We start from the raw sequence: 71,740 nt of genomic DNA on the forward strand, positions 1-71,740 counted from the left end.
ATTTTTAGTGTTATTAAAAATTAACGAACACCATAATTTGATTGTGTGTACTATTGACAAGCTCTCATTGAAATTTCGTGGTTCTATGTTGAACGGATCAGGAGTAAAAAAAATAAATAGTGGAGCCGCGCACGGATTTTCCATAAGCCGTAATGTATTTCATATGACTCCTAACGTCACGTGACTTTTTCGAGCGCTCCGGCCTGTAAGTATCGTAGGCCTCGATTAAACTCAATTCACACTTTACATTTGTTTCAAAGCTTTCCCCAAGGTGCTAAAAACAAAGGTTGATGTACCTCCAAATAAATCGTCAATAAAAAAAAAAAAAAAAAAAAAAAGCTTTCCTGATTCTGTACCTCCTCCCCTTGAACTTGTTAACGTCCTGGTCCCAGTTCAGGTGGTAGGTATTTTAGGAGGGCGGCCCCGCTTTCTGAGTGGCCATTGATTTTCCAAAGGTGTACTATTGCTTTCAGAGTTTGCGACTCGCACTAATTAGGGAGAAAAGACCCCAGAAAGCTCTAAAAGGCCCTAAAAGTTTTCTCACAGCACTGAAGCAGTGGCGGTTTTACATATAGGCACACTAGGCACGTGCCTAGGGGCGGCAGCTTTAGGGGGCGGCATTTTTTGCACTATATTTATTTTAGGTAACATTTTAAGTTTTAAAATAAGCTCTAAGCCGTTAGAATTATTGCTAACATTTCATTTAGAGATGATTGTCGGCAAGCTTTCATTGATCACCAAATATTAACGCTTCCATCTATTTTTATTTTTACTTGTCATTGTTTTGTTAAGCGCAATGGACATTATTTTGTTAAAAATTGCGATGTTCATAATTATGACACCCGCAACAAATTAAATGCATTTGTCCCTTTTTGCCGTTTAAGTAAGACGCAAAACAGTTTTGATCATATCAATATAAAAATGTATAATTATATTCCTCCCAATATTAAGGCTTTACCTTTTAATTTATTCAAATCAAGAACTAAAGCATTTCTTATTGATAAAGCGTTTTACTCGTATGAGGAATTTTTCAGTTCAGAGTTCTTTTTGTTATAATTTTGTTTGTTCTTACATTTGTAATATTTTTATTTTGCTTTTGTATTGACTTATGTATGTAGGCTGTTCTACAAAACATTAAATAAGCTTTATTATTTTTTTTTTTTTCCTTTATTTGGGATTATTATTATTAACAAATTACAAATGACAAAAATGTTTAATTGAAATTATTGGAATGGTAGATAGTTATTTAAAGATTATTTTGTGGCGCATATCTTTCGGTGTGCCTAGGGGCGTAAAAAATTTAAATCCGCCACTGCACTGAAGACCGTCCCCTAGAGCGTTTTTGATTACTTGTTACCCACCTTTGTGAGGCCCTTTCCATCTCCACACCCAGTCCAAGGTTCCTGGGCTCTATTTAGGCCCTCAAACAATAAGCTTAGAACGCTCTAGAGCTGTAGAAATGGGATGCCATGCCCCGGAAAATGTTTGATTATCTCGTAAAAGACATTGATGAGAACGACGGTGACTAGCGTCCACAGGATTTGAGAAACCTTTTAAGTGCGTTCGTACGCTCTTTATAGTCTTACGGTTTCGTTTCAGGACAGTTAGTCTTTTCTTAATGTTCTAGACCTTTTTTCCGAGCGTTCTAAGCAATTTCTGGCTAGGATCTCCTGACCTTGGAAAACACCTAGGCACATGCGAACGCATTAGGAAGCACTAATGGCATTTTTTAATTTGTTTAGAGGGTCTTCTCTGGCACTACCCTTCCAGAAAACGTCCAGAATAGGTTAAATGCTCTAGGAAATGAGAAGGATTTAACAAAAGAAGGTTACAAACATCTGGAATAAGATGCCAAAAATTGACCAATGGGGAATTCTTTCTATGCCCTAGGAAAGTTTCAGGACCTTCGTGAACCTTTAGTCTCCTTTGAAAGCAATAGTATTCTCAATAAAGGTTTGGAAATGTCGCAGCGATCTTGGGGAAGGGCATCGTTAAAAGAAATTAAAAAATAGACTAGGGCCAACGGCAGAACATTGAGGCGCTTAAATATTTATATAAAATGCAGATCTATACAGGTTATTAACAAGAATTAAAAAATAGATTTGGACCAAGTACAGATACTTGAATTAAACCGGTCGAAATTTCTAGGCTCATAATTATGTTTATAAAAGACAATAGCTTCATATATTTCTGAGTGCATTGGTGCCATCAAAAAAGACCATACACAAAAAATAAATGCAATGCCCCCATATATTATATTTCGGACCGTATACGAAATACCTCAACTCCAACTAGCTTTTTAATGAATTACTGTCAGTACACATCCGCACCCCGGCACAACATAAATAATATAATTCTGACTTTAAATTTCTGATTCCAAGCAAACGATGCAATTGTTAAGATCAAACTCCTTAAACTCCAAAAAGGAAACTTACCTAATTTTGAAAGCACTTAAATCAAACTTTGGGCTTTGGGATTCTCTCCGAATCGTTAAAGGGATCGAATGAACACACGACTTGCATGAATTTACATAAAGCGGAATGTCTCCAAAAAGGTAACTTACCTAATTTTGAAAGCACTTAAATCGAACTTTGAGCTTTGGGATTCTCTCCGAATCGTTAAAGGGAGCGAATGAACACACGACTTGCATGAATTTACATAAAGCGGAATGTCTCCAAAAAGGTAACTTACCTAATTTTGAAAGCACCTAAATCGAACGTTGGGCTTTGGGATTCTCTCCGAATCGTTAAAGGGATCGAATGAACACACGACTTGCATGAATTTACATAAAGCGGAATGTCTCCAAAAAGGTAACTTACCTAATTTTGAAAGCACCTAAATCGAACTTTGGGCTTTGGGATTCTCTCCAAATCGTTAAAGGGATCGAATGAACACACGACTTGCATGAATTTACATAAAGCGGAATGTCTCCAAAAAGGTAACTTACCTAATTTTGAAAGCACTTGAATCGAACTTTGGGCTTTGGGATTCTCTCCAAATCGTTAAAGGGATCGAATGAACACACGACTTGCATGAATTTACATAAAGCGGAATGTCTCCAAAAAGGTAACTTACCTAATTTTGAAAGCACTTAAATCGAACTTTGGGCTTTGGGATTCTCTCCGAATCGTTAAAGGGATCGAATGAACACACGACTTGCATGAATTTACATAAAGCGGAATGTCTCCAAAAAGGTAACTTACCTAATTTTGAAAGCACTTGAATCGAACTTTGGGCTTTGGGATTCTCTCCAAATCGTTAAAGGGATCGAATGAACACACGACTTGCATGAATTTACATAAAGCGGAATGTCTCCAAAAAGGTAACTTACCTAATTTTGAAAGCACCTAAATCGAACTTTGGGCTTTGGGATTCTCTCCGAATCGTTAAAGGGATCGAATGAACACACGACTTGCATGAATTTACATAAAGCGGAATGTCTCCAAAAAAGGTAACTTACCTAATTTTGAAAGCACTTAAATCGAACTTTGGGTTTTGGGATTCTCTCCAAATCGTTAAAGGGATCGAATGAACACACGACTTAGTATGTGCGGTGCTTTTTTGGTTCATTAGGACTAGCATTTTAGGTTTTAGCAATAACCACATGAAATGAAATCAGTGACACTGCTTGAGTAGCACTTTACTAGGAAACAAAGTTTACAGCTCAGATTTCCATGTAATAGTATGTTGGCCCTGAGGAGTACCTTTTCTTCATTGCGTCCATAACCTTAGCATCGACTTTGTTGCCTTCCAAGATCACACGAGACAGCGCGGGTAGATTTTCGAAAACGTCCGTGTCCAAATCACTTATTGCGTTAGACCCCAGGTCAAGTAAGTACATTTTTGTAAGTCCCTGGAACATGTCCCCGCTGACATGTCGTAAAGGGTTGTCAGTCAATCGCAATATTAAAACTGACCCAAAACCCTCGAAAGTACCCGGTTTGATATCGGCAATTCCGTTGCCGCCCAAGCTTAATTCTTCCAATCGAGGGACGACCGGTATCGAACCCCTCTGTAATGTCCCCAACTTGTTGTAACCCAAATTAAGCGACAAAAGTGACGTTAGCGGCTTGAAAATGTCGGAGGGCAGAGTTTCGATGCCGTTATTCGACAAGCTCAAGTCGGCCAAGTTGGGAGCGGTGGTAAATTCGTCCCCCCTCAACGGGTGAAGTTTATTTCCATCGAGGCTTAGGTGGCGCAAATTGGGAAGAAGCTCGAATCCGCGATGGTCGATTGAGGTGAGATTGTTGCTGTCCAATTCGACCATGTCGACCTCTTGAAGACCCATGAACATGTCACGTTTTATTTCCGACAGGCGATTTTCGCGCAAGATTAACGTCCGAACTTCGGCCAGTCCGTCAAAAGCGCCTTGGTCTACGTGCTCGATCAGGTTCTCTGACAGAGTGAGAGATATCAACCTGTCCAGTCCTGCAAAGAGTCCTTTAGTCAGCCGCTTCAGTTTGGATTTGCCCACTGTGAGAAACTCTAAGTTCCTCAAGCCCGAGAAGCAACCGGATTGGAGCTCTTCAACATTAATATTCTCCAATTTGAGCACAATTAGGGATGGTAAATCGTTGAAAGCCCCACAGTCCATCCGCCCAATGGAGTTTTTCGCGATGTAAAGGAATTTCAGCGAACTTAACCCCTCGAACATGCTTGCAGTTATGCTGCTCAGCTGACAGTCGGTAAGATGTAGGTGTTCAACTTTTCCCAAATTCTTCAGAACCCCAGGCTCCAAATTCCCAATCTTGTTGTAGTTCAAGTCTAAGCGTTTCAGATTGGACAAGTTGTCGAAGATCCCCTTTTCCAAACGGTCGATCTCATTCCTGCTCAGGGACAGCGATACCAGCTTCGCGTTTCCGTCGAAAGCTCCACGCGGAAGCGACTTAAGCCTATTATTCTCCAGGTTCAAACTGCCCAGTTCGCTTAGCCCATCGAATGAGTTCGGCTCGATTACGCTCACGTTATTGGCGTGAAAGGTGACCTTCTCCAACTTGCTTAGACCTGCGAGCATCCCCGATGTGATCTTCTCGAGTTCGTTCTCTGTAAAGTCGAGCTCGGTAATTTTGGAGCAGTTGGCGAAGGTGCCGTCGGAAATTGACGTGAGCTTGTTTTTCGTTAAGGTAACTCGGCTGAGCTTTGACAGTCCCTTGAATTGTCCGTCCAGATTTTTCAGCTGATTATCTGAGAGTTCGATGGTTTCTATTTCCGGACAGTTTCCGAATAGGTCGCCTGGGAGACTTTCAAGCTTATTCCTGGATAGGTAGAGATCTTGAAGGCCTTTTAGGTTACCAAACAGCCCATCGGGTATACTTTTCATACAGTTGTCCTCTAAGTGCAGCTCTGTTAAGGTGCCCTGGTCGTGGAACAGGTGCGAGGGTAACGTTTCCAAGCGGTTGCCCTGCAGACGAATTGTTTTGAGGTTAGTTAATCCTTCGAAGGTATCACTCTGTAACTCGACCAAAGCATTCTCGCTAAGATCAACTGTTTCCAACGACAGCAATTTTGCAAACAGCCCTTTAGGTAGTCTTTCAAGTTTGTTTTCTTGAAGACGCAACCGGATCATATTTGGGGAACTGTCAAAGGCGCGTTCTTCGATGTCCTCCAACCCGCCATTGTAGAGGCTAACTTCTGTTAAAGCACGCATGTCGGCCAGCAATTCTTTGTAAAGGCGCGACACTCTAGCGCCAGAAACTAAAAATGTGGATACGTTGAACATGCCTTCAAACGCCCTATCTTCGATATTGTCTACTGTACCTAATTCAATGAGGAGTGCCTCCAAGTTTTTTAAATTTTTAAAACTGCCCTCAGGTATATTCGCGATATCGCAAGAATTACACCTTATAACCTTCACATGCTCGTAGGGCTCAAATGGACCAAGAAATTCAATCTTACTCCTCTCCAACTCCAATCCAATGAAATCTTCAGGAGAAACCTTATCGCGCTCAATGCATTCGTGAATACCCTCCTTCATTTGGTCCAAGGAATTGATATCTTCACAGCGTACTGACTTCGAAGTGCGATAGTAATTGCAGTGCTTCGATTGCACATTAGCCAATCCAATTAGGAGCAACAGCTTCAGGAATGATGCCATGGTAAACTAATAAAATCTATTCAGATTAAAGGGGATGGTAATTGAACTTACAAAGTATGATCCGAGCACTAAGTGCACCAAGGGTATTGTCGGTAGGTTAAATAGGAGAAGGTTGTGGAGTTTGTTTATGGCTGATAACGCACTTATCTAGTATTATGATTTGCTTGTAACTCCGCTAATTAGAAGGCCACTTTTAGAAAATGTTGATTACATTCTTTATGTTGTAAATATAAACCTTACTTGCACACTTCAAACTGCAAAACTTGCAAACTATTCCCCACATTAACCGTGGTTTCCCCGGATGTAGATTTGGAGACGAGTAGATGACGAAAAATTCGCCGGAAGGAGACCTACGACTTTTAAGGGATTAAGTTTCTGATAAAACCCCTCGAAAACCCTATAGAAAACCTTTGATTATCTCTCCCCAAAATATCACCAGGCCCTTTAAAGACTTACTTACATTAAGGTTGTTTATGGGAGCCTTAAACCACCCAAACGCCTTTCTCTGTTACAGAAACTAACAGAACAAACAAATAAAAGAGGTAGTAAATCACGCTGCACTTAAAAAATTGCGAAATAGCAATGCTAACGTGTGACACGGAGGCAATCGGATACTAAAACTAATTAATACACAAATCAATATAATTCGAATGAATTTACACTGGTAAAAGTAAAATTGTGATCAACCACGGGTTATCCTTACAATCGTAAGGTGAGAAATCTTGTATCATAATGTGCGAGGAGGTGATTGAAGGACCTAACCTAATTAGCACTCAAACCTAACCTCACTCATAGTTTAACCCACCGCACATTATATTCTCCTGATACAAGATTTCCCACCTACGGTCATAATAAATTCGTATACTGGGGTGTCCATACCCCAGACCCCCCCGGTGACAAGTTTTACCTCAAAACGTTCAGTCCTAAGTACTCTCTTCAGTAGTCATGGTGTTAAGGATGAACAATACCGAATCGGGGGGTTCTGGAGGGTATTCCAATACCTTCCAGTGTACGAATGAATTATGACCGCTTTAGGGAAATGTGATCTCTTGTTCTTTGGAGCCGGGGGGTGGTCCGTAACCCCCAGACCCCTCGGTTTGGTATTGTTCATCCTTACCATTATAATTACTGGAAAGAGTACTTAGTGGCTGAAACTTGGGGGGGGGGTCTGGGGAATGGACACCCCAGTATACGAATGTATTATGATTTTAGGTGAAACATCTTGTATCGGGAGAATATAATGTACGAGGAGATTGAAGGTTAGGATGAAGTATTAGTGAGGTTAGGTTAGAGTGATAGTTAGGTTAGGTGCGATATTTTGTATCAGGAGAATATAATGTGCGAGGAGGTGATTGAAGGTTATTTTAAAATATGAGTGAGGTTAGGTTAAAGTGCTAGTTAGGTTAGGTGAGAAATCTTGTATCAGGAGAATATAATGTGCGAAGAGGTGCTTGAGGGACCTAACCTAACTACTACTCAAACCTAACCTCACACTTAAACCTAATCTCCTTGCACATTATATTCCCCTGATACAAGATTTCTCACCTAACCTAACTAGCAATCTAACCTAACCTCAGAAATTCTTTAACCTAGCCTTCAACTACCTCCTCGCACATTGTATTCTCCTGATACAAGATTTCTCACTAATGATCACAATAAATTCGTATACTGGGGGTCCATACCCCAGACTCCCCGGTGATAAGTTTTACCTCAAAACGTTCAGTCCTAAGTGTTCTCTCCAGTAGTCATGGTGTTAAAAGATGAACAATACCGAATCGGAGGGGGTCTGGAGGGTATGGAATACCCTCCAGTGTACGAATGAATTATGACAGCTTTAGGGTAATGTGATCTCTTGTTCTTTGGGGCCGGGGGGTAGATCATAACCCCCAGACCCCCCCGGTTTGGTATTGTTCATCCTTAACATCATAATTACTGGAAAGAGTACTTAGGATTGAGGCAGTAGAATTTATTACTGGGGAAAGGGGGGGGTGGTGGTCTGGGGAATGGATACCCCAGTATACGAATTTATTATGACTTTAGGTGAGATATCTTGTATCAGGAGAATATAATGTGCGAGGAGGTTGAAGGTTGCGATAAAGTGTTAGTGAGGTTAGGTTAGAGTGCTAGTTAACTTAGGTGAGAAATATTGTACCAGGAGAACATAATGTGCGAGGAGATTGAAGGTTAGGATAAAGTATTAGTGAGGTTACGTTAGAGTGCTACTTGGGTTAGGTGAAACACCTTGTATCAGGAAAATATAATGTGCGATTGAAGGTTATTTTAAATTATGAGTGAGGTTAGGTTAAAGTGCTAGTTAGGTTAGGTCAGAAATCTTGTATCAGGAGAATATATGTCCAAGGAGGTGTTTAAAGGTTATTTTAAATTATGAGTGAGGTTAGGTTATAGTGCTATAGCACTATAACCTAACTATAGTTAGTATCTAGTATCAGGAGAATATAATGTGCAAGGAGGTGATTGAAGGTTAGGTTAAAGTATTAATGATGTTAGGTTAAAGTGCTAGTTAGGTTAGATGAGAAATCTTGTTTCAGGAGAATATAATGTGCGAGTAGGTGATTGAAGGTTATTTTAAATTATGAGTGAGGTTAGGTTAAAGTGCTAGTTAGGTTAGGTGAGAAATCTTGTATCAGGAGAATATAATGTGCGAGGAGGCGATTGAAGGACCTAACCTAACTACTACTCTAACCTAACCTCATTAACACTTAAACCTACCCTTCAATCACTTGCTCGCACATCATATTCTCCTGATACAAAATTTCTCACCGAAGGTCATATCGTAATACATTCATATACTGGGGTGTCCAAACCCCTGACCGCCCCGGTGATAAGTTCTTCCTCAAAACGTTCAGTCCTAAGTGCTATTTCCGGTGTTAAGGATGAATCGGACCAAATCGGGGTGGTCTGGAGGATATGGAATACGGGTCCGTTAACTTGCCCCCCCCCCCCCACCACTGAGAGATTTCATAGTCGTATTATTTTGAAATGAATGCGCTCGTTATGCGCTCATATGCGCCACCGATAATAACTCTTGCGCCATTATCGTTTTTTAGAAATCCGAAAAAACATTTGGGGGGGGGGGGCCAAGTGAACGTAGCCCCCCCCCCCCAGTACGTATTTTGTCCCTTGTAACTAGGTCACCTGATACATTTGGTTATGCGCTCAATTGCGCCACTTGAATTAAAGCTAGCGCCATTACGGTTAAGCCGTGACAAATTTTCAAAAAGTGGGGGGGCCAACTTAACGTTTTTAAAAGTTACTTTTTTTTAACATCTTTTCATACGAAATTGTACTCTCAGGTATGCGCTGAAATGCGCCGTAAAAAGATATCTTTGCGCCATTATTGTTTTTTGGATATCCTTAAATATATTTGGGGGGGGGGCCAAGTGAACGGAATCCCCCATAACGCATTTTGCTACCGGTATTTGTGCCACTTGATACATCTGGTTATGAGCTCAATTGCGCCACTTGAATTAAAGCTAGCGCCATTACGGTTAAGCCATAAAAATTTTTTAAAAAGTGGAGGGTCTAACTTAGCGTTTTCAAAAGTTATTTCCGGAAGTGCGTCCATTTTGAAAATATTTTACATCGATTCGGCCTTCGGAGTAACTCCTAAATACAAATTTTTAAAAACACCCTGTATAGTGTTTCTGAAACACTATAATGGCGCCAAGATTTTTGTTTACGGCGCATTTTAGCGCATGATGAAAGGTACGATGTAGTAGAAAAAACATGTTAAAAAACGTAACTTTTGAAAACGTTAAGTTAGCCCCCCCCCACTTTTTAAAAATTTTGTATGGCTTAACCGTAATGGCGCTAGCTTTAATTCAAGTGGCGCAATTGAGCGCATAACCAAATGTATCAGGTGACCTAGTTACAAGCGACAAAATACGTACGGGGGGGGGCTACGTTCACTTGCCCCCCCCCAATGTTTTTTCGGATTTCTAAAAAACGATAATGACGCAAGAGTTATTATCGGTGGCGCATATGAGCGCATAACGAGCGCATTCATTTCAAAATAATACGACTATCAAATCTCTCGGTGGGGGGGCCAAGTTAACGGACCCATGGAATACCCTCCAGTGTACTAATGAATTATGACAGCTTTAGGGAAATGCGTTCTCTTGTTCTTGTGGGTCAGGTCACACTATTAAAGACCTTCTGAAAGGTCAGCTAAAGGTTCTCAAGGGAACTGAAACACATTTGATGACTGATACAGGTTTAAGAAACTTTCAGATATCTACAAAGGCCCTTCAAAAATACATATTGACTTTTAAAGCATCGTTAAGGGCTCGCTGAAACAAGGGCTCTTCGAGTTTAAAGAAGCCTTAAAGGCTCGACTCTTAAAGGTTTTCAAATTGGTTAAACGATTTTTGAAGTCTTCCAAAGGGCCTTAAAGGCTCAGTTCCCTAATGGAAGCCTTAACTGCTCTTGAACAAGCCTCTGCTGCTCAGCTGATTGACAATGTGCCCTAAAACCAAGTTCCAGTACTGAAAAAGGTACCAATGAAAGAGACTTTATTACAAGTAGAAATTACGCACTTAGTGAGCATTTAAAATAGTGAATTCGGGAGCGGGATACTTCTTTTTGATTTCCTCGAGAACGGAAGCAGCCAGCTTGTTACCTTCTAATGGAACCTGCTCCAGTTTAGGAAGATCCTTGAAGATGTTCAGATTGAAATCGGAAATTTCGTTGAACTGTAGATTGAGGGCGTACAAATTGGCAAGACCCTTGAAAGTGTCGGCTTCGATATGGCTCAAGGTGTTATTGGCCAGGTCCAGGCGCGAAAGCACCTTAAAATCATCGAAAGTACCAGGTTTGATGTCGCCAATATCGTTCCCAACCAAACTCAAGAATTCCAGCTGGGGTCCAACAGGTATGGATCCCTTTTCCAGCGTCTTCAGTTTGTTGAAATCGATATTGAGGGTGGTCAGTGACGTTAGCGATTTGAAAATGTCGGATGGGAGGCTCTTGATTGCGTTGCGCGACAAATCTAGTAGGGTCAAGTTTGGGGTCATGGCGAACTCGTCCCCTTTGAACTTGTGCAGTTGGTTCGCGTCCAAGTACAGGTATTGCAAGTTTGGGAAGTAGTCGAAGAGATCGCAGTCAATTGAGGAAATTTTGTTGTCGCTTAGGACCAGCATGTCGATCTTTTCCAGACCGGTAAACATCTCCTTCTTGATTTTGGATAGATGGTTTTCATTCAAGGAGAGCGTTTCCAGCTGTGCAAGTCCCTCAAAGGCGCCTACTTCTATGTGCTTGATGTGATTTTCCGTCAGGTAGAGACTCTTCAAGCTGTCCAAGCCGGTGAAGTCTCCTTTATTCAGTGTACTTAGCTTGGAGTTCCTAATCGTGAGACTGGTCAGGTTTTTCAAACCAGAGAAGCAGCTGGAGGGAAAGGCTTCAATGTGGAAATCTTCTATTGTAAAAGAGTTTAAAGATGATAACTCCTGGAAGGCTGAGCAATCTATGACTTTAATGGGATTCTTAGAAATGTAGAAGTAGGTCAACGAAGTGAGTCCTTCAAACATCTTGGGGGTGATACTGTGTAGCCAATTGTTACTAATATACAGAGACTCGATCTGGTTCAAGTTTTTGAAAGTGCCACCTTCGAAACTCTTAATCCGGTTACTATCCAGATCCAATCGCCTTAAATTGGACAAGTTGTCGAAGATCCCCTTTTCCAAAGTCACGATTTCGTTCTCGCTTAGATATAGTGACTCGAGCTCTGCGTTTTTATCAAAAATCCCCGAAGGAAGTGATTTGAGCTTATTCTTCTCAAGGCTCAAGGTCTTAAGCGATGTTAGGTCGTCAAAGGACGAAGGCTCAACGGCGCTCATGTTGTTGGAGTACAGTTCGAGCTCTTTCAGCCCGCTTAAACCTTTAAACGTCCCAGAGGTGATTTTTTCGATTTCGTTTCCTGAAAGGCGAACCTCTAAGAGCTTGGGGCATCCGGAAAACGCACCGTCGGGGATTGAGGCCAACTGATTTCTGCTCAACATAACCTTGGTGAGCTCAGGCAGTCCTTTGAACACGTCATCCAGTTGTCTAAGTTGATTATCCGAAAGTTCAATGGTCTCCACACTGGGAGTTTTTTTGAAAAGGTCCCCGGGGAGATTTTCAATTTTGTTCAGGGAAAGGTAGAGATCTTTCACATTTTTCAGGTTGGCGAATAGGTCCGCCGCTATCTCTTTCAAACCGATATTCTGCAAGTGCAGTTCTTTTAAGGATTCCTGGTCGTTGAAGAGTTTCAATGGAAGGGACTGCAGCTGATTGCTTTCTAAGTGGAGCGTCTTCAGGTTCGCCAACCCCTTGAACGTGTCTTCGTCTAACGTACCCAACAAATTATCATTGAGATAAAGGGTTTCAAGCGAAGTCAGTTTTCTGAGTAGGGTTTTTGGAAGACTCGTCAACTTATTGTCGTAAAGGTGCAGTTTGGCTAAATTGGGCGAGTTGTCAAACGCTCCTTCGTCTATTTCTTCCAACTCGTTGCCATTGAAGTTGACTTCTACTAAAGCGTGCATGTCGGTGAATGATCCCGTGGGAAAGTGGGGTACTTTGGTATTGTAGATTAGAAGATTTTTTACACCGAACATTTCCCCAAACGCCTTTTCTTCAATGTTGCCTATTGTACTAGATCCAATTTCCAATTCTTCTAAATTCTTCATATTTTTGAAGCTTCCATTGGGTATGTTTGTTATGTTGCTAGTACTGAATTTTAGAACTTTTAAATGCTCGTAACCTTCAAAAGTGTTGGGTTCAAGGAATCCAATCTCGCATTTCTCAAGTTCCAAACTGTCGAAGTCTTCCATTGCCACCTTGTCCTCTTCGATGCATTGCTGGATGCCAGTTTTCAATTGGCCCAAGGAGCTGATACCCTCACACGTCATACCCTTCCAATAGCGAAAGTTGCATACATTACATTGCACACCGGCCAATCCAATAAGGAGCAACAGCTTCACAAGTGATCCCATTGTAAACTATTTGCGTACCTTAGTTAGCTTAAAGAACCAATAGGAATGCTACTCACCCAACGTACACGATAACTCACCAGAACTGTGAGCACGGGAGAGCAGGGCCGCTTCTTAAAGTAAAAAAAAGGGTTGGGAAACTTGTTTGTTGACGATAACGCAAGTAGCGGATTTGTTCATATCAAAAAGTTGATAAATGTAATACTTTGATGTAATTATCGCATCACTTATTCGTGTATCTGGGCGGAATGGTGTTTTTACCGCAAATCCTTTGCTAATTTATTTTCAAATTTTTAAAAATTGAACTCGAATCTCGAAAACTTTTTTAGTTCCTATAAATTCACACAAGCACACTAGTCCCGATTGTTTTAAAGCAAAACAAATGCCATTAGAGGGACAAGACATTGATCGACAAGGGCGCTTGTTATAGGTGCTTGAAAACAGGACATCAGGCGAGTAAGTGTCACTTGCAATAAAACTCATCTTTCGGGTAATGTGTCCCGAAAAATCAAGGAACATTAATTGATACTTTGGTATATGCCAGGCGTAGCCGCCTCTCCCAGAATTTAGTCGACTGTCGCGGGGATGCGTCCCCGGTAGGAACTAACAGGGGTGCATCTCCACCACTTTTGTTGACATTACGCCGGGCCGTGACATATGCCAAACAATGTGGTAAATTTTGTATATACGGCCACATGTATAACTGCATTAGAGGAAACTCTGCTTCCTGTTGATAGTCTCTCCCCCTTCGTTCCATTAGTTCACGATGCTTTCATCCATTGATTTCACCTTCTTTCTTGTTTCTCCCTTCCTTATTGTTGTCATCTCCCAGCCTCCCTTTCTGAATCCTCCTCCTTCTCCTTTTCGCTGCTTGTACTGCCGGCTGATTCTTCTCCCACCTCTAGTGCTTTCTTTTTTCATTTTGTGCTTGTAACTGCTCCACTCTTCCAATCTCCCCAATTCTCCTGTAACCGTCCTTCCATTTTGGGATAGGATTCTACACTGTCTGCTGCCATTCCTTGGGTTCCTGGTCCATACCCCCTGAATTAATTCGTGTAGTTTCTTTATTAGTAATTCTGATGCGTATTGCAGCAATTCGGCATTTTCCCCTTTCTCAGTTTTCCTATTATCTCCATCACCTTTTCTATCGTGGGGTAGACGCCTCCATTATCTGAATCTGTGCGCCTTGTTTCTCTTTCTGGAGCTTCTCCCATTGGTGCATATTTTTTGGTTCGCCCTTGTTTCCTCGTACTGTTTTTTTATGTGCCTAAACATTTGCGCATTCCTCTCCATTGGGCTAAGCTAGGCGATGTTCTCGGCGAATTCCTTGAGTTCATGTTGTTGAACATTCTATAAGAAAATTTTTCTTCCGGGTCGATCTGAGACAATTTTTTCTTCGGGGCTCAAAAAAGGCAGTAACCTTCCTTTTTTATCAAAAATCGACTGCACCAACATTTCTCGGGAAAACACTTTTTCTTATTAATTTTGGTGCGTAGAATCCAAAACAATTCGTACTTTTTCGATCAGTCTTCTCAATAAAAAGTTATAGACTAGAAACCAATTTCGAAAGAAAATTCAAAGGGCTGTAACTTTTGAACTAGTAGCCCAATCTTAGAACTGTTTGAAATTATGGATTCTACAGGCCACATTCTATAAGAAAAATTTTTTTCCGGGTCGATCTGAGACAATTTTTTTTCGGGGCTCAAAAAAGGGCAGTGTATAACCTTCCTTTTTTACCAAAAATCGACTGCACCAAAATTTCTCGGGAAAACACTTTTTCTTATTAATTTTGGTGCGTAAAATCCAAAACAATTCGTACTTTTTCGATCAAACTTCTCAATCAAAGGTTATAGACTAGAAACCAATTTCGAAAGAAAATTCAAAGGGCTGTAACAATTAAACTAGTAGCCCAATCTTGGAACTGTTTGAAATTATGGATTCTACAGGCCACATTCTAAAAGGAAATTTTTTTTCCGGGTCGTTCTGAGGCAGTTTTTTAGGGCCTCAAAAAAAGGCAGTGTATAACCTTCCTTTTTTACCAAAAATCGACTGCACCAAAATTTCTCGGGAAAACACTTTTTCATATTAATTTTGGTGCGTAGAATCCAAAACAATTCGTACCTAGGGGGAAACAACTTGGAATTTTTGTGTACACCCCTTACAATTAATTTGAATTAACGTGAATTAGTTTGAATTAACGTGAATTAATTTGAATTAACGTGAATTAATTTGAATTAACGCGAATTAATTTGAATCGAAGCGAATTAATATGAACTAACGTGAATTAATTTGAATTAACGTGAATTAATTTGAATTAACGCGAATTAACATGAATTAATTTGAATTTTGAAGTGAATTAATTTGAACTAACGTGAATTAATTTGAATTAACCTGAATTAATTTGAATTAACGTGAATTATTATGAATTGACCCGAACTAATTTGAATTTGTTTGCATTTCTATATCACTTCCAAGAAACAACTTTCGTAATTATAAACCGTTTTTTGACCAAACTTTATAACTCTTAAATATCTCGTACAAATTTGTGAATTTACACCTTTTGAAACAAAATGGCGGCCACTTTTATATTAGCGTCGAGTTTTATACGAGACGATTATGTTTTCTTCCAATCGTCCGATCGCTCGATGGTTTCATATCCATCGATTTAAAAGAGAACAGGTGGACCAATATGATAAAATTTTACAGGTGCATTCCTTATCAAATTTGAAGATAGGAGTTCATAAACTGGCAAAGTAGGCCAAAAAATAAGGAAGGCCCTTTTGACATCTCCGTTATTTATCAACCGAATTACATGAAATTTTGTATGTAGGCTACACGAAGTTATTGTGCACACGAGACAGACAGCAATACAAAATTATGAACTATCTCGAGGATCGTTAATGCAGTCGATCTCTCAATGTAAAGAAATGTCCTCAATTGGTCCAAAGTTGCGACTCTATCGTAGTTCATGGGATCTCAATGTGCTTCCCTCTCAGAAATTGTAGAGATTAGTTTTAATTTACATGAACTATTTTGAATTAACGTGAATTAATTTGAATTAACGTATATTAATGTGAACTAATTTGAATTAACGTGAATTAACTTGAATTACTGTGTATTAATTTGAATTAACGTGAATTAATTTGAATTAACGTGAATTAATTTGAATTAACGTGAATTCATTTGAAATAACGTGAATTAATTTAAATTAACGTGAATTAGTTTGAATTAATTTAAATTTGAATTTTTGGTGTACACCAAAAATGATACTTGTTTCCCCCTAGATTCGTACTTTTTCGATCAGACTTCTCAATCAAAAGTTATAGACTAGAAACTAATTTCGAAAGAAAATTCAAAGGGCTGTAACTTTTGATCTAGTAGCCCAATCTTCAAACTGTTTGAAATTATGGATTCGACGGGACAAATTCTATAAGAAAATGTTTTTTCCCGGACGATCTCAGACAATTTTTTCCGGCCTCAAAAAAAGGTAGTACTTATTTTTTAAAGTATTTGAATACTTTTCAATGTATCTGTATCTAGTATTCGCTTGTGCTGGACGTAAAAGTATTTAGTATTCAAATACTTTTTGAAAGTATTCTGCTCAGCTCTGATCCAGTCTACCTGGTTAATTGTCCCTCGTGACCTGCGTACCTCTATTCTAGCTTTTCCTCTTTAGTTCAATTTAATTTTAGCTTGCACCTCGTTGTCCTGTTGATTTGATTGCTACATTTTCTTGACCTCTTCACAATTTAATTCAATTCTCGCGTGTCTTGATAAAGACAAATTTCGCTTGGGTTTGAATGTAAGTTTCAATTTAGCCTCGCATTTCAAAATTAACGAGGAGCTCGCTAAGCACATCTGTACTTTTTTCCGCTCCGAACTCGACACCCCTTCGAAAACTCAAGGGAATATTAATTGATTTTAATTCAGCAGAACAATGCTCTAATTGTTACGAATTGGTGCTGTGTAGCAACGACGATTTTTACGTCGTGGAACTGTTTTATTCCCTTTTGACTCCCCAGACCAGAACAAGGATCCTTTAGTCGGCCTTGTTTTGTTTCTCCCTTTTTTCCTTCTCTCGCGACATTTACCATTTTTCCCTTTTGTTATATTTTTACTGGTAGCTAAGAACCAATAATGAAAACAACGCTCTATAGAATTTAAATGCGCCGAACAAAAATTTGAGAGTTAATTTTAAAATGGAAACTGCAAAGCTAAAAACCTCAAGATGGAGGACTGTTTGTACGAGTAGAAACGTAAATGTATAACTACGTTGGTTTAATACTGACACATTTCACATAAAAAAACTCGCTTGTAACGCACATGTTCGCCAATAAAACTTTTCGTATTATCGGAAAGTTTTACTCACTTCCGCTACGTTAAATTTGATGCTGTCAGCAGCATGAGACGAATTTCTAGTTTACCTTTTATGACGGAGCTCTGGCGAAGTTTTGGCTTCTCCTACCTGAAACAAAGGAAAAAGCGGTGAGTTTTTTCACTATACCATTCAATTGACTTTATAGGCAGACACCTATGTTCAGTAGTATTTCATTCAGTGTTCAAGACACCCTTGTGATGACTGCATTAGCCAATAAAACCTTTAATTTCATAACGAGCAATATTATAGAAGCATAACGTCCCTCTGCGATATTCTGCGCCAAAAGTTGTATAACCCAAAAATGCCATCGGGTTTACCAAGGAAAAGTAAGCAACTTATTTGTAATCTTATTCATTTGGAAAGAGAAATAGATAATTATTGTGGTCCACTTTTACCAGTCACAGCAGTAAGAGAGGTGGGTGGTTACTTTAGTAATATAAGAATTCGTATATGTAACAAGTTTCATTTGACAGATTTGCGGATGCATTAAATATTAGTTAGCAAACAGTAACTTCTATTTCACAAATTTCTAAATCCTAGTTCCTGTATTTATCCGGGCTATGTCAGGGTTTTTGTACCGTACAAGGTTTCCCTGATATCACCTGGTTGTGTTCATAAGAAAGATTTCGAAGAAAAAAAGAGGTGAGCAAGGGGAGACGAAGATGGGGAAGTTATAAATGGTATGAAAGATAGTTAAGGCGAGGAAGGCTATAGAAAAAATGAAGACGATAAAGAGAACTAAGAGGATGAAATGGAAAAATGAAAAAAAGTGACAAAGGCGATGATGCAAGGTGAGGACCATGTCCACAATGAGAACGGTATCGGAAATGAAGACAATAAATAGTATAACTATAAAAACTAATGAATGTGCAAGATGTCGTTTATGGAGAAGGTGAAGATGAATGAAGAGTAATGAAAGTGATGCAAAAGATAATAATGGCAAGAGCTGACACATAGAAACATGAGGTTGATGGGAACAATGAAGGTTTAATGAGCACGATGATGAAAAGGGGGGGATTGGGAGAGAGGAGGCGGCAATCTTCATGATTGAGGAACGCTATAGGAAGATGGGGACGGTAATCAGGATAATGGGTATCATGAAGATGATGAGGATGATGGTGATTATCTAGATGACGTGGACGGTGCGGATGATCAGGATGATGGGGAGTTTCCAGAACTGGAAAGCAGGATGACTTGCAGAATGTAGAAAATTTGGAGCTTTCGCAGAAGGCGAAGAATATCAAAGAACGTAAAAATCTAGGAACTCCTTAGAGCGGTTAGTAGATATATAATGCGGATCCTGAACCCGTTCAAGGTTGCTCGTCCTCTTCTGGTCAAGGTCAAGGGGATCCTCAAGGAAATTTGCAGTTATGCTAAGTCAGTGACCCAATCCTTTTGTAAAATTTTTCGAGGTTACAAAAGGTCATGGTGTGCCAAATTTTACTCCCAAGGTCATTAAAGGGCAATGACTCCATTTCTGTAACGTCATGTTAAGGTCATCAAAGTAGAATGACCTTTTTGTCATATATTATTTCATTCTTAAGGTCAATGACCCCATTTTTCGTTGTGTCATATACTCATATGGCATTTTCAAGGTTATTAAAGCTCCATTTTTTGCGGTAGTTTATTTTGAAGGTCAACAAAGGTCAAACTTCAATTAACCCTGTTTCCAGAAGGACCATCAGCTTTTGGAATGTTGACTAATAATGAAGGAGAAGCATTTTAAAGACTCACAAGCATCGAAACCCCTTAAAGAGCTTTGGGGGTTTCGAGAACCCTTAGAGACTCTTAAGGTCTCATAAAAAAGTCATTTAATGGTTTATAAATTTGCAAGACAAGTGTTTCAAACCTTCATAAGGCGTGCTAAGGTTTTGCAAAACTTATTAATCCCTCTAGAAACTATCAATATCTTCCAAAGCCTCCCAATTTTTTGGACTTTAAGGTCCAAACATTTTAGCGAACATTGAAGAATGTTTAAGAAGCACTAAAATCTTTAAATACGTCACTCAACACTCTGAAGCCTTAAGGCATTTAACATTTTCATGGTTTCATCTGTAAGTAGAGTTTTAACGCTTTCAAGGCATTTTGGGCTTTCGAAACCTTGAAACATTGAGGATATTCAAGAGTTTTAAAATCCCGAATCAGGCCTGAAACTTCTAAGACCAAAAATTCACAACGTTCCAAGCCTCCATGATCTTTGACATTACGAAATTTGGCAATTCATTTTAAAGAAGCCGGGGGAAATTTTTGAAGGCTCCCAGGGCTCTGAACATCCTTAAGGTTTTAGTGAATCCTGGTATTTACAAAACTTTTTAACGGCACTGTCTCTCGAGGATTCTGAAACTGTTGCTCTCAAGACTGTTAAGACCATGCAATTTTGTACCAGTCAGTTTGTAAGAATGTGCGTGAGTGGGTCCTTGCGGTAAACGATCATGCTCACTTATTGGCGTGTTACGAGGTGGTGCACATTACGATTGTAATAGGTTTCCCACATTGACATTTCGAATAATAAATAACGGGCACGTTTTAGAAGCAACATCGAGTTCAGATTGCTTTAGACCACTTTAAAAATTGCTAGAATTTATTCCCCAGAAGGCACTTGAACCGCTTATTAGCCTTTCTCGTCAAGAAAAAGAAATGCCAAGCTAAAACAAACTTATGCTAACAATGCGGTCAGTTTCATGTGTAAATAGGAATGCTCTCCCCTGAGTCAACTTGTATTTGAATGAAGCCAGTTTGTGTTGCTTATACGAATGAATGGAGTGTCGTGAAAGGCACTGGCGCATTTACCGCGAAAAACTAAAAATTGGACGCGACCCCGCGGTCAATAGTTTGTGTAATGCTATATTAAAAGTAGGTTAAGTACACAAATGCTTTTATTCGAATTCTTTAAGTATTTTCTTTCTTGTAGATTATTAAAGTCTGACGATTTTTTTTCTCATATGCTTCTCATAAGTGTTCCACCCTGTACATTTTTTTTTGAATTCTACTGGCAATAGCGCTCATCGAAGTTTTATATCCAAGCCGTCAATTTTACGAAAGCTACAGGGGTCAGCCTACTTTGGTTACAGACTCTATACGTTGAATTCTATGGAGGTCTTCCGTTTCTTCTGATTCATGGGATTTCTTTGCTTCTCTAAAATGCTGAAGACATTCCCATGTACTCCTCACTCTCAATATCTCCATCCCGAACATTCCCCATCATTCATTATCTCTATCAGAATCACCACCCCCACATCCTCAAAACTTAGAAAGGAGAAAGTATGAAAAAAGCAACCAAGGAAGAATTGGAACAGCAGTGGAAGAAACTGTAAAATTTCGTGTGGGATATTAGATGTAGGGAGCTAACAGAGTGATTGCTAAAACATCTACAAGAAGGGCGAAATGATTATGAGAAGAAGAAAGCAAATGTATAGTATGTGACAATAAATTAAAAAGCATAGATCATATGAAAAAGCATTAGAAGCATTGAAAAAGAGAGAGAGACGAGAGATATAACAAAACAGAGGGAAACAGAAACAACAAAAGGAGGGTTTTATTAAATACAAGTACATTTTTTTAGTTTAGAATGGTGGGATCTGGTTCAGGATACCTTTTCCTTATGGCATCCATAACGTTGGCGCTGATCTTGTTGCCTTCCAGACGTACACGTGTCAGTTGGGGTAGATTGTCGAAGACTTCCGGATTAAAGTCACCTATTTCATTGTTCTGAAGGTCGAGGGCGTACATTTTTCTAAGCCCTTTAAACATTTCCCCGTTTACAACCTTTAAGGTGTTGTTGGGCAAGTCCAATTCCAGAAGCGACTCGAAGTCTTCGAACGTACCCGGTTTGATATCATCAATTTCGCTCATTTCCAAGTTCAAATATTCCAGATGGGGTATGGAGGGTATCGAACCCTTCTGTAACGTCCCCAGTTGGTTTAAGGCTAGATTTAACGTTGTAAGCGACGTTAATGGCTTGAAGATCTCAGTTGGCAAGCCTTTGAGGCCGCTCTCCGAAAGATGCAAGACTCTCAAGTTGGGGATGGTGGTGAATTCATCGCCCCTGAGTTGTTGCAGTCTGTTTCCTCCCAGGTACAAGTAGGCAATTTTGGGAAGCAGCTCGAACACGCTAGGGTCGATGGAGGTTATTTTGTTATTGCTCAAGACGAGCATGTCGAGCTTCGGCAGTCCGGTGAACATCTCCCTTTTAACTTTTGAGAGCTGATTTTGATGCAGGTTTAACGTTTCAACTTCGTCCAGTCCCTCAAACGCGCCCACGTCCACATGCTCGATGTGGTTCCCTGATAGGAACAGCGTCCTCAGCTTGTCCATCCCCAAAAACATCCCTTTATTCAAGCGCTTCAGTTTTGAGTTGGTAATTGAAAGAAACTCCACTTTCTTCAAACCCGAGTAACATGCCGAAGGAAACTCCTCAAGATTAAAATTTTCCATTTTAAGCGACTCCAAGGCTGTCAAATCCTTGAAAGCCTCGCAAGATACACTCTCAATGGGATTCTCGCTGATGTACAGGTATGTCAAAGAACTTAAACCTTCAAACATGTTGGCTGTTATGCTGTCCAGCTTATTCTTGCTGATGGACATGAACTGGACGTTCTTTAAACCTTTAAAAATACCGGATTCGAAATTCTGGATCTTGTTGTTGTCCAAATCTAAGTGTCTTAGTTCAGACAATTTTTCGAAAATTCCTTCTTCTAAGTGCTCGATCAGATTATCGCTAAGATAGAGTGACTCCAACTTGACATTCTTGTCAAACACCCCACTCGGAAGCGACTTGAGCCTATTTTTCTCAAGGTTCAAGTTGTCAAGCCTAGTTAGCCCATCGAATGAGCTGGGTTCGATTTCACTCACCTTGTTTATTCCGAATGTGATCCTCTTTATCTCACTTAGACCGGTGAAGATCCCAGGTGTAATCTTTTCGATTTCGTTTTCAGTGAAGTCCAGTTCAAACAACTTGGTACAGTCGGAGCAGGTGCCGTCAGGGATTGATGAGAGCTTGTTTTTGGTTAAGCTAACGTGGTTCAGCTTCGAAAGCCCCTTGAATACTCCGTTCAGGTGTCTTAGCTGATTATCTGAAAGATCAATGGTCTCTATCTCTGGGTTGCTTTGAAAAATGGCGCTTGGGAGACTTTCAAACTTGTTTCCGGAAAGGTAGATGTCTCTCAGATTTTGCAATTTTGCAAAGAGACCATCGGGGATCTCTTTCATGGCGTTATTCTCCAAATGCAGTTCAGTGAGGGAGCTTTGGTCGTTGAATACTTGCGGCGGTAACGTCACCAAGCGATTGCCCTCCAGATGGAGAGTTTGAAGCTTAGTCAACCCATTGAAGAGGCCACCATCTAGCTCGACCAACGCGTTCTCGCTAAGATAAACTGTCTCGAGCAGCAACAGCTTCGCAAACAAGTTCTTCGGAATTTTTTCCAGTTTGTTTTTATAAAGATACAGCTCGACCATGTTTGGGGAGTTGTCAAAGGCATCTTCTTCAATTTCCTCCAACTCGTTGTTGTGAAAATTGAGCTCGTCCAAAGCGTGCATATCGGCAAACGCACCCTTGGCAAAATGCGACACTTTGGTTCCATAAATTAGAAACCTTTTCACATTAAACATACCTTCGAACGCTTTATTTTCAATATTGTCTACTGTGCTAAAGCCAATTTGGAACGTTTCCAAATTTAAGTTTTTAAAACAGCCATCAGGTATATTTGAAACATTACTGAAAAGAAACTGAATAATCTTCACGTTTTCGTAACCTTTAAACGTGTCCGGATCAAGAAACCCAATCTTACTCTTCTCGATCTCCAATCCGAAGAAATCTTCAATTGGCACCTGATCGAGCTCAATACATTCCTGAATGCCTTTCTTCAATTGGTCCGCACAATGAATTTTCTCGCAGGATATTGCATTCCAAAAGCGATAGTTGCAGTCCTTTGACTGTACAGCGATTAAACCAATTAGGAGCAGTAGCTTCACGATGAAGAATACCATTGCAATCTAGGACAGCCTATGTAGCACAAATTTAGCCACTGAAGTCACTTACCAAGTTTGAATGAAGCTGATAGATACTGTGTAACAAACGAAAGGTCGGTCGTTTAAATAGAAAAGGTCAAAGAGGTTGTTTACCAACGTTATCTAATTACATGTGTAAAAATTACATTTTTTCAGAGAAGGTATTCACAACTTTGACCCCATTTCTTGTGCAATTGATCGACATGTTTATGTTATGCCCTAGTTGGCTTCTTGGTACAATTTAAAGCACTTATCTGCACCAACACTGATGGGACGTGATGGGAATGTCATGGTATTCGAGGCAATAGGAGCCACAAGACAATAGTGATTTCGCCCAGTTTATCCACTAATTGTTCTTTCATCATCTCGTAACCATAGTAATCATTTTCTCACATTTTGTCTTGAGCTGGGGGACCGCAACTCTAGGGTTCCAAAAATTCACACCTTCAGCCTATGAGACTATGAGCTTTAGACCGAGTTCCCTGAAGCTCTGTTGTTGTGATACCGTGCGCTGATCACATTGTTTTGACTTTTAGAACTCGTCGTTTCATAACTTCTGGATCCCTACAGGTTGGCACTGATCTTCTATCTGAAGCCCTAAGGCTTTGAAACGACGAGATTGTGAAACTTTGAGAGAGTACGACGTTTACGCTTCCGCTTTGGCACTTGGGTCACATCAATAGCTTTTCACAGACTTGAACACCGCTTGATTACTAACACCTATCGTTCTTTTAGACCCTTTAGGGTTCTCCACATGTCTGCTCTCCAATAGGTTTCGACTGGCCTTGAAACATTTTGATGACCATATTGGGTCTCTAACAGACCACTTGAGAATCGTTAAGATTCACTTTTGTTATATTTTAAAGCGATGGTTCTCGGAAGATTCAAAGACTCCACAGAAGTTCTGGTGACTTTCAGTCCCTAAAAGCCTTTAGAAATCATACGATTTTTTAGTGTCAAAGGTCGTGTTTTTAAAGGTCTGTAGAGCCATTAATAGCGGCAAAATAGTAGAGTCGCCAAAACAGTCTTTTGCAGTAGTCAAAATTCTTCAGTCACGAGCGTTTACGGGCTTTTAGGAATCTGTGACGTTTCCTTAATAGTCGTACACTCCTCCAAGAGCCCTATTTGTCTTAAAAGTTTTTTAAGTGCTTGGGATTGAAGAACCTTTAAGGTCTTTAAGAACAGTTTAGAAGATTTAAACGGCTTTAAAGTTTTTAGGGGCGTTAAGAGTTAGAAACCCGTTAAGATAATCTTTAATAACTTCAAAGGAATTAAAGATCATAAAGGCTTTTGTGTTTTTGTGACTTTCAGAATCTTTTAGTGTCTTTACTGAGCTTTTAAAAAATTATTAAGAGGTTCAGAAAGTGTCCTAATTTTACTAAGGCTTTAAAAGTCTTGATGAATCATTTTGGGAGTCATCCATACTATTAGTTTTTCAAGCGCTTTATGACTCCTTTACAAAATTTAGCAGACTTATTGAAACTCTACAGCCTATAACGGCACTTTAGAAGCCTTACATGCCTTTAAGAACACTAAAAGACACACTGATTGATATTTAAGGCTACTGTGTAGCTTGCATGAGCTACTAAGTGACCGCAAGAATTGTCAGTAATCCTCATAGATTTTTAGTGGCATAACATCCAAACCTTGATGAGCCTATAGAACAATTTGTGGAATATAAGTATATTTAAAGCCTTTAATAGCAGTTAATGGCCGCGAACAGTATCCAAGGACTTCAAAAGGCATCTGCAAGCCCAAAGGTTTTTAGGAGACCTTAACCATTTTTCATACTTTTTGGAGTATTTAAGAAACTTGTTTTCAAGAACTTGAATTGCTCATTAAAGCATTTTAATTAGTCTTAAGAGCCTTTATTAACCCTTAGGGACTTTCAAAGGTGTACATAGTTAAAACGCATTTAAAAGGCCTGTGAGAGGCGTCAAGCATGAGTGTTCCAACTCGCTCTTCTCCTCCTCTCATCCGGTATTTATCTCCTACTTTTCCCTATTCGTTCTACTTCTATACATTCTATTATCATGTGATTATCTATCTATGTCTTTCTCTCCGCGTAATATACATTTCCTTCCTTTCTCTTCTCCCCACTTCTCTCTTCCTCTCTCCTCGTTTTCACCTTATTATTTTAATGTGTTTCTTTCCCTCTGTTAAATACTTTGGCACCCTCTCGGTTATCAGCCCACTGTACCTGTCGTTTCCTCTCGGATATATATATATATATATATATATATATATATATAGCGTTAAATTAAATTAAATACACTAAAATCGGATCGCAACTGATGGAGTGGTAACAAATAAATCCGCAAAATATACTTCTCGATGATAAGGTTTATTAACTTTAAGATACCGAGAACAAAAGATACGACCGTTTCTCCACCTAGATACCCTAACCGCTATGTTGACCTATCCAGCTTCGATACGCATAAACGTTCGTGTAAACATCCGAATATCCGGAAGCGCACGTATACGGCCCCCACGAAACCACGCCGATTTGTTTACCACTAGCGTTGTCCACAAGTGGTCCTCCGGAGTCGCCTTTGCAGACACCTTCTCCTGCTTTGGTAAGTGTGCAGATTTGCTCGTCGCTGACAGCCACACCGACAGGTGCCAATCTTGCCTTGCATTCGTCGAGAGAAATGGTTTTTAGTTGTATGTATTGCAGTTCGTCGGGAGTGTTATACGACGGATACCCCACAAGGCCCCATCCCGTCACCGTGCAGTTGGTACCCGGTGGTGGATACACTTCGGCTAGCCCTACAGGTTGAATTCTTACACCATATGTGATAGCTTCGTTCAGTTTCAGTATGGCTATATCGTCATTCAACGCGAAGCGTTCAAAGTCTTCGTGGATGATAATCTCAGAAACGGCGTAGACAGCCTGCTGGACGTCGCTTAACTTGTGATTCCCGGCAACAATCCTGAAATTCGCGGCATCCTGTCCACTGGAAGCATATTTTAAAAAAAATGGCTGAAATGTCAGACCACTTACCCCGAAACACAATGGGCCGCTGTCAGCACATGTCGCTCGTTAATAATCGATCCTCCACAATGATATACCCATTTTAATGACCAATCACGTCGCCATATCGCTATATGATAAGGGTAAGCGTTGTCGGGCGCAGGGGAGCCCCCGATCACTCTACCATTTTCGAATGTGCCTTCGACCGAACTACCTAAAAAATAGGTACGTCGGATCGGATGTCAGATTCACTCTTAATAATAATAATAATAATAATAGAGATTTATTGTCTAACAGAACAGAATATTCTAATTACAGAGGACAATACATAATTAATAGGTAGATAACGCGCAATTATTTAGTGTAAAAGAAAAAAGAAAAAGAAAGACACAAGAAAAACTCAAAATCTTAACATACATAAACAACAACCAAATAATCAATTTTCTAAAAAAAAACAAAATTAAAATGTAGACAAAATGTAAAATTAAAAAGAGCCGGTGTAACGTGACATTTTCTTTGTGACATATTTCAGCTAAGGCTGCTAAGCTACCTATCATGGTGTAAAATTAAACTTACCCCAAAACCCCAAGACGAGAAGCCAAGCAGTGACTAGCGTCATATTCAAAGCTATGTAACTAAGTGAAGATAAAAAGAAAGCAAGAACTTTTTTTTATATTTTTATACCTTCATGAGTGAAGATAAGCGTAGATAACACTCAGGTTTGTAAGTAATCTCATATTACGCAATTATACAATGCTGTTTTCTAAAGTCTATATAAACTAGTTGAATGAAAAATATTACTCACTTTCTCCGTTATTATATTTTATGGGAATAAAGCCTGATCGTGGAGCATCAAATATGGGTCGATGACGGGCCTGGTTTCTTGATATTAAAACCGATGCCAAAATTCGCCTACGGGCAGCTCAATTCTATTGCAATTAGGAAGTTGGACCTTTTCTTCTGTTTACCTTTAAAGCTTTAAAGCTTTTCTTGTTCATGGTTCAACTATTTGATTTCTGATAACAAAGTTAATCTCGAGATCTCATATAATGACGTATATGGAAGAAAACAACAAACTCCGTTTACCTAAAATCGTTATGAAATTTATTTTTCATTTGCCTATTATATGCCATATGATCACTCATATGAGATATATAAAGCAGTCTATGACGCCCGCGGGCATAATGGATTGTCATTTCATTATGCCCTCAAACGACCTGCAAAACATAGATGGAGATATATTATGTAATAAAAAAAGATGCTACTTGATTCGTATGCAACACTTTAATGTTGGGCAAACAATAATCATTACATTTGTATATCGGAAATGCATTATTTGGAACAATGAAAAATAAAATTTTGTATGCACCTCAGGCATTATTCGATATTTAACCGCTCTATTTCTATTTCATGCCTACTTTATGTCATTTTTCATGATCCCAGACTACTTTACCGACCGCACCTGTCACATAGCTGAATGTCTCTAATGACATCTGTCACCACTGACATATTGACATATAATCAAATGATCTAGATTGGAATTTTCTATACGATTTCGGATCTCTCATAATTTAAATTGAAAAGTACTTCTGTAAGGGCTGGAGCTGCAACAGAAGTGGCACGCTAAAAAAACATAAAAAATATCAAGATCTAGAGAAAGAATATGTGTTTATGGGACTTGCTTTCGAGATATGGTGCAAGGAATCGCGAGATTTTCTCAATAGAATAGGCAGAAGTTTAATTGCAGAATCCAGCGACAAACGCGCTAAGCAATTTTTATTCCAAAGGATATCCTTGGCTATCCAACGTGGAAATAGGGTACGTATCCTGGGCACTCTCCCAGCGGAAAAACACTTGTCCGAAATTATAATACTCTGTTACACAATTTTAAATATTTCGTTTAGATTCAATTAAAAAAAAATTATACCGTACTAAAAATCTTACGTAATCTAAGTGGTCACTTTTTATACAGGGTGTTACATGACCGCATGTAAAATACTATTGGGTCTTTTTCCGAATAAACCGAGGGTCCAACGTGTTTCGTTTGGGAGTCACCTCCAAAGAAGTGGTGAAATTTGGATTTCTTCTTTACTTTTTTACTCAGCAACCATAAGAGTTACAGAGATGGGTAGCACGTCTTTGAATAGGTTTTCGGGTATGCCCAATCCCCCTATTTGGGGGTGCGAAAAAATTATGATTTCGACCAAATTTGTTATCTGGGGTTTTTTTTAACATGAAAATGACGAATCTGCAATTAGTTTTTAGAGATTCTAAAAAAAAGTTCCACTGCAAATCTTGGTCGGACAAAGAAATTGGAGAGAATTCCACAAAATTTGTTGTTAAAGTTAAATAACTTTTCAAACAAAAGCTATTTACTCATTTGAAGATTGGGCCTTCGGGATACAAAGTGTCCCCCACCTACTAGTGAGTGATCTAATTTCGCATGCGGTTAATTGAAAATGTCGCAAATAACAAAAACATAACGATTTAAGTCGATGGTTGCTGAGAAAAAAATTAAAGAAGAAATCCAAATTTCACCACTTCTTTGGGGGTGGCTCCCAAAAGAGACACGTTAGACCCTCGGCTTATTTAGAAAAAGTGCTTGTCTTGATTCCCTCTATCACCCAATTTTCTGTTAACATGCGGTCCTGTAACACCCTGTATATGAACGACGCTCACTTCATAAGCCGTGAAGTAGATACCTATCTCGTAAATACTTCTAAATCGTATTTTAGGATCAATTCGGTCTTATCCTACTTGAGATAGTGGCTATCATCTGCGATTATAAAAACGATAAAAATTTGATTATTGTAACTTGTTGCTTATAGTAACAATAAACGACTTTCACTACGCGTTTCCAATAACATTAATAATTTTGAGTTATGACATTATTCAATTATGGATTATTAAGGATCACTCTAAAATTATATATACGTTTAGAAAGTGCCTTTTGTTCACTCATTAGCTCGATTAACTCGGGCTTCACTCTTGTTGTACACGACGTTCTTCGCAAAGTCATCCTAAATAACCTTAGATCATATATAGATACATATAGTCTCTCATCTGGTTTCAATAAGGGGCATTTGTGCTAACATACCTAACACAAGCAGAGATATTGTTCGAATGGATTGTATTCAATTTAAATAAAATAATAAAATAAAATTGCTTTTCCAACATTTTCCAGATTTCAGTTGGCTGTCATAATTGTAACCACTCTAACATTTCAATCATCGCACGAGTGAACATGGGTAATACGTCCCAATTTCCATTTTAACAGCGCCAACACATTCCTCGAATAATCTTTGGGTTTGTCTTGAACCATTTCAATCTCTACTGCAGCGATGTCACATATTCTTGCGAGAATCTCTTGCATATCTGAACGATTCTTTTGCATCTGGACAATCGGTAGATTTTAATTTCGCTAAAATCGGGTTCAGGAAATGATGTCAATGATCTGCTAATCAAGAAACTTGAATTCGGGCTACAATTCTTGGTTAACTAATTAACGCCTACAAAATGGCTTCTTATTAATGAAAAACGGCCATATTTAATCGTTGATTGGAGAGTGACTCCGGAGAACAAGGGTGCTGGAGAATGCGAGGAAGCGAGAGAAGAGCAGACGTCCCTAACGAATATAGTGCTAGCATGGTATCCGGAAGGAGTGCCATGCCGAGGAGGAGCGGAAATAACCGCTACAGCACGAGGGTAGCTACGTAGAACGTACAAGGGACAAAGGACGAAAACAGGGAGTAGATGTAGCCAGCCTACAGGAGACCAAACTAACAAGTGGGATGGCCGCGGCATGGAACTACGACTGGTGGATAGGAGGAGGGAAGAAGGAGAGAACCAGCAGAGGCATAGGAATCGTAATCCGGAAACATCGAGGCATTGAGCGGCAGTGATCGAGTAATAAAGTCAAGGGGATGGAGTAGATGTAGACGAAGCGTAAGAGAAAAATTAAAGGGATATAAGGACATAATGGCGAAAAAGATGAAAATGAAACCCGAATTGAGGAAGGAGGGTGGAGCCGGTAAAACCCTTTAAAAGTCCTTTATGCGCTTACAGCGTGCATTTAAGGGACTGTAGACTTTAACATTTGGAAACATGCTCAAAAGGTCGCCAAAACAGTATTATGGAATCTTTTGCGGTGGTTGCAGCTTGTAAGCGCTTGGAATGGTCGTGGTACCTCAGTATATCCAAGAAGCTTTGGAATTCCTCCCTACTACGAGATTTTCGAATACCTTCAGTTTAGGAAGTTTTAAGGCTCTTTTCGAGCCTTTAAAACGTACCCCCATTTTTCACGATATTCCATCCATCCATGTTTAGCCAGAGAGAATACAAATAAGGGCAATTCCCGTAATAAATTGCTTGAAGTCTTTTCGTAAGCTCAGCCGCCCCGTAATTCTAATTGACTCCCGGGAAATCACCAAGTAGGTTTTAAATGGGTTAGAGAAGGTTTTATTAAACAGAAAAATTACACATTAGATTCTACTAAAAAAACGTGGGATTTATTTCAGGAAACCTCTTCTTCATGACCTCCATAACGTTGGCGCTGATCTTGTTGCCTTCTAGACGTACACGAGTCAATTGAGGTAGATTGTTGAAGACGTCCGGATTCAAGTCTTCTATTTCATTGTACTTAAGCTCGAGTTTGTCCAGTTTTGTAAGCCCTTTGAACATTTCCCCGTCGATATACTTTAAGGTGTTTTTGGACAAGTCCAAGATCAGAAGCGACTCGAAGTCCTCGAACGTACCCGGTTTGATATCATCAATTTCGTTCTTATCTAGCCTCAGATATTTCAGATGGGGTATGGAGGGTATCGAACCCTTCTGTAACGTCCCCAATTTGTTTGACACTAGAATTAACGCTGAAAGTGACGTTAGTGGTTTGAAGATGTCGGATGGCAAACTTGTGAGGTCGTTCCCGGAAAGGTGTAACATGCTCAGGTTCGGGGCGGTGGTGAATTCATCACCCCTCATTTGTTGAAGTTTATTTTCTTTCAAGTCCAGGTCGGCTAAGTTGGGAAGCAGTTCGAATGCACTAGGGTCGATTGACGTGATCTTGTTATTGCTCAAGGTAAGCGTGTCGAGCTTTAGCAATTCGGTGAACATCTCCCTTTTGATTTCTGAGAGCTGATTTTGATGAAGATCTAACGTTGCAAGTTCATGCAATCCTTCAAACACATCCCCCTTGAAATGCTCGATGTGGTTCTCCGATAGGACCAGCGCCCTCAACTTGTCCATCCCTAAGAACATCCCCTTATTCAACCGCTTTAACTTGGAGTTGCTAATCGTAAGAGACACCACGTTCTTCAAACCCGAAAAACATTTTGAAGGAAACTCCTCAACATTAAGATTTTCCATTCTCAGCGACTCCAAGGTTGCCAAATCATTGAAAGCGTCGCAAGATACGGTTTCAATGGGATTCTCCTTGATGTACAGGTCTGTCAAGGAACTTAAACATTCAAACATGTTCGCCGTTATGCTGTCCAGCTTATTCCTGCCGATGTACATGAATTCGACCTTTTTTAAATTTTTAAAAATACCGGAATCGAATTTCTGGATCTTGTTGTTGTCCAAATATAGTCGTTTTAGTTCGGATAATTTGTCGAAAATTCCTTCGTCCAACTGCTCGATCTCGTTGTCGCTCAGATACAGCCATTCCAACTTGACATTCTTGTCAAACACCCCACTCGGAAGTGACTTAAGCTTATTGTCCCTAAGGTTCAATTTGTAAAGCTCAGTTAGCCCATTGAATGAGCCGGGTTCGACTTCGCTCACCCTGTTTGTTCCGAAAATGATCTTCTTTAGACTTCTTAGACCGGTGAAAATTCCAGGTGTAATCTTCTCGATTTCGTTTTCAGTGAAGTCCATTTCAAACAACTTGGTACAGTCGGAGAAGGTGCCGTCAGGGATTGTTGAGAGCTTGTTTTTGGTTAAGCTAACGTGGTTCAGCTTCGAAAGTCTCTTGAATAATCCATTCAGGTGCCTTAGCTGGTTATCTGAAAGATCAATGGACTTTATCTGTGGGTTGCTTTGAAAAATGTCGCTTGGGAGACTTTCAAACTTGTTTCCGGAAAGGTAAATATCTCTCAGATTTTGTAATTTTGCAAAGAGCCCATCGGGGATCTTTTTCATGCCGTTGTTCTCCAAATGCAGTTCAGTAAGAGAACTTTGGTCGTTGAATATTTGCGGCGGTAACGTCACCAAACGGTTGCCCTCCAGATGAAGCGTTTGAAGCTTAGTCAACCCATTGAGGAGGCCACTGTCTAGCACGGTCAACGCGTTTTCGCTAAGATAAACTGTCTCCAGCAACAACAACTTCGCAAGCAAGTTCTTCGGAACTTTTTCCAGTTTGTTTCCATGAAGATGCAGCTCGACCATGTTTGGAGAATTGTCAAAGGCACCCTCTTCCAGCTCCTCTAACTCGATATTGAGCAATTTGAGCTCGACCAAAGCGTGCATATCGGCAAACGCACCCTTGGAAAAGCGCGACACTTTGGTTTCATAAATTACAAACCTTTTGACATTGAACATACCTTCGAACGCTTTATTTTCAATATTGTCTACTGTGCTAAAGCTAATTTGAAGCGTTTCTAGATTTAGGTTTTTAAAACAGCCATCGGGTATATTTGATACACTAGTGAGAAGAAACCGAATAATCTTCACGTGTTCGTAACCTTTAAACGTGTCGGGATCAAGGAACCCAATCGTACTCTTTTCCATCTCCAACCGGTAGAAACCTTTAATTGGCACCTGATCGTACTCAATACATTCCTGAATACCTTTCTTCAGTTGGTCCAAAGAATGAATTTTCTCGCAGGTTATTGCCTTCCAAAAGCGATAGTTGCAGTCCTTCGACTGTACAGCGACAAAGCCAATTAGGAGCAGTAGCTTCAAGATTAATGCCATTGCAATCTAAACGCAGCCTATTCAGTACAAATTTAGCCACTGAAGTCACTTACCAAGAAGTGTGAACGACGCCGATAGACACTGTGTAACAAACGAAAGGTCGGTCGTTTAAATAGGAAAGGTCAGAGAGGTTGTTATCTAATTGCAAGTGTAAAAATTGCACCTTGTTTGATAGAAGGCATTGAAACCTTTGGTCACAAGTTGTTATGCAATTGATTGACGTATGTATGTTATTATTATTATTATTGTACCGTACAAGGGGGTTTCGATAACAAAGAATTTGATTGTAAGTGGACTGTAATTATGAATTACTTCCAAGGCCTTGTTTATGCTGGGAGTGAAAGAATATAGACACATAAATAAACGTGTATTACTAGTCTGGGCCCTCCTAATATAAATAAGTATAGTTAGTATAGGTAATAAATAGCGGTTAAGAAACTAGAATGTAAGTAGTTAACAAAGGACCTATTCTCGTCTAGGCATTTTATATTTTTCGTCAAGGGTAATTTAATTAGAATACTGTAACGTGATTTATAAATTCGGGTTCGATTTATATCAATATTTATTAAACAAAACTAAAACACTATAAAAACCATACAATTTATATCGATTATTTATATCACACACACTTCGCAATTTATTTTTCCGCGCTCTAATGTTTCATACGTACTCGATCTCGTTCGATAGTAAAAACTCCCGCGATGTTCGGTCCGCAACCATTTATACACGCAAGCAATGTAAGTCCAGTACATTCTCGAATATTCCTACACAAAATCCCACTATCGCGCGCGTAGAAAATTCCAGAGCGCCAAAGGCGACGTCATGTCTGGAGCATTTCCGTTACACTGCCCCCTTCTTAATTCTGGACGTCTCGTTCAGAAACTGTGTTAGTATTACTTTTTAATGCCTCGTGTCGGAATCTGCAGTCTGAGCCTGCTCGACAAACACCTTTCTTGAAAAAGTAACAGTCCACAGTTTTGCGGAGGGTTGTCCCCTGTGGGTTGAAGCAGCATACTGTAATTCGAACGCTAGTGTTTCTAAAAATCACTTCGATCATGGTTCGCACTATTTTCCAGTCCAACCCATCTAAACCACATCCAATCTTCGGGATCGCCAAGCTATTTATGTCATAGTATGCCATGAGTTTCTTTAAGCTTTTTAAAGCAGACCAGAGGTTTTCATAGGTGGGTTTGCCTTCTGACGTTTTCTTTGAAACAAAGTAGAACAAAGAGCGTTGACTATCTTCCAAGCGCAGTACTTTACCCACTCGTGGTCTTTGCTTTAACAACTCGTCCATTCTTCCAAATCTTTTCCGGAATACGGAAGCTATACCTCTACCCATGCGAAGGTCTTCGGCGACACAATGGGCGATGGAAACGTTAACCGGAAGCTCAAAAATATTTTGACAAATTTCCTGAGTAACGCCAAATCGAGCTTTCTTCCGCTGGGCGTAATTTGACATAAAATCGTTAAAGTTTGGCTCGATCCCAAAGCTGCGTTCCTCTTCTCGAATACCTCTAACTTCTTCGTTGTTGTTGGATCCGGCATATCGTGCGAGTCGATTAATGTGGACAACTTTCGGTTTCCGGTGGTTCATTCTGATACGATATATCACGTCATTTATTTTCTTGATCACCTCATACGGACCTTCCCATTGTCTTTGTAGCTTGGGAGAAAGACCTCTTCGTCTCTGTGGATTGTGCAGCCATACCAGATCTCCAGCTTCAAAAGTTTCATTGGCCGAGCGGAGGTTGTATTGATTTTTCATGCGATCGCTGGCAATCTGAATATGACTTCTAGCCAAGTCGTGAATATCGTTCATCTTCGCCTTTAGTTGGTCAACATAATTTTCACCTGCGACATATTCTTCATGGGGTTTACGCTCAAACTCGAGATCACATGGAAGGCGTAGTTCACGACCCAACATAAGGCAGGCAGGAGTCTGACCCGTGGTCTCGTTGACGGCTGATCGATATGCCATAAGGAACAGGTGGAGGTACTGGTCCCAATTTTTCTGATGTTCTGCCACGACTTTTGAAAGATATTTACCCATCGTTCGATTCATTCTCTCAACCATTCCATCTGACTGAGGATGCAAAGGTGTTGTTCTGGTTTTATTGGCTCCTAACAATCGACAAACATCTTGGAACAAAGCCGATTCAAAGTTCCTTCCTTGGTCTGAATGGATTTCTATAGGAACACCAAAACGTGTAAAGAACTCCTTTACCAACACTTCTGCAACTGTTGCTGCCTCTTGGTTTGGAATGGCGTAAGCTTCAGTCCACTTTGTGAAATAATCCATAGCGACTAGGATATATTTATTTCCGCCATCTGTCTCGGGAAACGGTCCTGCGATATCGATAGCAACTCGTTCCATCGGACTACCAACGTTATACTGCCTCATGGGCATAACTCACATGTTTGACACCATCGCCGGACATCTTCTTTACGGTTGACCCAATAGAATCGCTCACGTACCCTTTGCAACGTTTTCGTAATACCAAAGTGTCCTCCGGAAGCGCCGTCATGCAATTTTCGCAATACTTCCGACACTTTGCTTCTAGGTACTACTAATTGCAGCGTCGATTCGGTGCCATCTTCACTTTCAAGGGTCCTATACAACAGGTTGTCTTTCAGAGTCAGGCTATTCCATTGGCCCCAATAACTCTTTACTTCAGGACTTGTGGCACTAATGTCTTGCCAGCCTGGTCTTTGTCCGTGGCGCATCCAATTCAGAACAGTTTTTATACTTGGGTCGTTTTCTTGGGCCGTTTTGATTTCGCTTGGCTTCCATTCCTCACTCTCTACAGTTGTTCGCCGCAGATGGCCAATCTTGTCTTCTATTTTAGAACAATGTGTGCAGTTGTCCTTGCACGGTCTTCTTGACAAAGCGTCTGCATTATTGTGAACTTTTCCAGCCCTGTGTTCAATATCGTAGTCATATTCCTGAAGACGTTCTAACCATCTTGCCACCTGTCCTTCTGGGTTTCGGAACTGCAAGAGCCACTTTAGCGCTGCATGATCTGTCCTCATCAGGAACTTGCGGCCGTAAAGGTACTTATGGAAATGTTCGCATGCCTTTACCACACCCAGGAGCTCTCGCCTAGTCACACAATAATTCCTCTCGGGTTTCGACAGTACTTTGCTGAAATAGGCAATGACTCTTTCCTGTCGGTCTTGCAATTGGGAGAGAACAGCTCCAATGGCGGTGTTACTGGCATCGGTATCTAGCACAAACTTTCCTTCATTTCTGGGGTAGCCAAGGATAGGTGCGATAGTAAGAGCTTGCCGGAGATGTTCGAAAGCTCTTTGACAGTCTTCACTCCATTCGTACTCATTGCCCTCTTCTGTCAACTTTAATGGTTTGGCAATGTTGGCAAATCCTTTCACGAATCGTCTATAATAGGTGCACAAACCGAGGAAACTTCGAATCTCGTGCTTGTTCTCAGGAATCGGCCGCTCTTGAATCGCTATAATCTTCCCTGGGTCAGCTGTAACACCATCACGAGATACGATGTGCCCCAAATATTTAACTTCTTTTTGGAACATAAAGCATTTCTTGGGACTTAGTTTTAAATTGGCCTCTCGGAATCGTCCAAACACCTCTCTCAGGTTCTTTAGGTGTTCTTCAAAAGTTTTTCATACGACAATTACATCATCCAAATATACCAGACATGTCTGCCACGTTAGTCCCCTTAGAACTGCTTCCATGAGTCTCTCAAACGTCGCGGGGGCATAACACAATCCGAAAGGCATTATTACTGTGAATTGCCAAAGTCCAGAGCCTATAGAAAACGCGGTCTTCTCTCGGTCTGTCGATTCCATCCCCACTTGCCAATAACCACTCTTTAGATCGAGTGTGGAAAACCATTGGGCTCCAGATAGAGTGTCCTGAATGTAAGGATCGTTCTTCGATCCTAAAAACATAGTCTTACCTCTCTTAGTTTTGGAATGACATCGTTGAGCTTTTTATCTGGCTCTCAGAGATTCAGATCTTGCAAATGTGAGGCTGTGAGCATAGAACTTTGAGGCCTTGAGAGTTTATGACACTATAGGTCTTCCAAACCGAGTGGTTCTGAAGGTTAACTCTAGACTTTACAGCCTTTTACTATCGTAAAAGCGTTTACTTGCCACAAAGTACCAAAGTGATCCACTTTGTAGATACTTGTTACTTAATAATTAAGCAGTAAGGATCTAACTGGAATTTTAAAATGGCAATAACGAATATGTGCGCACTTTGTAACTTTCGTAAACGTGTTAGACTCTCGTTATTACTAATATGCGTAACATACCAGTTGGCGGTTACACATAAACCATAATAATTTATAACGTGGGGCATAAGCAGAATTCGGTTATCGCCTGTAACTTTTGAACTAGTAGCCCAATCTTGGAACTGTTTGAAATTATGGATTCTACAGGCCTCATTCTATAAGAAAATTTTTTTTTCCGGGTCGATCTGAGACAATTTTTTTTTCGGGGCTCAAAAAATGTAGTGTATAACCTACCTTTTTTACCAAAAATCGACTACACCAAAATTTCTCGGGCAAACACTTATTCTTATTAATTTGGGTGCGTAGAATCCAAATCAATTCGTACGTTTTCGATCAGACTTCTTAATCAAAAGTTATAGACTAGAAACCAATTTCGAAAAAAAATTCAAAGGGCTGTAACTTTTGAACTAGTAGCCCAATCTTGGAACTGTTTGAAATTATGGATTCTACAGACCACATTCTATAAGAAATTTTTTTTTCGGGTCGATGTGAGACAATTTTTTTTTCGGGCTCAAAAAAAGGCAGTGTATAACCTTCCTTTTTTACCAAAAATCGACTGCACCAAAATTTCTCGGGAAAACACTTTTTTTTATTAATTTTGGTGCGTAGAATCCAAAACAATTCGTACTTTTTCGATCAGACTTCTCAATCAAAAGTTATAGACTAGAAACCAATTTCGAAAAAAATTCAAAAGGCTGTAACTTTTGAACTAGTAGCCCAATCTTGGAACTGTTTGAAATTATGGATTCTACAGGCCACATTCTATAAGAAAATTTTTTTCCGGGTCAATCTGAGACAATTTTTTCTTCGGGGCTCAAAAAAAAGCAGTGTATAACCTTCCTTTTTTACCAAAAATCGACTGCACCAAAATTTCTCGGGAAAACACTTTTTCTTATTAATTTTGGTGCGTAGAATCCAATACAATTCGTACTTTTTCGATCAGACTTCTCAATCAAAAGTTATAGAATAGAAACCAATTTCGAAAAAAAATTCAAAGGGCTGTAACTTTTGAACTAGTAGCCCAATCTTGGAACTGTTTGAAATTATGGATTCTACAGCCCACATTCTATAAGAAATTTTTTTTTCCAGGTCGATGTGAGACAATTTTTCTTGGGGGCTCAAAGAAAGGCAGTGTATAACCTTCCTTTTTTACCAAAAATCGACTACCCCAAAATTTCTCTGGAAAAGACTTTGTCTTATTAATTTCGGTGCGTAGAATCCAAATCAATTCGTACATTTTCGATCAGACTTCTTAATCAAAAGTTATAGAATAGAAACCAATTTCGAAAAAAAATTCAAAGGGCTGTAACGTTATCAGGCTAAAGCAATAAATGTAAAAAGTTTACGTATCTAGCATGCCTAATTGCTTTATGTTGTTCAGGAGTGGATATAGGAACTTGTAAAGAAAGCGTTCAGGGTGGTAGTCAAGCATACCTGTTGATAGCGAAAAATGTACAAATGCGCAAATTAAACGAACTACTTAATTAGTAAAAACGGTGCAGTGTGATCGTTCCAGGACGACAAATCTCTAACTGTCTCAAAATGAGTACGCAAGTGCCGCCGTTGGGGCATGATACGAAAACAGAGTTAATTAACGTTGTCGAAATTATGCATAGTACTTAAGTAAGGTTTATTGAAATTTACTCCATGTGAAACTATGCGTTCGGCCGTCAATTATTTGTAATTGTAATTATGTTTACCAATTACGCAAGCCACTAGTAATAGTTATTTATATAATAAGTCATGAAAGTGCTCGTTTACATGACGCGGAGGATTATTGAAAAGTACGAGGACGCGCAGCGTCCGAGTATCTCTTTAATGCCTCCAAGTCAGGTGGATTCACTTTCATGATGTATTATGTATAAAATTTTACCTGAAACCGCCGCCGTAGTACAATATTCGCTCTCCACAAAGTCAAGAAAGAGGTACGAAGAGGCGTACAAAGCTTTTAATGACTGTCCTGGGATGCTGTTTTTGAAACTAAAACGTGCCTAACTTTTACATATGACAACCAATTATTCTCAGATTTTGCATACGCATGCTTTTAGTGGTTCCAAGTTAAACTTTAGAAAATGGTGGGAGGGGGAAACACATGTTCTACCCTTAATGGTATTCTAATTCATCGAAATAAATTGGTTTGTACAAACTATAACTTTCCTGTGCGACTCTTTTTCGAGACCAGTGAGCGACGGGGCTTGAGGGGGGGGGGGGGGCTAAAAGTTAATTTTAAAGTCCGGAGTGGAGGGGGAGGGGAGTTGAACTAGTTTTCTTCTTCATGGTACTCTAATGAAAGGTCTCAACGAAAGGAATTAATTTCTACCAACCATAGCCCTCCTCCTCGACCTCTTATTGTTGGAAGAGGTTACGCACAAAGGGCGATTGAGACGTCTGCAAGAAATTGGTGATATCAAAACAAAAGCTATTTCTGTTAAAAAAATGCGCTTTATCTGCCCAAGAGTTGTGCACAATTTATACTGGATTACTCCTGTTAGTATTCCACCTTTCTCATTTTGTATCCCACTTCGCGAATTGGCTCTTCTTACCTTTCGGCATTCTGTTCTTCACTTGTCTTTCTGCCGAATATTTTCTGCCTTCCACACTCTCCTGATTGGGAAAGAACTTACCTAAGAAATACATACTACATAATAGGATTGTTTTCTTGTTCTCGAAAATTAGCGTGCAAGTGCTAACACTAAACGTTTTGGAGGAAAAAGTACTACCGGGGGGTCTGGATGGTGTGGAATACCCCCCAGGAGCACATTCGGCGAAAGAAGACCCGATAGTTTTTTCACTATTACCCCTGGCAGCCTCATGGCCGTCTTTGCACCCCGGTACCACGTTATCCAGGACATTAATATTGTTCTGAGCATATAAAAGTGTCTTAAAAGTGTGTTAAATTTTTCATGAAGCTTTTCGAAAGGCTCCAAGGTTCCACTATAGTTTAGCCCCTAAGAGCCTTTATACATATTTTGTGTGCCCTGGAATGGCTTGACACGGCAACACGATCTCAAGGTATACAAAATTAATGGCAACTAACCTCGCACCGCAGCCGTGTAGCCAGCCCCTCGTTCGGAAATCTCAACAGAATATTTTTTTATTTTTTTTAATAGGAAAGATTTTAATAAGACACTTAAATTGAAAAATGACAGCCATAAATGGGATATTATAAAAATAACTTAAAAAATAACTTAAAAAATAACTGTAAATATAAATGTGGATTATTATGGGATAGTGGGGAGAGGGCATGCAGTGTTCCAACCTTGATGATATTCTATTTGCATAGCGAAAAGTGACAACTGAAAGTTCACAGACGTCGATACAACGACTGTAGAATTTGGAAGCGTATAGATTAAAGCTAAACGTAAATTACAAATTGAATTATTGGAAAAGCGTCACGTCTGGAGTTATTTGATCAGCTGCGTAAACATTTCCTTCCGTTATTACATATTTACAAGTGTTCGAGTTACTGTACGGCATAGTAATCGTCTTCGGAATGAGCAACATTTCGAAATGCCCACGGCCGACCATAATTAGCCGTGGAAGTAGTTATTTCGCAGTTAGTAACTCTTGCGATAGGTGTTAGGGGTTAGTCCTCCCCCTCTGATACGTGTTTACAACCGGGTCGAGCGGTAACACGAAACTACACCCTTCACATTCACGCCGCTTAAAAGCACTCACCGGACCTTTTTTGCTGTACACTTCCAAAAAAATCGTGCGGATTAGGGGTACATTAGGGAAGTCGTGCGCGCGAAGGAGATAAACTATCGAAAAGCGATTTGGAGGAAGCTAATTTTCTTTTTTGTCCATTTTTATATTTGCGTTAGGGCAGAATAACGTTGTTAGGGGTAACGAGAATGACTGTCACTTGTGATTGATGTCGACCGTCACTTTCTGAGTGGTAAAAGCGTACTCGATCACTTATTGATTGCCTTAATGGCGATTTAACAGCCCTTTTTTCTGCGACTTTCGTCTTCGGTAAATCACCAGACAGCGACGTCGCGACGCACGTACTTTTCCATTAATAGCTGGCGATGGGGGAAATGGGAATGTGACCCAAATGTTTCTTTTTAATTGGACTTTCCCGGGCCCATTTTTACAATGCATTTCATTCCCGTATACGTTCTGTGTAGTTCTCCTTAATGAACTTTTACATTTAACGTATAGATCTCAGGAGCCTTCTAAGGGTAGGTATGAAAAAAGAGGTCCCCAAGGGTCCTCCAGAAGCCTTGATTGCATGCATTTGAAGAGTCTGAACAACTAAAACGGAACGGAAAATTCGCGGGAGTTGGAAGAACAGAAGAATTCGAAGCCTCTGATGGATTTAAAGAAGGTAGAGGACCAGAAGAATTTAAAGAAATATGAACACCCGCTCTCTGGTTGTAACGAGGGCTTTCGGTTTGGACCTAAAGAGCCACCGTGGAAACTGCTGATCGAGTTGCTTTGGAGTGTCTTAAAAACAGCTGTGATTGGTAGTAAGAAAGACATTAACCACAAAAAATTTATAGGCATCGCCATTTTGAAAATAATTCGCCATTTGTAAGCGTTCAAAATTTTACTCAGTTATTAAAGAACTTGAAATGAACAATAGATTTTAAGGGAATTTGTGCGAACTGAATGAAAACTTGTGCCTTCGAATGGATCAACACTAGAAATTTCCACGCAAAAGTGATAGCTTTAACACTAGCGCCGAACGAGCCAAAGGCTGTCCTACCAAGGTCTTTAAAGGCATTTAAAAATGTTAAAAATCGTCGGATTTTAAGAGATTTTTTTATTTTTATTTTATTTTGGGTCCTCAACAGGCATGCGGCTAATTACAGAGTGACCCGCATAATGCTATTTAGAGGTTCCTCTGCAGACGTTCTTAAGATGGTCTATACTACTCCGGTATTTACCTTACGAATTAGGAAAACTGCAGGAAAACTTAATTCGGAGTAGCCGGTAGAATGCTCGGAACTGGTCTAAGGTAATTTCCATCTCCGCCACAGATGAAAAATTTACCTCAACCCAGGTTCGAACACCCGACCTCCGGATTTATAACCCAATGCTCTTACCACTGAGCCATAAATCCATTATTCAAGAGTCATACTTACAGAGTGCGTCAAAGACATTCAAATCTACTAAAAACCCTTGAAGGTCTTTATAGGTCTCAAAGACTTCAAATGAATAGATCTTTTAAGGGCATTTAATTGTTCTCTTGAGCCTTTGGAAGCCTTGAAAAAAGAGCTTTAAACATCCTGCTACAAGAGCGCTTAGGAAACGTTTTATGAAGGGTTTTTCGAAACCTATGAATGATAAATGTCCTTAGGTGTAGAAGTATCCGAAAGTCGCCATGAAATAACAGAAAAGCTGATGGAAGTTGTGGAGAGGGAAATAGGCAAGCAACCAAAGATATAAAAGAGAGATTCTGAAGGATCGCAAAAGAGATTATGGAATAAATGAGAATATTCATCATCATAAGGGGCTTTCTCTTTAAAGCGTCTTCTCACTGTTCCTCTCCAATTTACACCTAACGTCACCAATCCCAACACTATCATTAGACGATTCGCGTCAAATACTCATAGAATTCTTCTCAAATTTTCTTAGGATCCATTGGTTCCTCTTTAAGTTTTCTTTCGTACTTTTTTGGACTTCACCCAAAATTACCCTCAAGTTCTTCCCAAATTCTTCTAGACTTGCCCTTAGGTTTGCAAACCCTTCAACACCCACGCCAATTCGCTCCAGGTTCTCATCCAGCAGCCATCAAGTTCTATTAAAGGTCATTGCTCTTCCAAATACAAGTTCTCTCGAATTTCCCCTGGCGTATTTCTGCCGGTTTCCTTTAGATTCATTCAAACTCTTTTCAAATTCCTCCGAAAAGATCTCAATTTCTACCATACCATCTCCATGCTCAATTTTCCCATAAATCTTACTCCTCAATTTGCTGTCTGGTTCTCAGATACACTGATCGCCTCACTACCTTCCTTGTGAAATGTTCACGAACTTCCCACAAGTTCGCTGACCTTAATTTGTGTCAAATTTTCCCCTTAAGTTCACTACGGTTCTCAAGTTCTTTCCAAACTCCGAAGATCTCGTCAAGTTTCTTCCATTCCGTCAATTCTTCCATTAGTCGCTCTTCCACCATCTTCTTTGGTTTTAAGATACCTACAACCTAAACCAGTATCCATAAACCTCCCCTTAAGTTTTCTTCGATTGTCTCTCACGTTCTTAACCTCAACTTCCTCCAAAATACTTCTGAAGTTCTCCTCTGACTCCTTCAAGCTTCGGGCTCTCAAATCTCGTCAATGCATCAAGTTCCCATCATTGTTATCCAGTTCCTTCCATATTACCTCAAAACGTCTTTTCCATTTTTATATAAGACGCACTTTTCAACTTGCTCCAAGATTCTCAAATCTCCTCAGCTCCACTCGACCCTGCGCGTCACATTTTCATTCTGTTCCCAAGAAGTGCACTCTCAAATTCCTCGTTAAGCTTCTCCCCAAGTTGATTTCATTCTACTCCAAAGTCTCCTCCCTTTTATCCAATTAGGTGCTCTCAGATTGTCAAACTCAATGGAAATTAGTAATTTAAAATGCTCCAAGAAAATTCAAAACAAGTCCTCAAAAGCTCGCAAGGAATCATTATGAGCATCTTAAATGTCTCCACTCCGTAAAATTCGAGCCATTTGAAGTCATTGAGGGGCTCCTTTAAAAAGCCTGCCAGGAATTATGTCTTCTACAGGATTTTTAGGTCTTTAAAGGATGAATCCTCAATTAAATTCTCTGAGGAACGACTCTTCTACAGGATTTGAAGGCCTTCTGTTGGCTTTCAGATCATAGAGCCGTTGGAAGTTCTTAAGAGCTTTTAATGGTCCCTGGTTGGTGTTCGTCATGCGTACCGAGTGAAAATAATGGCGAGGTTCAGACATGGAAATGGCGAGAAGAAAAAAGGAAATGTAGATTATGTAGCGAGAAAGAGAAGTTGTGCACCTTGTATAGGAGTGTAGATAGAAAGGGAGGGAAGAGGAATAGAGGAAGCAGGGAAAATCTGAAAACAGTAGAATAAAAAAAACTGTCCAGGTCAGCTGCGCTAAGATACCTCTGGCGAGCGACTTAGTCATACATATATTGGAAGAACATGTACTCGAGCCGTAGGCTTCCGATTTTGATTAGAAAGTAATAATCCGTTCAGTCGTCGTCCTTCAGGATGAATATTCAATTATGGACTAATCCTGGTTTTGAGTTTACTTTAACATAATTGCCGGGATAGGTTTATCAGTTCGTTTGTCGATTCCGTAAAACAAATCCCTACGTCTGAAAGGGGTGTATAACAATTTCATCTCAAAAAAAATTGATAGGAATTCCTCCATTTTCGTGGGCATTTCGTTACAGCAAGTTTTCCGTCCGAAACTCAATTTAAAAATAAAGCGAGAGCTTTTCATAAAAGAAACAATTCGCCCTAATTTTTTGATCGATGTGCTGTACCTACTAAGTGAGTCGGAAAGCACGACGAGATTTGTGGACCTTATGTTCATTAGAAAATGAGAAATGAGCTAGACCGCCGCCAATAAAGTATAACTGCTACTTCGTTTAAGAGGCATAAACGAAAGTGAAATATTACCCTTAAAAACGGCTTTGGTAGAACGATTTTTCATCCAATAAACGGAAATTGCTTTAGAACGCATTACAAAGGTAAACCTCCGCCGGCTGTTCCTGACTGTTAGCAATTTATATTTTTTTAGTTTATTAATGCCTCTCGAGGTACGTACGAAGCTGGCTCAATTTTATTGGTAAAATAGCTAAACGCGTTTGGGTTAAGGATGATTTTCATTAATTGTAGACCTTACCAATGGAATTCAAACGAGAAATGCTATTAAAGATTCTAAACTCTGAGAAAGATCGCTCCTCTTGCTGACTCTTGGAAACTTCTGAGGTTTGTTGAAGACCTCTTAATAGCCCCTTAGATACCCCTTAAGGACCTTTATATACAGATTGGCGTAGAATTTTTATAAGGATGTACCTTTAAACGCTGGCGAATATTTTGAAAACTGCGGAAGTAGCTTATTGCATTGTCTTCCTTTATGATTATTCTTTAAGTAAGAAACTTGGAATTGGAATGATTTTAAAATCCTGTTTGTTAACTTGAATTAATTTAATGTGTTTCCTATTAGAATGTCAAATTTAATTTAGAAGTAAAACTGTATCTTAGAGGCCAGATCACTGCTACTTTACCGAAATATAGCGGAGATCGGCTCATTTCAGCTGTAATTTGAATATTCGCGTCTAATCGTTAAATTCGGATTTTGGATTACAACATTACTGTTTTTTTTTTTTTTGATATTCTGGGATCTCTAGTGGAATTCCAGTAGTTATTAGAACGCTTCAAGACCCTTAAAGGGGCATTTCGTTTCAAATGTTGCTGTAGACCGAGCGATTGCGCCAAACTTGGCGGTTTCGAGATTAAAGTGGCAGTGCTTTTCATCACGCTCTATTCATTCGTATGGAGGTGCACACACAAAGTGGCTTCATTCAGACGCATGTTGACCCAAGAGATCGTATTCATCTCTGTTTGCACAGGAAACCGACCGCATTGTTGGTGCAAAGTTTATTTTCCTTTTCTCGACGAGAAACGTATTTGTCTGTAGGCACAAAGAAATTCCGCTTCTAAACCGAAATTTTGTGTGTGGAGTTTTCTAAACAACGTGCGACACTCAAATATACATTTGTCAACAGTGTCAGCAATTGACTTCATTAGGATTTATAACCCTAACGCTACGTTTATGTTCCGGTCCTACTAAGTGCTGCATTTATTCCTTAAAACCTTCAAAGAATTGGTGCCGCATTAGCACAAGGGTTCCGGTTCCAGGAATTGCTACATTTTGAAGTGAATTCGGTCCGAAATAGCAAGTATGGTGATGAGAAGCTGACCACGATTTCGCAAAAGTCGTCAAGAGGTCCATATCTAACATGAAGGAAGAAGACCGAAGGACCCGACGAGCATCTAGGGACGATGTCATACAAAGAAAAAGGAGGAGTTGGAAGCGCAGTGTCTTGGATCTCGGAAGAATTTGTTAGGAATCTTTAAAGAATGTTGAGATTTTTAATTCTCTCTGAGGAACCTTTTATGAATCTCAGCAGAATATCTTACAAATTTGAATAATGCCTGAAGATTCTTAGAGGAATTGTTAAGGAATATCTGAAGAAACTCTGAAGAATCTATGAAGAACCTTCGAAAGATCTTTATGAAGCCCTTGAGGATTTTTAAAGACAGAAATTGTGAAAAAGCTCCAGATTGTTCAGAAGAATCCCTGAACAACCTTTGAAAAAATTTCGAAAAGAGTCTCTAACGAATCTCCGAGAAATTTCAAAAACCTCCATAAATTCTTTGAATAATTTCTTAGAAATCATTAAAGAATATAGAGATTCTCTGACGAACTTTTGAAGAATCTGTGCAGAATATCTGGAAAATGAAGAATCTCTGAAGAATCTTTGAGGACTTTTTAGGGAATCTCTGAAGAATTTCTTAAAAATCCAAAAAATATCTCGATCTTTGGGGAATTTTTGAACATTAAGAACTTCTGACGAACTTTTGAAGAATCTGTGCAGAATATCTGAAAAATGAAGAATCTCTGTAAAATCTTTGAGGACTTTTTAGAGAATCTTTGAAGAATTTATTAAGAATTCCAAAAAAGTACTCGATCTTTGGGGAATTTTTGAACATTAAAGACTTCTGACGAACTTTTGAAGAATCTGTGCAGAATATCTGAAAAATGAAGAATCTGAAGAATCTTTGAGGATGTTTTAGAGAATCTTTGAAGAATTTCTTAAGAATCGAAAAAAGATCTCGATCTTTTGGGAATGTTTGAACATTAAGAACTTCTGACGAACTTTTGAAGAATCTGTGCAGAATATCTGAAAAATGAAGAATCTCTGTAAAATCTTTGAGGACTTTTTAGAGAATCTTTGAAGAATTTATTAAGAATTCCAAAAAAGTACTCGATCTTTGGGGAATTTTTGAACATTAAAGACTTCTGACGAACTTTTGAAGAATCTGTGCAGAATATCTGAAAAATGAAGAATCTGAAGAATCTTTGAGGATGTTTTAGAGAATCTTTGAAGAATTTCTTAAGAATCGAAAAAAGATCTCGATCTTTTGGGAATGTTTGAACATTAAGAACTTCTGACGAACTTTTGAAGAATCTGTGCAGAATATCTGAAAAATGAAGAATCTCTGAAGAATCTTTGAGGACTTTTTAGAGAATCTTTGAAGAAATTCTTAAGAATTCAAAAAAAATCTCGATCTTTTAGAAATTTTTGAATATTAAGAACTTCTGAAGCACCTTTAAAGAATTTGTGACAAAACTCCAAGATCCTTAAAGAATTCCTGAAAAACCTTTCAAGAATTTGGAGAATCTTTGAAAAATATCAGAATCCCTGACGTATCTCCGAAAAATGAAGGATCTCTAAAGAAGATCTGAAGGATATCTGAGAAATCTATGAGAAACTGAACTTTTTCTGGAAGACCTATTGGCGTCCTTCCACATCCTAAGAACTACTCAGCAATGGTACTTAAATCTTCTCTTTGCTCGGGGACATTCCATAACACCCAAACCCACCGGTGGTTTTCTGCAGTACGGAGAAGAGCACCTCATCGTCCTTACCCAACAACTGGCATGCTGGCTTATGGGAGAAAATGATACCGATAGGCCTGGGGTTATGGCCATTTCCGGAACACATACGGTACTAGGCTATAGGGAAAGGGCATCTTAAACAACCGCCGCTTTAATATAATTTCTTGGAAATGTCCTTTTTTCTTTTGTTATTTTGTTCTGAATATGTCATGCCATTCATCTTCCTGGGAAGAACGCGACGTCAACCCAACTACTGATTTTAGACATTTCTTGAGTCAAAAAACGTCAGTAAGAACCTGGGACTAAACCCAACAACAAAAAATGAAATAAAATAAATACTACCCATTTCCTTTTAAAGTTTGTCAATTTTCTGTGTTCAATGGCTCTTCCAGCGTTATCATGGTATTTCTCTGTATAGCCTTAGAACGCCTCTCGTTTCACGGGCTGTAGGAACAAATGTTTCAATGAAGGTTGTACAGAGGCAATCATTTTTTATTTTTTCGATATGTCGAAACCTTGTATACTCCCAACAAGCTCAAAGCTCTACAGCCTCTCAAAATTCTTTTTTAAAGGATCCCTTGTAGGATCAGACGTTACTGCACCCAGCGGTTTAATAGGGTTTGGTGACCAATGCATGAAGTCAGGATTATATAGGGGGTCAGCGCACCCTTACTGTAACTTTATATTTTACAACTATTTTCCAGTGTACGCACGTCTATTAAGGTTTATTAATGCTAAAAACGAACATTAATAAAGTAAACATATGGGAAGTAACTCACGTAACTTTGGACATAATTGGGGCGAAAAGAAATGTGAAAGAAGCGAAGTAAAAACACCAAATTCGCTTTGTATACAAATTCGTGCGGTCATAAATTCTCCCGCCGTTTCGAGATCCAGCTAAATTCTAGTTTATTTACAAGGCCGCACACGCCCAGGAACGGTCCCTCGTCATAATCAACGCACCGACACTTTAAGTCCATGCCGCGGGACGGATAATCATCCGCAAAAGGGCGGGGACGCAATGAAGCAATTCTTTTTTATATAGACCGAGATAAAACGCGATATTTATTAGTGCGGCCAAAATGTGCTACAACCGAAACAGAATTTTAAAGCAGGTATTGGATTTTACCCTCGCTGCGAGTCGTTCTGGATGCGTGCCAAATTCTGGCGCGCCCCGGCAGTACGTAAAGATGTTTCCACTTTAAACGCTCCGGAGGGTTCCGTAATAAATTTTTCGCGGACAAAATCCGCGCCGTTAATTGCGTGTAGAGTGCAAGGTGCAATCCGTACGAAGTGCCCATCAATTCGATGGGAATCCAGTGCTTGGAGAATAATCGTCGCACGATGTGCAAATGGGAACGCCTACCCATTAAAGGGATATAAAACGTTAATTCCCGCTTAAAATTGATTTACGGCCCAATGCGTCCCTAACATCTGACGAATTTCGCATAAAAACGCCGTTAAGCTTGTAACGTACACCGGTCCTAAAATTCCGCCAGACGTGAATAAAACTTTCCTTATTTTTGTGTAGATTATTAAATTCTGGCGGCGGCGAAGGATGAATTTATCGTTTACCTTTTACACTGCAGATCAGGCGCGTTTGGAAAAGTTATCCTACCTGAAACAAAAAAAAAAATTATTAGATTTCTCATTTGGAGAAGTAGTCCATCTTTGTTTTAGCCAAGACAACAACCTGTTAGCAACCGCGCGAACCAACACAAACAGAAAGCAGAAACTTCTCACGTTCTCAGAACTTCAATTGCAGTAGAACCACCAACCAGTTCTGTGTTCCTGATAAAAGCATTACATAACCATTTTGTACAAGTGACTACTGTAATTCGTTCGTGTGTGACGAGAATTTGGTTTCAATAAAAGACTGTGGAGATTTGTGTGCTCTTAATCCATTTATAGTTTTTCAAGGAACCACCTGACATCAGGAGGCTATAGTGTTAGAATAAATATTCATTAATATCTACAGTGTTTTCTTTAAGCCTCTAGTATCTAGTATCCGCAGTTAAAATTAAAAAGGCTTGCCGTAATTCACTTAGTCCCCATTACAAGAATTTTCCGCTTCTACCATCAGGAGCGCAGGTAAAAGTTTAGATACTTACCAGGAAAGTGTAAGGCACGACAATGAGCACAATACACAAGAAATTCTGTTTCGGGTTTCGGGTCAAGAATTATTAGTAAACGCGACCAAGACCAGCTTCTGATCTCCTGATACAGTAACTTTTTAATTCTGTTAATAATGCTCCTAGCTATTTGTATTCCTAACGCAAAAAGTTTACTCTTTAGACAATAAATTGTAACTGTTTCAACCTATCTATTGGGCTCCTGCTACAAACGGATACCTTTTCCAGTAATAAATATTAAGTTCAGCTTAACTTCTGCGCGCCAGTAATGAAATTTCGTCGTTTGCGTTGTTGTTGCTCTGATTTTCCTATTTCTTCTTCTGAACTGGCATTCAGTGCTGACGTCTAGGTTCTGTGCTCCTGTGGAAGGCAAGTTTCGCGTTTCAGTGCACCAAGTGTACTCATGGCGCAGTTATTTTTTTGTGAGCAATCATTTTAAGTCTCCGGTAGTCTTAAATTCGAGTATGAGGAGCGCAGATAACCGGTTTTTTCTGTAAGGGTATTTAGTAGCAATTGTTTGGGCGATGCATTAAAAGTTCCTGAAATTCAACCTACATTCTGTGCTCCCGACACCGCTGCTGTCTTCATTAAGTTGCAAGTCTTACGCCTAACTATATATTCCTAATACAACTATTTTTTTCTTCTGCTCAGTAAGTGGATTAAGTTTCTGTGCTCCGGACACAAAGCTACCTGCCAGTTCTGTTTTCTTGATACTGTTACTTACCTTTCCGTACAATAACTTGAAAGATTTAGTGCTTCAGTCTAACCTTTGCGCCATACATTAAAAGTTCTATGGAAACAACTTGGCTGCTGTGCTCCTGGTAACTACTTCATAATAAAAACTAAATGCGAGTGGTTTGAAAAAGGCCAATTGTGAGTTTTAGTGTTCCAACCTCAATTTTATGCTCCTAATGCAATTACTTTTCGTCTAAACTGAGCTTCAGCGCTGAATTCCAGCTTCTGTGCTCCTTATAGAGCTTCCTATGGAAGGCAAGTGTTCTCTTTCTCTAGACCATGAAATGGGAGTTTCAGTGCTGCAGTTTTCTTCTGTGCTCTTGATACAAATATTTCCTTTTCTGAACCACAAATTCGCTACTACGATCATTTCTCTTTGTATAATACAAAATGCAAGATCGAGCACTTGAGACTAGCGCTCGTGTCCCTAAAAGAACTATTGCTTCTGGAATGTATTGTGCGTTTCAGTACTTGTATCTAGCGTATGTGCTCCTGATACACCTATTTATACTTGTTTACAAAGAATTGCGTGTTTCAATTAGCTTAGCAGTTGTGCTTCTGACACTGGTTTACTGTAGACAATAATTCCTGACCTTTACTGGTTTAGCTTACATTCTGCGTTCCTAATATTATAATATTTCTTCTTCTACACAAGGTTCATTGATAAACCTGTTGTGCACATTATAGAACTGTCTTTGTTGAGAAACGGATTTTAGAGATTCAAGTTAACTTTTGCGCTCTTGGTACACTTACTTGTCCTTATGTTCATTAAATTACAGATTTCAATCTCTGTGGCCCTGATATTGCCCTTTCTTCTTATGGAAAACAAAGCGCTTTAGTTCCACCCCTGCAATTTTTAAACAGTAGCTTCTTTTTCTATGTAACGTTTTAGTGCTGCGTTGCTTCTTTCTTAACAGATCGGGGGGTCTTATTTACTCCTAATACGATTCCTATTCCGGGAGTCAGATTTTGAGTTTCAATGCTCCAACTGTGCTACCTGCCTTCTGTGCTTTTGCCCCATAGAGATTAAATTAGGAGTTACAATGCTGCTACTGCGCCCCTGATACGATTTTTTTGGGTTCTCTGCAACTTCTTGAAATTTCCAAATTACCTTCTGCTCTCCCGATACCGCTATTTCTACCTTTCTACATTCTAAATTGTAAATTTCAGAGCATGCTTGTTGAGCTCATGCAAGACACAAATGTGGAGGAGGCAGTGCAGCGAGTCTTGGGAGGAACGGGAAAGGCGGAAATTAAACCCTTGAAGGCAACGAAAGGACATAGTAGAGTAGCCACGATTTATGCAGACAAAAGGGCAGCTGTAAAATTAAACACAAATAACGGAATAGGGAGAGGGAATAAAAGAGGAGGAATGCATACAGGAAAATACGAATGGAAATGGAGGGGAAGAAAATGAGAGAATAATATCGTATACCTATACAACAGATTATGGGCCAGCACACGGAATAAAGGAAAATGGGTAGAGATGGGAAGAGGAACACAAGATAGAAAATCAAGAGAGGGAGAATGCAACAAAAATTGAAAATTTATTGTTATTGGACTTGCCAGAAAAAAAAAGATAGTAAATATTAAACGGAAATTTGGAGGGAGATTGGGACGAGCAATACACATACATGGGAGGAAGAGGGATGTCGGATGGCCAGATGATGGAAATAAGTCTACAAGCGAAGATATGAAGATCAAGAAAGACTAGAGGAACAAAAAGAGGAAGAAATAGGAGAGAGAGCAAAGGGCAGGAGTGGAAAAAATATGAAGGAAAGAATTAAAATAATGGTCAAAAATGAATAACATGAATGAATGAATGAATGAATGAATGAATGACTGAATGAATGAATGAATGAATGAATGAATGAATGAATGAATGAATGAATTGAATGAATGAATGAATAAATTGAATGAATTGAATGAATGAATGATTGAATGAATGAATGAATGAATGAATGAATGAATGAATGAATGAATGAATGAATGAATGAATGAATGAATGAATCAATGAATGAATGAATGAATGAATGAATGAATGAATGAATGAATGAATGAATGAATGAATGAATGAATGAATCAATGAATGAATGAATGAATGAATGAATGAATGAATGAATGAATGAATGAATGAATGAATGAATGAATGAATCAATGAATGAATGAATGAATGAATGAATGAATGAATGAATGAATGAATGAATGAATGAATGAATGAATGAATCAATGAATGAATGAATGAATGAATGAATGAATGAATGAATGAATGAATGAATGAATGAATGAATGAATGAATCAATGAATGAATGAATGAATGAATGAATGAATGAATGAATGAATGAATGAATGAATGAATGAATGAATGAATCAATGAATGAATGAATGAATGAATGAATGAATGAATGAATGAATGAATGAATGAATGAATGAATGAATGAATCAATGAATGAATGAATGAATGAATGAATGAATGAATGAATGAATGAATGAATGAATGAATGAATGAATGAATCAATGAATGAATGAATGAATGAATGAATGAATGAATGAATGAATGAATGAATGAATGAATGAATGAATGAATTAATTAATTAATTAATGAATGAATGAATGAATGAATTAATTAATTAATTAATTAATGAATGAATGAATGAATAAGGAAACAGGTGAATGAATGGGAGAAGAGAGATGAAATATAGGAGTGGTGGGGCAGAGGGTGTGCAGAAGAGAGAAACAGATACAGAACAATGATATGAAAAAAAGAAAGGGGGAGATAGAGAAGAAAATGTAAACGAAAAAAGATGAAGAAACAGAATAAATACGACGAAGAAATTAGGGAAATAAAAACGACAAGTGAGACAAGTGCCGATTTACAAAAGAGGTGACAAAGAGTGTATGAAAAATTATAGGACAATCACAATAATGATGGCGTACAGAATATATGCAGTGGTGTTGAATGGAAGGTTAGGATTCAGAGAAGAGAGAAGAACAAACGATTGTATACATTTACTGCACGGGCAGGTTGAAAAAGAATTGGAAAAAAGTACGGAAAAGTGATAGCGTTTCTCATGGTTTAAAGGCAGCGTTTGACAGAGTAGGAAAAGTATAGAAAATGATTGAAGATGGGAAAAAATACGATAATTTAAAGAACAAAATCAAGGAGTGAGTTAAGAAGTATTAAGACAGGGCCAAGGTGGAAAAATTATAGTGGGAAGAAGGACGATATGATCTCTGACACGCTGCGCCGCAGTAATAATGGCAACAGAGGAAAAACAGATTAACGAAATCATTTGCAGAATTGAGAGATACTGGGGAAGGAAAACGAATGAAATTAAAATGGAAAAAATCAAAGATGAAGAATTTGGGAGAGGGAGGAAGGAAAAGGGAGGTGGAATGGAAGTGAAAGAGATGGATACGGATGGACAGAGGTCGAAAGGGGGAGATAAATAGGTGAAAAGATAGAAAGAGAACTTGCAAAGCAGCAACAGAGGAACATTGAGATTTCACGAAGAAACAGAAGGAGTTCCGAAATATCCTCCTTATTCAGACTACTCCCTCAATAGATTTTCTGGAAAGCCCATCATGTATGAATCTTATTTTGACGTACGTCTAGATGTTCATTTTGCCACAAAAATGATAGGACCCTTGTCGATTCCATAAAATGAGGTGACAAAGGAAATAGATCGAAATTCCTCGAAGGGCGTGTAACAATTTCGTGTTGAAAAAAAGATTGATCGGAATTCGTTCTGTTTTCATTCAAACTTGCGGTGGACATTTCATTACCGCGAGCTTTCAATCCGAGATTTGATTTAAAAATAAAGGGAAAACTTTCACTCGATGAAACAATGAGCGCACTCGCTCTAATTTCGTTGATCGATAGTCTCCTCGGACACTCGATGAGATTTGTGGTCCTTTTGTCCATTTGAACGCGAAGAATGTGCTAGACCACCCCCAGTAAAGCATAACTGTTACTTAGTTTTAAACGGTGTAAACGGAAACGAAATATTGCCCTTAAAAACTGCTTTGGAGGAACGTAATTACATTCCATAAACGGAAATTGCTTTAGAACGCATTAGAAAAGAATTGCTAAACCTCCGCCGGCTGTTCCTGACGGTACAGCAGTTTAAAAAAGCCCTTTGTGGAATGCTTCACTTTATTAATATCCTTTCAGGTACGTTTAAGGTGGGCTGTGGGCGAGTGTAAGAAAGTTCTCTTGAAACAAGGTGCTCACAAAATTTAACCGGGGGCGTTCAAATTTAGTCTAAAGTATCCTGACTTGTGCCAAAATGCGGATTTATTCTCAAGTTCCCTAAAGGAAATAACTACCCAAGTGGCACAAGTATTGATGTTCATATCAACTGAACGATTCACGTCCCGTACATTACAAAATGGATTTTGAGGTGTGATGTCGATAGCCAATGAAATTTTAATGTCGCCGACCTGAACCATCGAACTTTACGGCCGTGCACTCATTCGCATTCGTGAAAAAAAACGACCTCATAAAATATTCCATACATTTGTACGAGAAATCCATAAACCGCTGTCACTTGAACTTCCGAAACGTCTGCAATGAACCCGTTCCTTATAAAAAATTTACGTTCGTCACGAAAGCGAGACGATCGGTAACCTCCCACCCATCGCGTCTATAAATATCCAAAATTCTTACGACTTTTCGAGGGGTAGTAATGCAAATTTAAGTGTTTCGAAAGGCTTACGACACAACGCGAATAAATATTGGATTTTCTCCTCTCTGCGCGTAATCGGTAGTGCTTTTCAAGAGCAAGTAGTCGCACTCATCTGTAGTGCCTTTCATATAAGAGGGTTGTTTCAATTGTCCGGACAAATCTTTCATAGAGCCTCGCTTCGTGAGCACTATTGATCTTGTTCAATCTTTAATTGAAGACTATTTGCCCCTAAATGAGTTTATATGTGGAGGAAACGTTTTTTGGGCAAACTCGAAACGCATAAAAGGCTTGGAAAGCCTCTTTCAGTATCTCTTCCAGGCTGCTTACCCACCTCAAACAATGCCTAAGCTACTTGGAGCACACCTCTTATAGACCTTTTCGATCTCTTTTCCAAGCTCTTCCAAATGTACCAATAAACTTCACCGAAACCACAAAGCACAAACATTAATTTTTTAATTAAATTTTACAGGCAGTACTGTGTGGAATAATGATTTGCATTTAATTAATCCCTCTACTGTTTCAAGCTTTAACTTACCAGTCTCTTCCAACATATAGTTTTGGGTGTCCTACAGGGTAATTACCGTATTTATTTGTATAGGGTTATGGGTATTCCATTTGTTTCATTTTACTTTGTTTTGTAAAACCATTACACATTTCCTGTTCACCCTATGCATCTTTGGTCGTACTGCTAATTTCCTAATTTACCCTCAATAGAAACTAGTGCAATTTTCTGTTCGCCGACTGTGTCTTAACCGGTGGCGGAGGTGTCGTCAACGAAACCAACTGTCTCGACCTCGCCGCTGGGTATTGCCAGTCATAAGACATACTTCTCTGGTCCTCCATGTCCCGCTGTTGACCTCTCCGTTACGAATCTTCCTCTGACAAATCCGTACTGGTCAAAATTAAAGTTTTTTTTTAGTTTTACCAACCCAAAGGATTTTACCCGTGTAGTGTAGAGGCGGGAAAGGAGAGCCCTACTGCATGTTGTAAGGGGCGACTAATCAACCTCAGAACTCTTCAAAGTAGTTAAAGATCATAAAGGAGAATTTAATGATCTTTAAATAACTTTAAAGATACCGTAAAATAAGTTACAGGCTTCAAGCGTCCTCAAGGGCTTTCGAAACCTCTAAGATTGACAACTTCCAAAGCCTGGCAGAGTCGTCAATGGTTTTGCGGCAAGTCTTAGACTCCCTGGTATTCGTTATATGTACAATAGTCGAGTCCTTAAGAGCCTTACGTGTCTTAACGATATTCGAGAGCTTAAAGACTTATAACTTAACAATTCAAGGCTCGGCTCCCAAATATTCTTAAGGTTTGAAGTAAAGGTTCAATGGAAACCCAACAGACTCACGAAAGGACTTAAAATCCCCACTTTTAGACAGATGATGAAATAAGTCCAAAGGATTTTGATCCTGGTAGACCCTTAGAAATATATTTCAACTTTCAAAGTCCGTCAAAAACTTTTAGACCCTTACAGAAACGCTCTTAACAAAAAGATTAACTAAGTTCTGATATGCTTTCAAATGCTATTTAAGGGTCGTAGAGCTATGAGAGGCCATAAAAAACCCTTTCAAATCCCTTAAACCTTCCAAAGTTGGGCATTTAATGTTGGGGGTTAAAAGTTTCTATATGTTTCTGAATGACTTTTACCTTTAAGACTTAATATCTCGCTCTTGCAGGCTCTTTACCTCTTCCCCAAATTCTGTAAAGGGCTCTTCCGTCTCTTAAGGTCATTAATTGTTTTTCAAAAGCTTAAAAATCTTTAAAAAATCTTCCTATGAACCTTCGAAGGCTTTTTAGACCTGGGGAGCATGTAATGATTAATATCTGCTTTGAAAATTAAACGCTCTTGTAAGAAAAATCGAAGTTGGCAACGTAAAAACTTTATTTGTAAACAGCCTGTACTAAGTGTTGTAAAATTCCCCCGTTAGATGTCACTCTTAGATGATTTTGAAGGATGTTAGTAGATGTTTTAAAGATTCTTAAGGACTTTCAATTAACAACTTGGCCTGGATTCTAAAGACCTCTGAAATGCTCAAAAAATGTTAAGCATTAACACCTTCACACACTAGAATGTTAAACTAGCCATTCCTCAGAAATCTTAATGTTTAATTAAATTACCGTTCACAGTTCGAACGTATTAATTTAGTTTAAAATTCACCCTCATCCCGGTTTACTTAACTAAACAACGAAAAGTTACGTTTCGAAATCGCGTCAACTTTTAAACACCGTCCACGGCAACGAAGTTACTTTTGAAAGAAGCGTTCGGAGAATTGAAACGGTTTAAACTTTTCCTAAAATGATAAGTAATAAAGTTGATTTATCCTTCTCCCCCATTCCACCGAATGAGATAAATTAAACTTACTGAAAAGAAAAAAAGAGATCTAGTCGTGGTCTCCCACGAGCGGAAACCTAAAGCTGTATTAAGTATTTTTTCTCTTTAGTCGACAGGTTAAGCTTTTAAAACTTCATTCGGACCGTCGGTTCCGTAGTCAAAGGAATTAAATCATCTTTGAAAAGGGAATTATGGATTATCCCGTGAAGAGTCTTATCTTATTTGGAGATTTGGCTTGTCTTATTTTACGTTTTCAGTCGATTTTGTAAATTCTCCTTTTCACGGCGCATAGAATTGCGTTTAACCAATCAGAAAATCGTAAAAAGGTTGATTTTTAAGGTAGGTATACCGAGCAAAAGCGCGCACGTGTTTTTTTCTGCTGAATTCAATGTAGCTTTCCTCCCGCCATTTTTTGAAAATCACGTCCCAAAAAATTATGGCCACTTCACCAAATCATCTCGTACCAAAAAAAAATGTCCCCCCGCCATTTTTAGAAAATTTGGTTTCAAAAAAATCTTGGCCAACTTCACTGAAGCAGCGAAAAAATTTCAAAAAATTCTCCTTCAGAGTTCAATGTAGCTCCTTGTACCAAAGCTCGGTTCTATTTTACTCCTCCTAAATTTTTGAAGATTTTCATTCTCCTTCTGACATTTTTTGAATACCTGGCTTTGAAAAATTACTAGAACGCCGAAAAGATTACAAAAAAATCCACGAATGTGCGATAGATGCACCTTCTTCAATGTACCTCATTGTTCAGAAACCGGTTTCTATAATGTTCCAGTCAATTTTGGGAAGCCCAGTTCCGATAAATCACGGCCATCTTTGCGAGGACACGTTTTGGCACCCGCGAAAAAAAATTTGTACCATAAAAATCGGTTTTCAAAACTCTCCAAGTTTCAAAGGACTTCAACAAATCCTCAAGAGTCGTAATGTGCAACATTGGAATGTTTAAAAGTGCGTAAATTGGTTCTTGGAAGCCTTTAACGACCTTTAAGAAGGTTCCAGAGGCAAATGGTTTCCTTGAATCAGCTTTCAATTATGTCCACAGCCGTTATTTTACACCATCTGACAGGATTTTAACAGTTTTCAAGGGTCCTGATGAGTCTTTAAAACATTTTGATTATTACTCCGAACTTTGAAGAACCCCTTTGGGAATTAACTGTCGCCAACAGTTTGGAAGGCTTTCCAAAGGGCACCGAATACAGGTATTTAAACTGTTAAGGGCCTTTTACGCTCTATTAACCATAGTATGTCTTCAGACGTATCCAGGGACTTCCTAGACGCTTTCGGATTCATTAGCTTAACGAAAAGCCTTAAGCACCTTTAAAAATCAGGTTTGGTTTTTAAAGCCTTTAAGACCTTACAACAGATTTTATTGGCTTTTAAGGGCGTTTCAAAAAGTATCCAAGAACCGTAGTCCGGCGCCCACATGCCACTATTGTGCTCAGACAATGACAGTTTCGTCTCCCGACTGATTGCGTGATTTTGTGCAATCGCGTGAAATTTAAAGAAATTCAAAAATCCTTTAAGAGTATCTAAAAGTCCATAAAAAGCCTTTAGCTTTCTTAAAATACTTCTCTGATTCTTAATCAAACCTTCAAAAATATTTATGGGCAATTGAGGGCAATTACTAGTCCTTAGGAAAATCCAAAATTGCCCAAATGTCTTTATAAGTGGCTAAGAGTGTTTGAATGCCGAACTTTTACCAGCGTTTAAAGCTTACAAAGAGCTTGTTTGGATTGTTAAGGGCCTTCTAAGGGTTTTCAAGAACTTTTCCACCCCCACCCCCTCCTCCCACCGGTGGAACTTCCCCTGCAAACCGTTCAAGATCCACATGTCATAGTTGTCGGGGAAGGATTATGAAGGTATGAAGAAATTGAAATGGAAATGTCGAACTTTAAGACCATTTCAAGGTTTGCAAAGTGTCCAAGTGCCTTCTGGACGACTCTAGTTCTTAAAACACTTCGAGGTTTCAAGATACTCAACATTCCTCAAGTCACCAATCATAAATAATACCGCAAGGGCATCAACCAACTTTCAGAGGTTTTCAAGGGTCTTTAAATGACTCCAAGAGCTTTTTTCAGGCTAATTTATTGGTACTATAGTCTGTAAGGATCATTAACATACTTTTCCAAAAAATTCTAAATTTCCTTTAAGGGTACTCAAGAGCCTTGCCCAGAAGAACATTCTAGAGCTTAACAGCTTTAAGTTTTCAAGACACTCAAAGACCTCAAAACAATTTTCCAGAACAGACCTTCCCACGATCCCCCCAAGTGGCTCTGTAATCCCCTCCCCCTCCCCCCAGCATGCGAAAAGGGCCGATGACAAAAAATATGGTAAAAGCAGAGGAGGTCCAAAACCAACCGGCAAAGGACTTTTGATATAAACCTCAGTACTCACTGGTGGTGAAAATGGCAATGCAATTGTCGTGTGTACTTGGGGGGGGGGGGGAAATGCTTGGCCCTTAGACCCCCTTGTGGCACTTCCCTCCCCAAACCGTTTAGCCTTCAGGGCCCGCATGACACAGCTGTTGGGGAAGGATGTGATCTTCATCTCCGTACTGAAGAAACCGTAGCACCAGTGTGTCTGGGGCGTATAGAATACCCCCCTCCCCCCAAGAAAACAAAATAGCTGATTACAATTTCAAAAATTATGTTAAAATCAGCAGGGATTCAAAACCGCTCAGTGACGTAGTTGACTCTATTGGATGAAAATTTCAGAACTCCTTGCTGGTGTTTTCAAAATAGGGGTGGAACTGTCGTGTGTACTGGGGGATATTGATATCCCCCGGACTCTCCAGTAACCGTGTAGCATCCAGCACCCTTATGACAAGTCGTGTGGGAAGGAATATGAGCTCCTCTACTCCGTACTGCACAAAACGTGGCACTGGGAGATCTGAGGGGTTATGAGATACCCCCTCCAGCAAAACCACCCAACAAAAAGGTTGATAACCTGTTGGATATAAATCTCAGTACGAACTGGTGGTCTTCTGAAAATGGCAATGGAATTATCATGTGTTCTAGGAGGTATTCCGTACCCCCCAGACCCCCCGGTAGCACTTACCTCCATAAACCGTTTAGCTTTCAACACCCGGAGGTGTCATAGATATTCAACATGGCTTATTGGTCAGTGGGAGCCTTTAAAATAGTTTCAAGGTCTTCTATAAATTTCAAGATTAATGGCTCCCAAAGGACTTTACCGTTTATGGGCCTTTATGGTTCACATCTGAGGGTTTTTAATGGCCTCCATTCTCCAAGACGTCTAACAGGCCATTGAAGGCTTTTTGGGGAATCTGCGAGAGTGATATAGAGCCTACATAAAAATATTTAGAAGCTACGAGGTTCTTCTACGGTCAGGAGTGTTCAAGGGCATCCACCAGCCTCTAAAGGTTTTGAAGGGTCTCTGAAAGCCACTGTCTAGAGGCTAATTTATTGGTATTAGAGTCATTAACAGACCTTTACAATAATTCTATATATTCTTTAATGGTATTTAAGGGCCTTGCGCAGAGGAGCCTTCTAGGGCGTGTGTGGGTTTTTAGTAGTCTGAGAGCTTTCACCAGTTTTTCAAGTTATTTAACAGCTTTACGACTTTTAAACAGTTTTGAAGAGCCTCAAATAGTTTTCCAGACCAGTCCTTGAGATTTTCCTCATTCAGGGGACCAATAATTCAAGAGGCCCTTCAAAAGCAACTGTTTAAAGTACGGGGTAAACGCATTTATGTGTAAAAGCAGCTGTTTGGAATACACCCCTTCAACAGCTTTTAAGAGACTTAAGGGACGTTTCGGACCCTTAACGGAATTTGTGGGTTTTTAAGGCCCATGACATTCGCCTAAATTCGTGTTTTAGTAGTCTTTAAGTGCTTGGTCTATTGGCGGTTTCATGAATCCATGTAAGGGCCTTAAAAACACTTAAGGTCGGTCTATTAAGAGTATTTGATCACGTTTGAGAATTTTCGAATAGGTTTTTAAAACCTTTAAAACGTATTCGATTTTAGGGGCCTTTATGGGTGTTTGAAATCTACTTTTAAGAGTCTTTGGGGCTGTGGCGATTTATTCTGCGAAGATACCCATACTTTAGGTTACAATTTCAATGCGGTAACCTTCGATACCTTCCTGACAAATGAAAGTGATCCGGCCACGCGTTCACTGTGTAAAGAAGACTCATTAAATTCAAATAGAAAGAAGTCAAAAGCCATTCCCAACATAAAATTCTGTAGATTTCGTAAAACATACAAACCCTTTTTATAACCGCGTGGTTAGCTAGCTCTAGACCATTCGGAGGACTGCAATGGGAGTTTTAATCGCGCTTACTTCTCATTGGCTATTCATCGGCGGAAGGGGGGGGGGGGGGGTTAAGATCAAATGCTGTACAAGTCAGCTGTATGTATACAATATAAATGCATAATTAACATAACTTCATCGTGCAATTTTAGTCAAAAAGTAGCTCATTAGCAGTGACTGGACAAGTTACCAAAGTGCATGTTGCTTATTCCAGTACACAAAGTCTAATGTAATTATAACAGGTTAAACGTTTCAAAGCTTGAGTAAGACCCAATTATAACTTCAAAAGGTGCAATATCTAGTGCACGCGAAATTGGCACACCACCACAACAGCAAGCTGCACGCGCCACGATCTTGGAACCTTCGCCGCCTCCACTATTTTGCTTGAAAACAAATTAATTTACAACAGAACCGCGACGTTTAGCTAATTTATCTTACGTCCGAGATCTAGGAACATTAATACACCTTATCCCCGTTATTAATCTTGTTATTCGAGCTTCTATATACTTTCGAATGGCACGTAATCAATTTATATTAGTTTCTCGGAAGGGGTTCGTATATTTCTACAAAGCTCGTATGCTTGTAAGACGATGCCAACTTCCTTTCGGCTGTAAATGCTGTTATGATCGTTAGTCGGATATGAAAGGTACTTAATTCGATTTCCTTTTGTGTCTTTCGGATACAGCTGGGCCAGCCTTTTCCTTTGGCACGCTCTCCTTGCCAATCGAATTAACTTTTTGTTACACTTCAGTACATTTTATATCGTTACCACCGTGCAAATAAAATGAAACTAACGACCTTTGTCTTGGTTCTGACTTGCGAGACTTAAAAGTGTTGGATGTGCATAAGACCGAGTCATTCCATGGTCACATGTAATTTTTCAGTTGAAAATAACAAGTGTTAGAGTGGGGGGAGAGGAAGTTCTAAGTTGGGCACGTAACGGTGATTTATCTTGGCAATGAAATTCAAAAAGGGAAATCAGTGGCAATCCAAAATAATTACGTCGGAAGCAACAAGAAGCGGAGTTTTTTGATGGACGGCGCATTCGCGTGCAATTCAGCTCGTTTAATTAGCGCGACTGCATAAACGTGACGAAACTATTGTCCAAAACCTCGCCTCTGTTTATTGCACAATAAGGGAGATCGGCGATATTGCCTCGGGAATGCAATTTTGAGGTGGTCTCGTCGAAAGCGAAATTAGTCGATAATTCCGCACGTGGTTTACAATTGAGGGTATCGCAGTACAGAGTCGTGTTTAGGTTATCGATTTGCGTCTCTCGCAACCGCAAGGTATTAGAAATTCGGTTGCAGATTAAGTGTTACGTGTAAAGTTTCTGTCTGGAGGCGGAGTTGGTCCCCGCACAATCCTCTATCTCTATCCCTTTTTAATAATTAAACTTTAAGTAGGTACTATTTTATTTAGTTAAACTGTTGTGTTATTTCCTGACCAATTTTTATTTTACTGTTACGGTTATGCACTTCCACGACTACATTACATTTACGCAGTGTGAGTTACGTCTTACGTTGCGGTTACGGTTACGTCTACGCCTCTCTTACAATAACATAATATTCATTTACGCTTACGTTTATGTCATGTTAATTTTCACGTTTACGTTTTCGTCCGTACTCTGTAGATTATAATATATATCCTTTAAATTCCATAAATTTCTAAATTTTGCATATTCTACAAATTTTTTACAGTCTGCTGGTTAAGTGGATTATGTAAATTATGCTGATTTTATGAATCCTTCTGCAGATTCTGTAGATTTCGTAAATTCCGTAGATTCGCAGATTCCGTACATTCAGGATCTGAACACTTTATAGATATTGAAGGGGCTGCAGACATTGAAACCTGTGTAATGATTCAGATACTTTAGATATTGTGGTTTTTGTTGCAACTTGCGCTACCCAAGAACCTGTGGATGCCGTAGATGGGAACCTTGAAGATCTCGTAGGCCCCGCGGCCTGTGGTAGATCTCATAAACCTTGTGGGTTTGTACATTCTGCAATGCTGTATTTTGTAACGTATATTCTATAAAGTGTACTTCGTGCAGATTTTGTTGTAGGGTGTGTAGACTTTGTAACGCCGATTTGTAGACTTTGATGAGCTGAAGATCGTGTAGAGTCTATAGATCTGCTAAATCCTACATATTCTGCGATTCTGGAGCTTTTGTAAGTTCTGCAGATAATGCCCATTACGTAGATTATTTTGATTCTAAAGGTTCTGAGGGTGCTGTATATTGCTTATTATTGTGTATGGAGTATGTTATATATACTGTACACTTTATAGATTCCGCACATCCTGTAGATGTTGTAGCTTCCGCAGATTTCGTAGATACTGTAAATGTTGCACATTCTGCAAAGCGTATAGACCCTGTAGACAGTGCAGGCACTGTAGAATCTGTTGTCAGAAAAGGGACTCGTGAACCTGTGATTTTGTAGTATTTCGTGAGCGTCGTATCCTGTAGATCCCAAAAACGCTGTTGATTTTAGATTGTATATATTGAGGGATTGATATGTTTCAGGACTTGTGCATTCTGTATATTTTCTACATTTTGCAATTCTGTAGATTCTGTGGATTTTGTAGGTTTTGTATATTCTGTAGATTTTGTAGATTCTGTAGATTCTGTAGATTCTGTAGATTCTGTAGATTCTGTAGATTCTGTAGATTCTGTAGATTTTGTAGGTTCTGTAGATTCTGTAGATTTCGTAGATTCCGTAGATCTCGTAGATTCCGTAGATTCCATAAATTCCGTAGATTCCGTACATCTCGCAGATTCCGTAGATTCCAAAGAGTCTGAACATTTCGTAGATTCCGTAGATTCTGTAGATTCTGTAGATTCTGTAGATTCTGTAGATTCTGTAGATTCTGTAGATTCTGTAGATTCTGTAGATTCTGTCGATTCTGTAGATTCTGTACAATCTGTAGATTCTGTAGATTCTGTAGATTCGGCACATTCTGTAGATTCTGTAGATTCTGTAGATTCTGTAGATTCTGTAGATTCTGTAGATTTTGTAGATTCTGTAGATTCTGTAGATTCTGTAGATTCTGTAGATTCTGTAGATTCTCCAGATTTTGTAGTCTCTAGATTCAGACTATGTCGATTTTGTGGATTTTGCAAATTCTGTATATTTTGTTGGTTAAACAGATTTTGTATAGGACTGTTATCTTTTAAGCTCTGCAGATTCTGCAAACACTGTGGATGCTGTTGATTCTGTGCAGGGCGTGTACCCTCTGAAAATTCCGTACAGCAGATTCTGTAGATATCGTAGATGTAGCTCTCACAGATTCTATAGATTGTGCACTGTGCAGGTATGTAGATCTTGTGGATCCTAAAGGATCTGCGGATTATGCAGATTCTGTAGAATATGCAGATTTTGAGGTTTCGGCAGAATATGTAGATCCTGTAAATTGTGTGGACTGCGTAGATTTTGTAGATTTTATAGATTTTGTATAGTTTGTAATTTTGTTAATTTGTAGATTTTGTAATTTTGTAGATTTTGTAAATTTTTTAGATCTTGCAGACCTTATACATCTGGTCGATTCCCTAGATTTTGTTAATTTTATAACGCTCTAGATTCTGTAAATTTTATAGACTCTATACACCTCCTGGGGAGAATATTCTATAGGGTCTGTACGTTATTTAGGTTAATTTGTTTCTGTAATTTGTGCGGGTTGTGCGGATTCTGTGGATTCTATAGAATTGTGCGACTCCTACAGATTTTTTGGATTATACCAATTATGTACATTGTGTGTAAATTTTGTAGATCCTGCAGATTCTGTAGGTTTTGTAGATTCGGTGAGTTGTGTAGATTCCGTAGATTCCGTACATTTCGTAGATTCCGTAAATTCCGTAGATTCTGTAGATTCTGTAGATTCTGTAGATTCTGTAGATTCTGTAGATTCTGTAGATTCTGTAGATTCTGTAGATTCTGTAGATTCTGTAGATTCTGTAGATTCTGTAGATTCTGTAGATTCTGTAGATTCTGTAGATTCTGTAGATTCTGTAGATTCTGTAGATTCATTCTGTAGATTCTGTAATTCTGTAGATTCTGTAGATTCTGTAGATTCTGTAGATTTTGTAGATTCTGTAGATTCTGTAGATTCTGTAGATTCTGTAGATTCTGTAGATTCTCCAGATTTTGTAGTCTCTAGATTCAGACTATGTCGATTTTGTGGATTTTGCAAATTCTGTATATTTTGTTGGTTAAACAGATTTTGTATAGGACTGTTATCTTTTAAGCTCTGCAGATTCTGCAAACACTGTGGATGCTGTTGATTCTGTGCAGGGCGTGTACCCTCTGAAAATTCCGTACAGCAGATTCTGTAGATATCGTAGATGTAGCTCTCACAGATTCTATAGATTGTGCACTGTGCAGGTATGTAGATCTTGTGGATCCTAAAGGATCTGCGGATTATGCAGATTCTGTAGAATATGCAGATTTTGAGGTTTCGGCAGAATATGTAGATCCTGTAAATTGTGTGGACTGCGTAGATTTTGTAGATTTTATAGATTTTGTATAGTTTGTAATTTTGTTAATTTGTAGATTTTGTAATTTTGTAGATTTTGTAAATTTTTTAGATCTTGCAGACCTTATACATCTGGTCGATTCCCTAGATTTTGTTAATTTTATAACGCTCTAGATTCTGTAAATTTTATAGACTCTATACACCTCCTGGGGAGAATATTCTATAGGGTCTGTACGTTATTTAGGTTAATTTGTTTCTGTAATTTGTGCGGGTTGTGCGGATTCTGTGGATTCTATAGAATTGTGCGACTCCTACAGATTTTTTGGATTATACCAATTATGTACATTGTGTGTAAATTTTGTAGATCCTGCAGATTCTGTAGGTTTTGTAGATTCGGTGAGTTGTGTAGATTCCGTAGATTCCGTACATTTCGTAGATTCCGTAAATTCCGTAGATTCTGTAGATTCTGTAGATTCTGTAGATTCTGTAGATTCTGTAGATTCTGTAGATTCTGTAGATTCTGTAGATTCTGTAGATCCTGTAGATTCTGTAGATTCTGTAGATTCTGTAGATTCTGTAGATTCTGTAGATTCTGTAGATTCTGTAGATTCTGTAGATTCTGTAGATTCTGTAGATTCTCCAGATTTTGTAGTCTCTAGATTCAGACTATGTTGATTTTGTGGATTTTGCAAATTCTGTATATTTTGTTGGTTAAACAGATTTTGTATATGACTGTTATCTTTTAAGCTCTGCAGATTCTGCAAACACTGTGGATGCTGTTGATTCTGCGTGTACTCTCTGAAAATTCCGTACAGCAGATTCTGTAGATATTGTAGAATGTAGATGTAGCTCTCACAGATTCTATAGATTGTGCACTGTTCAGGTATGTAGATCTTGTGGATCCTAAAGGATCTGCGGATTATGCAGATTCTGTAGAATATGCAGATTTTGAGGTTTCAGTAGAATATGTAGATCCTGTAAATTGTGTGGACTGCGTAGATTTTGTAGATTTTATAGATTTTGTATAGTTTGTAATTTCGTTATTTTGTAGATTTTGTAGATTTCGTAGATTTTGTAAATTTTTTAGTGTAGATTTTGTGAACTTTGTAGATTTTGTAAATTTTGTAGATCTTGCAGACCTTATAGATCTGGTCGATTCCCTAGATTTTGTTAATTTTGTAACGCTCTAGATTCTGCAAATTTTATAGATTCTATACACCTTCTGGGGAGAATAACTATAGGTTCTGTACGTTATTTAGGTTAATTTGTTTCTGTAATTTGTGCGGGTTGTGTGGATTCTGTGGATTCTATAGAATTGTGCGAATCCTACAGATTTTTTCGATTATACCAATTATGTACATTCTGTGTAAATGTTGTAGATCCTGCAGATTCTGTAGGTTTTGTAAATTCGGTGAGTTGTGTAGATTCCGTAGATTCCGTAGAGTCTGTACATTTCGTAGATTCCGTAAATTCCGTAGATTCCGTAGAGTCTGTACATTTCGTAGATTCCGTAGATTCTGTAGATTCTGTAGATTCTGTAGATTCTGTAGATTCTGTAGATTCTGTAGATTCTGTAGATTCTGTAGATTCTGTAGATTCTGTAGCTTCTGCAGATTCCGCAGATTCTGCAGGTTCCATAGATTCTGTAGATTCTGCTGATTCTATAGATTCAGCAGATTCTGTAGATTCTGTAGATTCTGTAGATTCTGTAGATTCTGTAGATTCTGTAGATTCTGTAGATTCTGTAGATTCTGTAGATTCTGTAGATTCTGTAGATTCTATAGATTTCGTAGATTCCGTAGATCTCGTAAATTCCGTAGATTGCATAAATTCCGTAGATTCCGTACATCTCGCAGATTCCGTAGATTCCATAGAGTGTGAACGTCTGAACGTCTGCGTAGATTTTGTAGATTTTGTATAGTTTGTAATTTTGTTATTTTGTAGATTTTGTAGATTGTGTAGATTTTGTAAATTTTTTAGATCTTGTAGATTTTGTAAATTTTGTAGATCTTGCAGACCTTATACATCTGGTCGATTTTATGGATTCTATACACCTTCTGTGGAGAATATTCTATAGGGTCTGTACGTTATTTAGGTTAATTTGTTTCTGTAATTTGTGCGGGTTGTGCGGATTCTGTGGATTCTATAGAATTGTGCGACTCCTAGAGATTTTTTCGATTATACCAATTATGTACATTCTGTGTAAATTTTGTAGATCCTGCAGATTCTGTAGGTTTTGTAGATTCGGTGAGTTGTGTAGATTCCGTAGATTCCGTACATTTCGTAGATTCCATAAATTCCGTAGATTCCGTAGAGTCTTACATTTCGTATATTCCGCAGATTCTGTAGATTCTGTAGATACTGTAGATTCTGTGGATTCTGGGGATTCTGGGGATTCTGTAGATTCTGTAGATTTTGTAATTTTATAGGTTTTGTAGATCGTGTATATTTTGTAGATTTTGTAGATTTTGTAGATCTTGTAGATTTTGTAGATCTTGTAGATCTTGTAGATCTTGTAGATTTTGTAGATTTTGGAGGTTTTTGTAGATCGTGTAGATGTTGTAGATTTTGTAAATTTTGTAGATCCTGCAGATTCTGTAGGTTTTGTAAATTCGGTGAGTTGTGTAGATTCCGTAGATTCCGTACATTTCGTAGATTCCGTAAATTCCGTAGATTCCGTAGAGTCTTACATTTCGTAGATTCCGTAGATTCTGTAGATTCTGTGGATTCTGTGGATTCTGTGGATTCTGTAGATTCTGTAGATTCTGTAGATTCTGTAGATTCTGTAGATTCTGTAGATTCTGTAGATTCTGTAGATTTTGTAATTTTATACGTTTTGTAGATCTTGTAGGTTTTGTAGATTTTGTAGGTTTTGTAGGTTTTTGTAGATCGTGTATATTTTGTAGATTTTGTACATTTTGTAGATTTTGTAGATCTGGTAGATCTTGTAGATCTTGTAGATCTTGTAGATTTTGTAGATTTTGTAGATTTGTAGATTTTGCAAATTCTCTAGATCCTGCAGATTCTGTAGGTTGTGTAAATTCGGTGAGTTGTGTAGATTCCGTAGATTCCGTACATTTCGTAGATTCCGTAAATTCCGTAGATTCCGTATCTTACATTTCGTAGATTCCGTAGATTCTGTAGATTCTGTAGATTCTGTAGATTCTGGAGATTCTGTGGATTCTGTGGATTCTGTGGATTCTGTGGATTCTGTAGATTCTGTAAATTCTGTAGATTCTGTAGATTTTGTAATTTTATAGGTTTTGTAGATCTTGTAGGTTTTGTAGATTTTGTAGGTTTTGTAGGTTTTTGTAGATCGTGTATATTTTGTAGATTTTGTACATTTTGTAGATTTTGTAGATCTGGTAGATCTTGTAGATCTTGTAGATCTTGTAGATTTTGTAGATTTTGTAGATTTGTAGATTTTGCAAATTCTCTAGATCCTGCAGATTCTGTAGGTTGTGTAAATTCGGTGAGTTGTGTAGATTCCGTAGATTCCGTACATTTCGTAGATTCCGTAAATTCCGTAGATTCCGTAGTCTTACATTTCGTAGATTCCGTAGATTCTGTAGATTCTGTAGATTCTGTAGATTCTGTAGATTCTGGAGATTCTGTGGATTCTGTGGATTCTGTGGATTCTGTAGATTCTGTAGATTCTGTAAATTCTGTAGATTCTGTAGATTTTGTAATTTTATAGGTTTTGTAGATCTTGTAGGTTTTGTAGATTTTGTAGGTTTTTGTAGATCGTGTATATTTTGTAGATTTTGTACATTTTGTAGATTTTGTAGATCTTGTAGATCTTGTAGATCTTGTAGATTTTGTAGATTTTGTAGATTTGTAGATTTTGTAAATTCTGTAGATCCTGCAGATTCTGTAGGTTGTGTAAATTCGGTGAGTTGTGTAGATTCCGTAGATTCCGTACATTTCGTAGATTCCGTAAATTCCGTAGATTCCGTAGTCTTACATTTCGTAGATTCCGTAGATTCTGTAGATTCTGTAGATTCTGTAGATTCTGGAGATTCTGTAGATTCTGTGGATTCTGTGGATTCTGTAGATTCTGTAGATTCTGTAGATTCTGTAAATTCTGTAGATTCTGTAGATTTTGTAATTTTATAGGTTTTGTAGATCTTGTAGGTTTTGTAGATTTTGTAGATTTTGTAGATTTTGTAGGTTTTGTAGATTTTGTAGATCTTGTTTTGTAGATCTTGTAGATCTTGTAGATTTTGTAGATTTTGTAGATTTGTAGATTTTGTAAATTCTGTAGATCCTGCAGATTCTGTAGGTTGTGTAAATTCGGTGAGTTGTGTAGATTCCGTAGATTCCGTACATTTCGTAGATTCCGTAAATTCCGTAGATTCCGTAGTCTTACATTTCGTAGATTCCGTAGATTCTGTAGATTCTGTAGATTCTGTAGATTCTGGAGATTCTGTAGATTCTGTGGATTCTGTGGATTCTGTAGATTCTGTAGATTCTGTAAATTCTGTAGATTCTGTAGATTTTGTAATTTTATAGGTTTTGTAGATCTTGTAGGTTTTGTAGATTTTGTAGATTTTGTAGATTTTGTAGGTTTTGTAGGTTTTTGTAGATCGTGTATATTTTGTAGATTTTGTAAATTTTGTAGATCCTGCAGATTCTGTAGGTTGTGTAAATTCGGTGAGTTGTGTAGATTTTGTAGATCCTCATCCTGCAGATCCCACAGATTCTGCAGGTTCTGTAATTTTGTAGATCCTGGAAATTCTGTACGTATCTAGCAGATTGTGCATGTACATTTTTTACATTCTGCTTGTAGGTCCTGGATACTATGCAGACTATTTCTGTACTTACTGAATATTCGGCATATACTGTAGGTCCTGTACATTCTGTAAAGCGTGTGTG

At 38.9% G+C, this 71,740-nt stretch overlaps 4 protein-coding genes across 4 annotated transcripts; all 4 read right to left on the reverse strand.

Moving 5' to 3' along the window:
* Nucleotides 1–3,623: 3,623 nt before the first annotated feature.
* Nucleotides 3,624–13,176, reverse strand: LOC116165794 (chaoptin-like). The gene is made up of 4 exons (XM_031480475.1): nucleotides 13,140–13,176; nucleotides 10,654–13,089; nucleotides 6,146–6,241; nucleotides 3,624–6,100 (listed from the first exon to the last, which is right to left on the reverse strand). The coding sequence occupies exons 2-4, from the start codon at nucleotides 13,081–13,083 to the stop codon at nucleotides 3,665–3,667; spliced, it is 4,962 nt and encodes a 1,653-aa protein (XP_031336335.1). The 5' UTR covers nucleotides 13,084–13,089; nucleotides 13,140–13,176; the 3' UTR covers nucleotides 3,624–3,664.
* A 7,799-nt stretch (nucleotides 13,177–20,975) lies between these two features.
* LOC116165827 (insulin-like growth factor-binding protein complex acid labile subunit) lies at nucleotides 20,976–23,547 on the reverse strand. Its single transcript, XM_031480514.1, has 2 exons — nucleotides 23,496–23,547; nucleotides 20,976–23,449 (listed from the first exon to the last, which is right to left on the reverse strand). Exon 2 carries the CDS (start codon nucleotides 23,441–23,443, stop codon nucleotides 21,017–21,019), a length of 2,427 nt encoding a protein of 808 aa, XP_031336374.1. The 5' UTR covers nucleotides 23,444–23,449; nucleotides 23,496–23,547; the 3' UTR covers nucleotides 20,976–21,016.
* A 2,242-nt stretch (nucleotides 23,548–25,789) lies between these two features.
* On the reverse strand, nucleotides 25,790–27,088 carry LOC116165814 (chymotrypsin-1-like). Its single transcript, XM_031480503.1, has 3 exons — nucleotides 27,015–27,088; nucleotides 26,469–26,652; nucleotides 25,790–26,421 (listed from the first exon to the last, which is right to left on the reverse strand). Exons 1-3 carry the CDS (start codon nucleotides 27,055–27,057, stop codon nucleotides 25,866–25,868), a joined length of 783 nt encoding a protein of 260 aa, XP_031336363.1. The 5' UTR covers nucleotides 27,058–27,088; the 3' UTR covers nucleotides 25,790–25,865.
* Nucleotides 27,089–30,887: 3,799 nt separating this feature from the next.
* Nucleotides 30,888–33,438, reverse strand: LOC116166084 (slit homolog 1 protein-like). Its single transcript, XM_031480915.1, has 2 exons — nucleotides 33,404–33,438; nucleotides 30,888–33,356 (listed from the first exon to the last, which is right to left on the reverse strand). Exon 2 carries the CDS (start codon nucleotides 33,348–33,350, stop codon nucleotides 30,930–30,932), a length of 2,421 nt encoding a protein of 806 aa, XP_031336775.1. The 5' UTR covers nucleotides 33,351–33,356; nucleotides 33,404–33,438; the 3' UTR covers nucleotides 30,888–30,929.
* Between the last annotated feature and the right edge of the window lie 38,302 nt (nucleotides 33,439–71,740).

Source organism: Photinus pyralis, unplaced genomic scaffold, assembly GCF_008802855.1.
Source record: "Photinus pyralis isolate 1611_PpyrPB1 unplaced genomic scaffold, Ppyr1.3 Ppyr1.4_LG3a, whole genome shotgun sequence".
NCBI lineage: Eukaryota > Metazoa > Arthropoda > Insecta > Coleoptera > Lampyridae > Photinus > Photinus pyralis.

Excerpts from the sequence above, each read along its gene's own strand:
- LOC116165827 (XM_031480514.1), bottom strand. The coding sequence starts at position 23,443 with ATGGTATTCTTCATCGTGAAGCTACTGCTCCTAATTGGTTTAATCGCT.
- LOC116165814 (XM_031480503.1), bottom strand. The coding sequence starts at position 27,057 with ATGACGCTAGTCACTGCTTGGCTTCTCGTCTTGGGGTTTTGGG. Across the intron at positions 26,653-27,014 it reads TCTCGTCTTGGGGTTTTGGG|GTAGTTCGGTCGAAGGCACA; the intron begins GTAAGTTTAATT and ends CCTATTTTTTAG. Across the intron at positions 26,422-26,468 it reads GCGGCCCATTGTGTTTCGGG|TGGACAGGATGCCGCGAATT; the intron begins GTAAGTGGTCTG and ends ATATGCTTCCAG.
- LOC116165794 (XM_031480475.1), bottom strand. The coding sequence starts at position 13,083 with ATGGGATCACTTGTGAAGCTGTTGCTCCTTATTGGATTGGCCGGTGTG. Across the intron at positions 6,242-10,653 it reads TCACTATTTTAAATGCTCAC|ATAAGTGCGTTATCAGCCAT; the intron begins TAAGTGCGTAAT and ends TCATAATACTAG. Across the intron at positions 6,101-6,145 it reads TAGTGCTCGGATCATACTTT|TTTACCATGGCATCATTCCT; the intron begins GTAAGTTCAATT and ends AGATTTTATTAG.
- LOC116166084 (XM_031480915.1), bottom strand. The coding sequence starts at position 33,350 with ATGGCATTAATCTTGAAGCTACTGCTCCTAATTGGCTTTGTCGCTGTA.